We start from the raw sequence: 72,089 nt of genomic DNA, 5'->3' as shown, positions 1-72,089 counted from the left end.
CAAACCTTTCTCCAAACTCTTTTGGAGAAACAGGATTTGAGGGACTCTTAACTTGTGCCAAGGGAACCCTCGAGGCTCGCACCAGGAGATAGGTGCGCCAGACTTTGATACATTCAACGTGCCACAGGCTTACGAGCCTGGATCAGAGTGTCAATTACCCTATCTGAAAAACCTCTTTTAGACAGGACTAAGCATTCAATATTCACAGTGTCAGCCTCAGATAATCTTGATTTTGATTAAAGGGACACTGAACCCAATTTTTTTCTTTCACGATTCATATAGAGCATAACATTTTATGCAACTTTCTAATTTACTCCTATTATCAGTTTTTCTTCTTTCTCTTGCTATCTTTGTTAAAAGGCATTTAATATTTTTTTTTTTGGTTAAGAACTGTGGACATCACATTTTTATTGGTGAATGAATTTATCCACCAATCAGCAAGAACAACCCAGGTTGTTCGCCAAAAATGGACCGGCATCTAAACTTACATTTTTGCAATTCAAATAAAGATACCAAGAGAATGAAGAAAATTTAATAGGAGTAAATTAGAAAGTGTCTTAAAAATGCATGCTCTATCTGAATCACAAAAGAAAAAAATTTGGGTTCAGTGTCCCTTTAAGTAACAGACGTTGAAGGAGAAGGTCCTTCCTTAGCGGCAACCTCCACAGTGGGGAGGTCAACATCTTCACAAGATCCGCAAACCAAGTCCTGCTAGGCGAGACTGGAGCAACAAGGATTACAGAGGCACACTCCTGTTTGATGCGGGCAATAACCCTGGGGAAAAAAGGGCAAACGGAGGGAACAGATATATCAGACTGAACTCCCATGGAACTGCCAACGCCCGCACCAGCACTGCCTGAGGGTCCCTCAATCTGGACCAGTATCTAGGCTGTTTGGTATTGAGGCAAGAAGCCATGAGGTCTATTTCCAGAACACCCCACCTAAGGGTCATCATCGAGAACACCTCTGGATGTAGAGCCCACTCCCCTGGATGGAACGTCTGCTCAGTCCGCTTCCCAGTTGTCCACTCCCAGCATATGAATGGACGAAATGTGAGAATTGTGGGATTAAGCCCACTGAAGGATGCAAGAGCCCTCATTCATAGCCAAGGAACTCCTTGTTCCTGCCTGATGGTTGATATAAGCCACAGAATGTTTGATATCTGATAAACCGGACAGAACTCAGATGAGGCCATGCTATCAGAGAATTGTAGATAGCTCTCAACTCCAGAACACTTATTAGGAGGACAGATTCCTCCGGCAACCAGGATCCCTGAGCTCTTAAGGGACCCAAAACTGCTCCCCAGCCTGAGAGGCTGGCATCCGTAGTCACAATCGCTCAAGATGGTCTCAAAAAGCACATGCCTTGGTGCAAATGATCCTGACAGAGCCACCAAGATAGATTCTCTTGTGTGGTTATCTAGGAAGATCTGCAGAGATAGATCTGAATGATCGCCGTTACATTGTCTGAGCATACATAATTGGAGAAGTCTCAGATGGAAGCAAGCAAAAGGAATAATGTCCATGGAGGCAACCATGGGACCAATTACTTCCATGCACTGTGCCACTGAAGGATGTGCTAACAGGAAGTGGCAAAGAGCACCACAGCAGAGCTGTGTATATATAGCTCCTCCCTTCCCTCCACCCCCAGTCATTCGACCGAAGGTTAGGAAGAGAAAGGAAAAGCTAAAGGTGCAGAGGTGACTGAAGTTTATAAAAAAATAAATATAATCTAAATCTGTCTTAAAAATAACAGGGTGGGCCGTGAACTCGTCATATCGTAGAAGAAATTAATTTATTAGGTAAGCATAAAATTTTCTTTTCTTCTACAAGATATGACGAGTCCACGGATTTCATCCTTACTTGTGGGATACAACACCAAAGCTACAGGACACGGATGAAAGGGAGGGACAAGACAGGAACCTAAACGGAAGGCACCAGTGCTTGAACCTTTCTCCCAAAACCAGCCTCAGAAGAAGCAAAAGTATCAAATTTGAAAAAAGTGTGAAGAGACGACCAAGTTGCAGCCTTGCAAATCTATTCAACAGAAGCATTGTTTTTAAATGCCCATGAGGAAGCCACAGCCCTAGTAGAATGAGCCGTAATTGGTTCAGGAGGCTGCTGTCCAGCAGTCTCATATGCCAGACAGATGATACTCTTCAGCCAAAAAGAGAGGTAGCCGTAGCTTTCTGACCCCATTCGCTTTCCAGAATAAACAATGAATAATGAAGATGATTGACAGAAATCCTTAGTCGCCTGCAAGTAAAACGTCAAGGCACGGACCACGTCCAGGTTATGCAACTTACGCTCCTTCTTAGAACAAAGATTAGGACATAATGAAGGAACAACAATTTCCTGATTAATATTCTTATCAGAAACAACCTTAGGAAGGAAACCAGGTTTGGTACGTAAAACCACCTTATCCGAATGGAAGATAAGATAAGGTGAATCACATTGTAATGCTGAAAGCTCAGAAACTATGAGCAAAGGAAATAGCAACCAAAAACAAAACTTTCCAAGATAACAGCTTAATATCTATGGAATGCATAGGTTCAAATGGAACCCCTTGAAGAACATTAAGAACTAAATTCAAACTCCAGGGCGGAGCAATTGGTCTAAACACAGGCTTAATTCTGGTTAAAGCCTGACAAAAAGACTAAACGTCTGGAACATCTGCCAAACGTTTGTGAAGTAAAATTGACTAAGCAGAGATCTGTCCCTTCAAGGAACTTGCTGATAACCCTTTCTCCAATCCTTGGGGAAAAGACAGAATCTTGGGAATCCTAACTTTACTCCATGGGTAGCCCTTGGATTCACACCAAAAAATATATTTACGCCATATCTTATGATAAATCTTTCTAGTGACAGGCTTACATGCCTGAATCAAAGTATCAATGACCGCTCAGAGAATCCCCGCTTACATAAAAATCAAGCGTTCAATCTCCAAGCAGTCAGCTGCAGAGAAATTAGATTTGGATGTTGGAAAGGACCCTGAATGAGAAGGTCCTGTCTCACTGTGAGTTTCCAGGGAGGCAAAGAGGACATGTCCACTAGATCTGCATACCAAGTCCTGCGTGGCCACGCAGGTGCGATTAGAATTACTGAAGCCCTCTCCTGTTTGATCCAAGCAATCACCTGGGGAAGGAGAGGAAACGGTGGAAACACATAAGGTAGGTTGAACGGCCAAGGCATCCACTAGTTCGGCCTGAGGATCCCTCAACCTGGATCCGTATCTTGGGAGCTTGGCATTCTGTCGAGACGCCATCAGATCAAATTCCGGTTTGCCCCATCGGAGAATCAGTGAGGCAAATACCTTCGGATGGAGTTCCCACTCCCCCGGATGAAAAGCCTGTCGGCTTAAAAAATCCGCTTCCCAGTTGTCCACTCTTGGGATGTAGATTGCTGACAGATAACAAGAGTGAACTTCCGCCCACCAAATTATCTTGGATACTTCTGTCATCGCTAAGGAACTCCTTGTTCCTCCCTGTTCATTGATGTAAGCCACAGTCGTGATGTTGTCCGACTGGAATCTGATGAATTTGGCCGAAGCCAACTGAGGCCACGCCTGAAGCGCATTGAATATTGCCCTCAATTCCAGAATATTGATTGGAAGTAGAGACTCCGCCTGAGTCCATACACCCTGAGCCTTCAGGGAATTCCAGACTGGCGTCTGTTGTCACTATCACCCAAGAGGGTCTGCAGAAACACGTCCCTTGGGACAGATGATTCGGGGACAACCACCAGAGAAGAGAGTCTCTGGTCTCCTGGTCCAGATTTATCTGAGGAGATAAATTTGCATAATCCCCATTCCAATGTCCGAGCATGCACAGTTGCAGTGGTCGGAGATGAAATCGAGCAAACGGAATGATGTCCATTGCCGCGACCATCAATCCAATTACTTCCATGCACTGAGCCACTGACGGCCGAGGATTGGACTGAAGGGCTCGGCCTGTATTTAGAATCTTTGACTTTCTGACCTCCGTCAGAAAAATCTTCATAGCTATTGAATCTATCAGAGTTCACCTTCCATCCGTGAGTTCTGAGGAGACAACACTGTGTCTGTATGAGACTTTGTTAGCTGATAGGTTGACTCCTGAATCAGAATATCGTCCAGATAAGGTGCCACTGCTATGCCCCGCGGCCTGAGAACCGCCAGAAGGGACCCTAGAACCTTTGTGAAAATTCTGGGTGCTGTGGCCAACCCGAAGGGAAGAGCCACAAACTGAAAATGTTTGTCCAGGAAGGCAAACCTTAGGTACTGATGATGATCCTTGTGGATAGGAATATGCAGGTATGCATCCTTCAAGTTCACAGTAGTCATATATTGACCCTCCTGGATCATTGGTAAAATTGTTCGAATAGTCTCCATCTTGAAAGATGGGACCCTGAGAAACTTGTTTAAACTCTTGAGATCTAAAATGGGTCTGAACGTTCCCTCTTTTTTGGGAACCACAAAAAGATTTGTGTAAAACCCCCGCCCTTGTTCTAGTTTTGGAACGGGATGAATTACTCCCATGGTAGAGAGGTCTTTTACACAACGTAAGAACGCCTCTCTTTATCTGGTCTACAGACAATCGTGAAAGAAGAAATCTCCCTCTTGGGAGAAAACTTTTGAACTCCAGTTGATACCCGTGGGTCACGATCTCTAGTGCCCAAGGATCCTGAACATCTCTTGCCCAAGCCTGAGCAAAGAGAGAAAGTCTGCCCCCTACTAGATCCAGTCCCGGATCGGGGGCCACCCCTTCATGCTGTCTTAGTAGTAGCAGCGGGCTTCTTGGGTTGTTTACCCTTGTTCCAAGCCTGGTTGGGTCTCCAGACGGACTTGGTCTGAGCAAAATTCCCTTCCTTGTTTGTGGAGGAAGAAGAGGGTACTCCTTTAAAGTTTCCCGAAAGGAACGAAAATTAATTTCTCTTGTAAGGTGTATCCAGTCCACGGATCATCCATTACTTGTGGGATATTCTCCTTCCCAACAGGAAGTTTCAAGAGGATCACCCACAGCAGAGCTGCTATATAGCTCCTCCCCTAACTGCCATATCCAGTCATTCTCTTGCAACTCTCAACAAGCATGGAGGTAGTAAAAGGAAAGTGGTGAAATGTAGCTGTTATCTTGCTTCAATCAAAAGTTTGTTATTTTTAAATGGTACCGGAGTTTTACTATTTTGTCCCAGGCAGAAAAATAGAAGAATCTGCCTGTGATTTCTATGATCTTAGCAGGTTGTAACTAAGATCCATTGCTGTTCTCACACATGACTGAAGAGAGAGGTATCTTCAGCGGGGGAATGGTGTGCAGGTTATCCTGCAATGAGGTATGTGCAGTTAAGATTTTTTTCTAGAAGATGTGAATGCTAGAAAATGCTGCTGATACCAAATTTGTGTAAGGTAAGCCTGAATACAGTGATTTAATAGCGACTGGTATCATGCTTACTTGCTGAGGTAATACTCTTTTATATTTACAATATAAAACGTTTGCTGGCATGTTTAAACGTTTTTATATATCCTTTGGTGATAAAACTTTATTGGGGCCTAGTTTTTTTCCACATGGCTGGCTTAAATTTGCCTAGAAACAGTTTCCTGAGGCTTTCCACTGTGTTACTATGAGTGGGAGGGGCCTAATTTAGCGCTTTTTTTGCGCAGTAACTTTTACAGACTGAGACATCCAGCTTCCTCCAGGAAGCTCCTGAATGCTATAGCACATCTCTAAAGGGCTCTTAGGCTTTCCAAAATAGTTTGTTGGGGAAGGTAGGCCCACAGCAAGGCTGTGGCAGTTTGGTGTGACTGTTAAAAAAACGTCTATATCGTTTTTTTGATCCGTTTTTTTAACTAAGGGGTTAATCATCCATTTGCAAGTGGGTGCAATGCTCTGTTAAGCTTATTATACACACTAAAAATTTTGTTTGATTTTTTGCCTTTTTTCACTGTTTTTCAAATTCTGACAAAATTTGTTTCTCTTAAAGGCACAGTACCGTTTCTTATATTTGCTTGTTAACTTAATTTAAAGTGTTTTCCAAGCTGGCTAGTCTCATTGCTAGTCTGTACAAACATGTCTGACATAGAGGATACTCCTTGTTCATTATGTTTAAAAGCCATTTTGGAACCCCCTCTTAGAATGTGTACCAAATGTACCGATTTCACTTTAAGCAATAAAGATCATATTCTGTCTTTAAAAAATTTATCACCAGAGGAATCTGACGAGGGGGAAGTTATGCCGACTAACTCTCCCCACGTGTCAGATCCTTTGACTCCCGCTCAAGGGACTCACGCTCAAATGGCGCCAAGTACATCTAGGGCGCCCATAGCGTTTACTTTACAAGACATGGTGGCAGTCATGGATAATACACTGTCAGCAGTATTAGCCAGACTACCTGAATTTAGAGGAAAGCGAGATAGCTATGGAGTTAGACGAAATACAGAGCATACTGACTCTTTAAGAGCTATGCCTGATACTGCCTCACAATATGCAGAAGCTGAAGGAGGAGAGCTTCTTTCTGTGGGTGATGTTTCTGATTCAGGGAAGATGATGCAACCTGATTCTGATATTTCTACATTTAAATTTAAGCTTGAACACCTCCGCGTGTTACTCAGGGAGGTTTTAGCTGCTCTGAATGACTGAGATACAATTGCAGTGCCAGAGAAATTGTGTTGACTGGATAAATACTATGCAGTGCCGGTGTGCACTGATGTTTTTCCAATACCTAAAAGGTTTACAGAAATTATTACTAAGGAATGGGATAGACCAGGTGTGCCGTTTTCTCCCCCTCCTATTTTTAGAAAAATGTTTCCAATAGACGCCACCACACGGGACTTATGGCAGATGGTCCCTAAGGTGGAGGGAGCAGTTTCTACTCTAGCAAAGCATACTACTATCCCTGTTGAGGACAGTTGTGCTTTCTTAGATCCAATGGATAAAAAGTTAGCGGGTTACCTTAAGAAAATGTTTATTCAACAAGGTTTTACCCTACAGTCCCTTGCATGCATTGCTCCTGTCACTGCTGCTGCGGCGTTCTGGTTCGAGTCTCTGGAAGAGGCTTTACAGGTAGTGACTCCATTGGATGACATACTTGACAAGCTTAGAGCACTTAAGCTAGCCAATTCTTTTGTTTCTGATGCCATTTTTCATTTGACTAAACTAACGGCTAAGAATTCTGGTTTTGCTATCCAGGCGTGCAGAGCGCTATGGCTTAAATCATGGTCAGCTGACGTTACTTCAAAATCTAAGCTGCTTAACATTCCCTTCAAGGGGCAGACCCTATTCGGGCCTGGTTTGAAGGAGATTATTGCTGATATCACTGGAGGAAAAGGTCATGCCCTTCCTCAGGACAGGTCCAAATCAAGGGCCAAACAGTCTAATTTTCATGCCTTTCGAAACTTCAAGGCAAGTGCGGCATCAACTTCCTCTAATGCAAAACAAGAGAGGGAACTTTTGCTCAGTCCAAGACTGTCTGGAGACCTAACCAGGCCTGGAACAAAGGTAAGCAGGCCAAAAAGCCTGCTGCCGCCTCTAAGACAGCATGAAGGAACGGCCCCCTATCCGGTAACGGATCTAGTAGGGGGCAGACTTTCGCTCTTCGCCCAGGCGTGGGCAAGAGATGTCCAGGATCCCTGGGCGTTGGAAATTATATCCCAGGGATATCTTCTGGACTTCAAGGCTTCCCCCCCAAAAGGGAGATTTCACCTTTCACAATTATCTGCAAACCAGATAAAGAGAGAGGCATTCTTACACTGTGTACGAGACCTCCTAGTTAGGGAGTGATCCATCAAGTTCCAAAGGAGGAACAGGGACAGGGATTTTACTCAAACCTGTTTTTGGTTCCCAAAAAAGAGGGAACCTTCAGACCAATTTTGGATCTAAAGATCTTAAACAAATTCCACAGAGTTCCATCATTCAAGATGGAGACTATTCGTACCATCCTACCTATGATCCAGGAGGGTCAATTCATGACTACAGTGGATTTAAAGGATGCTTATCTTCACATTCCGATACACAAAGATCATCATCGGTTTCTCAGGTTTGCCTTCCTAGACAGGCATTACCAGTTTGTAGCTCTTCCCTTTGGGTTAGCTACAGCCCCAAGAATTTTTACAAAGGTTCTGGGGTCGCTTCTGGCGGTCCTAAGGCCGCGGGGCATAGCAGTGGCCCCTTATTTAGACAACATCCTGATTCAGGCGTCAAACTTCCAAATTGCTAAGTCTCATACGGACATATTGTTGGCATTTCTGAGGTTGCATGGGTGGAAGGTGAACGAGGAAAAATTCTCTATCCCCCCTCACAAGAGTTTCCTTCCTAGGGACTCTAATAGATTCTGTAGAAATGAAAATTTACCTGACGGAGTCCAGGTTATCAAAACTTCTAAATTCCTGCCGTGTTCTTTATTCCATTCCTCACCCTTCGGTGGCTCAGTGCATGGAAGTAATCGGCTTAATGGTAGCGGCAATGGACATAGTGCCGTTTGCACGCCTACATCTCAGACCGCTGCAACTATGCATGCTCAGTCAGTGGAATGGGGATTACACAGATTTGTCCCCTCTACTAAATCTGGATCAAGAGACCAGGGATTCTCTTCTCTGGTGGTTATCTCGGGTCCATCTGTCCAAAAGGTATGACCTTTCGCAGGCCAGATTGGACAATTGTAACGACAGATGCCAGCCTTCTAGGATGGGGTGCAGTCTGGAACTCCCTGAAGGCTCAGGGATCGTGGACTCAGGAGTCACTCCTTCCAATAAACATTCTGGAACTAAGAGCGATATTCAATGCTCTTCAGGCTTGGCCTCAGCTAGCGACAATGAGGTTCATCAGATTTCAGTCGGACATCATCACAACTGTGGCTTACATCAACCATCAAGGGGGAACAAGGAGTTCCCTAGCAATGATAGAAGTCTCAAAGATAATTTGCTGGGCGGAGATTCACTCTTGCCACCTCTCAGCTATCCATATCCCAGGTGTAGAGAACTGGGAGGCGGATTTTCTAAGTCGACAGACTTTTCATCCGGGGGATTGGGAACTCCATCCGGAGGTGTTTGCACAATTGGTTCATCGTTGGGGCAAACCAGAACTGGATCTTATGGCGTCTCGCCAGAACGCCAAGCTTCCTTGTTACGGATCCAGGTCCAGGGACCCCAAGGCAACGCTGATAGATGCTCTAGCAGCGCCTTGGTCCTTCAACCTGGCTTATGTGTTTCCACCGTTTCCTCTGCTCCCTCGTCTGATTGCCAAAATCAAGCAGGAGAGAGCATCAGTGATCTTGATAGCGCCTGCGTGGCCACGCAGGACTTGGTATGCAGATCTGGTGGACATGTCATCCTTTCCACCATGGACTCTGCCGCTGAGACAGGACCTTCTACTTCAAGGTCCTTTCAACCATCCAAATCTAATTTCTGTGAGGCTGACTGCTTGGAGATTGAACGCTTGATTTTATCAAAGCGTTGTTTCTCCGAGTCAGTCATTGATACCTTAATTCAGGCAAGAAAGCCTGTCACCAGGAAAATCTATCTTAAGATACGGCGTAAATATCTTTATTGGTGTGAATCCAAGGGCTACTCATGGAGTAAGGTCAGGATTCCCAAGATATTATCTTTTCTCCAAGAAGGATTGGAGAAAGGATTGTCAGCTAGCTCCTTAAAGGGATAGATTGCTGCACTATCTATTCTTTTGCACAAGCGTCTGGCGGATGTCCCAGACGTTCAGGCATTTTGTCAGGCTTTAGTTAGAATCAAGCCTGTGTTTAAACCTGTTGCTCCACCCTGGAGCTTAAATTTGGTTCTTAAAGTTCTGCAGGGGGTTCCGTTTGCACCTCTTCATTCCATAGATATCAAACTTTTATCTTGGAAAGTTCTTTTTTTGGTAGCTGTTTCCAAGTTATCTGCCTTACAATGTGATTCTCCTTATCTGATCTTCCATGCAGATAAGGTAGTTCTGCGTACCAAACCTGGGTTTTTACCTAAGGTGGTATCTAATAAGAATATCAATCAAGAGATTGTTGTTCCGTCTGTGTCCTAATCCTTCTTCGAAGAAGGAACGTCTATTACACAATGTGGATGTGGTTTGTGCTTTAAAGTTTTACTTACAAGCTACTAAAGATTTTCGTCAAACATCTGCTTTGTTTGTTGTCTACTCTGGACAGAGGAGAGGTCAAAAGGCTTCGACAACCTCCCTTTCTTTTTGGCTAAGAAGCATAATCCGCTTAGCCTATGAGACTGCTGGCCAGCAGCCTCTAGAAAGGATTACAAGCTCATTCTACTAGAGCTGTGGCTTCCACATGGGCCTTTAAAAATGAGGCTTCTGTTGAACAGATTTGCAAGGTGGCGACTTTGTTTTCGCTTCATACTTTTTCAAAATTCTACAAATTTGATACTTTTGCTTCTTCGGAGTCTATTTTTGGGAGAAAGGTTTTACAGGCAGTGGTACCTTCCGTTAAAGTACCTGCCTTGTCCCTCCCTTCATCCATGTACTTTAGCTTTGGCATTGGTATCCCACAAGTAATGGATGATCCGTGGACTGGACACACCTTACAAGAGAAAACATAATTTATGCGTACCTGATAAATTTATTTCTCTTGTGGTGTATCCAGTCCACGGCCCGCCCTGTCATTTTAAGGCAGGTATTTTTTAATTATAAACTACAGTCACCACTGCACCCTATGGTTTCTCCTTTCTCTGCTTGTTTTCGGTCGAATGACTGGATATGGCAGTTAGGGGAGGAGCTATATAGCAGCTCTGCTGTGGGTGATCCTCTTGCAACTTCCTGTTGGGAAGGAGAATATCCCACAAGTAATGGATGATCCGTGGACTGGATACACCACACTAGAAATAAATTTATCAGGTAAGCATAAATTATGTTTTTGTTTACCCCTCATCTTAACGGACTTATCCTGAGGTAAAGCATGACCTTTACCTCCAGTAATGTCAGAAATGATTTCCTTCAACTCAGGCCCGAATAGTCTTACCCTTGAAAGGAATAGCCAAGAGCTTGGACTTAGATAATACATCTGCAGACCACGATTTTAACCATAACGCTCTATGCGCTAAAATGGCAAATCCTGCATTTTTGCTGCCAACTTAGCAATTTGAAAGGCGACATCTGTAATAAAAGAATTAGCTAGCTTGAGAGCCTTAATTCTATCTAAAATATCCTCTAAAGGTGTCTCAACCTTAAGAGACTCTTCTAGAGCATCAAACCAGAAAGCCGCTGCAGTAGTCGCTGGAACAATGCAGGCTGTTGGTTGTAAGAGGAATCCCTGATGAATAAATAACTTCTTTAGAAGACCCTCTAATTTTTTTATCCATAGGGTCTTTGAAAGCACAGCTGTCCTCAATAGGAATAGTTGTACGCTTAGCCAGGGTAGATGTAGCTCCCTCCACCTTAGGGACAGTCTGCCAAGAGTCCCGAATGGTGTTTGATATGGGATACATTTTCTTGAAATTAGGAGGGGGAGAGAACAGTATACCCGGTCTATCCCACTCCTCCTTAATAATCTCCTAAATTCTCTTAGGAACCGGAAACACATCAGTGTAAGCGGGTACTTCTAGATATTTGTCCATTTTAAACAATTTCTCTGGTGGTACCATAATAGGGTCACAGTCATCCAGAGTCGCTAAGACCTCCCGAAGTAACAGGCGGAGGTGTTCTAGCTTAAATTTAAAAGACATAACGTGACCCCCCACTCAGATCCCTGCGAGGGCACATCGGAAATAGCCAACAAAGCATCAGAGGACTCAGTATTTACATTGATTCCTGCCCCTCTGCGTTTACCCTGTAACACTGGTAATTTAGATAATACCTCTGTAAGGGTAGTTGACATAACTGCAGCCATATCCTGCAGAGTAAAAGAAATACACATTTGAGGAACTCAGCGTCGCTTGGGTGGGTGTTAATGGTTGTGACACTTGGGGAGAATTAGACGGCATATCCGGATTCTCTTCAGGCTGAGAATCATCCTTAGGCACACTTTCTTTACATAAAATATGCTTTTTACATTGTAAGGCCCTTTCAGTACAAGAGGTACACAAAGTAAGAGGGGGTTCCACAATGGCTTCTAAACACATAGAACAAGGAGTTTCCTCAAGTTCAGACATGTTAGACTAGCAATAGCCACAATAGTCGTAATTAACCTTTAATAGTGAATTAAACAAATTTCAGAAAAATATGTACTGCGCCTTTAAATATTAAAAGCGCAACAATTTTACTGTGCAGCACTAAAATACGATTTTTTGTACTAAATAATCAAACAAATCGGTTCAAATTTTTCAAAAATTATTGCAGCAATGGAGCAAAGCTAAATAACCCTGAAAAAAAACAACTTTTTATATATGGCAAAAAACTTAACAAGGATAACAGCCCCTGCACCTCGCCACAGCCTACCTGCCCCCCGGGTACTGTGGATTAAATCAACAACGATACGGTGATTAATTATCCACTTTTGGACCCACCGGAGCTAATGTCTGCTGCCTTCTAGTCAGGAGAAACTGCGCGTCTGAGCATGCGAAATAGGCTCCACCCACCATGGGCGTCGTGTTCACAGTCTCCCTAACCGCATGGAAAGCGGTTTACATAACTTGGGGACCACATGGCTAACTTTAAACACATAGTCTATATGCCTGCCTGCTGCCTTGCAAAGTAAAAACACAGCAGCCTCTCCCAGTGTGAAGCCCTTAATAAATTTACATACCAAAATGATTATTATGTATGCACAGTAAACTCAGTAACCCATAGTCCCTATAGGTTTACTACTTACCCCTTCCCCTACAGGGAATAATTGTCAGCCATTTCTGATATAACCTGTCTCCTCAGAAAATAAAAAGACTGAACATACCTCAATGCTGCTTGTAGCATGACACCGGTCTCCACACTGAAGATTTCTCTTGCACTACCTTCAGAACTCTGTGGGAACCAGAATGGATCTTAGTAATGTCTGCTAAGATCATAAATCTCATGGGAGAAAAAAGGATCTCTTCATTCCTCTTGGGAATCCAGACTGATAATTTCTCCCTGAGGAAAAAATAGTACACACCGATACCATTTTAAAACAAAAAATATCTTGATTGAAGAAACTAAAACTAACACCTCACTTTACCTCTTCCTATTACTAACACAGGCAAAGAGAATGACTGGGGGTGGAGGGAAGGGAGGAGCTATATATACAGCTCTGCTGTGGTGCTCTTTGCCACTTCCTGTTAGCAGGAGGATAAATCCCACAAGGATGAAATCCGTGGACTCGTCATATCTTGTAGAAGAAATTGAAATAGTCTAGAAAGGCAAACCACAAAAATTGAAAATGTCCTCTGTGAATAGGAAAATGAAGGTATGCTACCTGCAGGTCTATAGTGGTCATGGACTGACACTCCTGGACCAAAGGAAGAATGGATCTGAGTCTCCATCTTGAAGGACAGAATCTTGAGAAATCTGTTGAGACACTTTAGATTCAAAATAGGGCAGAAGGTTCCCCTCTTTCTTGGGAATGAGGAAAAGGTTGGAATAAAACCCTAAGCCCTGTTCTGCAAGAGGGATGGGGACGATCACTCCCAGCAAAGAAAAATGGTTTACACAATTTAAGAATGCTTCTCTTTTCACCAGGTTTGAGACAAGGGTCTTGATAGGAGAAATCTTCCCCTTGGAGGACAATATTTGAAACCCATCTTGTATCCTTGGGAAACAATCTCCACTGCCCAAGGGTCTTGGACGTCGCAAATCAAAGCATGCAGAAAGAGTCTGCCCCCTACCTGATTCAATCCCGGATCGGGGGCCGCCCCTTCATGCTGACTTTTCAGAGGAAGGCTTTTTGGACTGCTTGTTTTTGCTCCAAGCCTGGTTAGGCTTCCAGAAACTCAGATTTTCTGTCCCTTGAAGTTGTGAAAGGAACGAATATTAGTAGACCAACTACCCTTTGATCTAGTCTTCTTATCCTGAGGAAGAAAGGCCCCTTCCCCTACAGTCACAGTGGAGATAATGGAGTCAAGACCAGGACCAAATAAAGACTTCCCCCTTAAAAAGGAAAGATTTAAAAACTATGTCTGCTGACCAGGACTTTAGCCACAAGGCTCTGTGAGACAGGACTGCAAGACCTGAGGACTTTGCACTCAGACAAACAATCTGCATACTAGCAAAATAAAGGAATTGGCTATCTTTAAAGCCTTAATTCGATCCTGAATCTCCTCCAAAGGAGTCTCCTCCAAAATTAGCTCAGATAAGGAGTCACACCAGAACGTGGCAGCTCCAGCGACCGCCGGAGATAGCTCAGACTTAAACCTAAAATTAACCTCCTCCGACTCTACTGGACTGTCCGAAGTAGAGTCAGAAATCTCACCTTCAGAGGCTGCTGAGGTATGGTCATCCTCCAAGATTTGAGATAAAATGACCAACTCAGCCTTCGTGTTAGACAAGATTCCTGAATCAGAGGAAACATGTTTAGTCTCTCTTCCTCTTACCCACAATAGGTAAGGCGCTCAGCACAGCAGAAACACCTGATTGTTAGAGGCAAACAATGACTTGGGGAGTATGGGAAGTGGGAGGGATACTTAAGCTTTGCTGGGGTGTCTTTGCCTCCTTCTGGTGGCCAGGAGTTGAATTTTCCAAAAGAAAAATGGAATCGTGGACTCTCCATGCCATTGGAAAGAAAAAAACGATGTAAATCGGAGGTGTGCTGTTTCGTTTATTACAGATAGCTTTTATCTTTGGGAAAAGAAAACTTCTAAAAGCGGCAGCACCAGATTAACAAATTCATTAGCAAGCTGACAGGTTTGCACTGGACTGTATCTACATGTGGTGACTAATTTTATCACATCTTGATTGATTCATTTAATTATATATTTTTTTTGGCTGATGTATATTTTATTGTGATTCACACTGTATGGGTTGAAGGGATAGTAAAGTCCAAATTAAACTTTCATGATTCAGATAGGGCATGTAATTAACAACTTTCTAATTTACTTTTCTCATCAAATTCACCAGGTTTGAGACAAGATGTTCCCTTGTTATTCTTTGTTGAAAGCTAAACCTAGGTAGGCTCATATGCCACTTTCTAAGCCCTTGAAGGCCGCCTCTTATCTGAACGCAATTGACAGTTTCACGGCTAGAGTGTGTTAGTTTATGCGTTTAATATAAACATTGTGTTCACGCCTTTGGAGTTATTGAAGAGTCAGCACTAATTGCCTGAAATGCAAGTCTGTCAAAAGAACTGAGATAAAGAGGCAGTGTGCAGAAACTTAGATACAAGGTTATTACAGAGGTAAAAAGTATTATTTTTTTTTTACAGTGTTGGTTATGGAAAACTGGGGAATGATAAAGAGATTATCTTTTTAAACAATAACATTGTTGGTGTTTACTATACTTTTAAGGATTCACAGTGTATAGTTCTATCACCAGCAGCCCATTGCCCACTGTATCACAACACAACATTTTCCTCCAGCAAGTGGTTTAGGTTCCCCTTTTGCTCTGACATGTTATTTGTTGATTACTCTTTGTATCCTTGTTTAAAAGTATAAATAGGTAGGCTTAGAAGCTGCTGATTAATGGCTGCACAGTCACACTTATGCCTCTTTTCATTGGCTTTCAGCTAGCTGTCCAGCAGTGCATTGATGGTCCTTCAAAAAAGGATACCAAGAGGATGTAGCAAAGCAGATAGAAGGTAATAGGGACGTTTTGTTTGTTAATCATGAAAAACAAAAATTGTGTTTCATGTCCCTTTAAACACAGAAATCTGCACTGAATAGTGCAAAAATGACATGTTCCAACAAGTTAAAAGGCACAGTATACACCAATTTTCATATAACTGCATGTAATAGACACTACTATAAAGAAGAATATGCACAGATACTGATATAAAAATCCAGTATAAAACTTACTTAGAAGCTTCAAGTTTGATGAGGTTAGGCTGGGACACCTAGTGAAATGGGCAGCCCCCCCCCCCACATATGAAAAGACAGATTAGACAAATAGAAGCCAGCAGTAGTCTGAAAACAAGCGTATACATCTGATACTTTGGGGCTTGGTAAGAAATCTGAAAATCAGCATACATTGTTACAAAAACACTCCCAGATGGCTATATAAATGGATCTACAAAACAGTTATGCAAAGAAAAATCTGGTGTACAATGTCCATTTAAAGCATGTCAATTTAACACTACAAATATCATTTAAAAAGTAATCTGAATAAAAAGGTAGTTAAACAGTAATCCACACAACACTAGAGGGAAAACTACAGGCAAGAAATATAATTGTAAATCGTTTTATTGTAACAAACACTAACTTTTTGTGTTTTTGTTTTTCCTTTAGCTCTGGGGGACCAACTCACAGGAGAGGGAGAGGAGACTAGGGATTTTTTTTTTTTCTCGTAAAGAATTTTCTTTTTCTACAAAAGAGAAAACATACACATATAAAGAAAATAAAATGCTAACAGATAGAGTGACTCAAGTTTTTAAAATCATTAAATTAGAATGAAAAATAAAAGTTAAATTGTCACCATGCGGCAGATCGCAAGGTCAGCTACATCCTGACTTAAAAAAAATCTTACCACAAGGACATAAAAAGGTAGGGGGAAAAAAAAAAAAAAAAAAAAGTATAATTAACAAATAAAATACAGTCCAGTTCTCTGGGACGAGACGAGTGAAGATCAGGTGCAGTCTTAGTACAAAAGAACCTGCTTAAGTTTACCCTCCTTGTCAAAAGGTTAACAAAAAAAAAAATATATATATATTCATGTTTTTTGGAGTCTAGACATTTTTGACTCCACAAATACCCCACTTCACCCCAATTTCACCTTGAGGGGTGCCTAGCCTATACAGAGGCTAGAGGAAAATGAACAAGCAGATGCCCCATGCTCCTCTTTTAAGTGCATCCATAGGTTTGGAAGGAGAGGATTGTCTGCTGTGAGACGAACTGACGTGGGCAATTGATGCAAAAGGTCTAGGGTGTGTGTCCAAAAAAATTGATGTTTTGTATGCAACAGTAACAATGGGCGACTCCAATGATTTGAGGAAAACAGCAAGGCAGTTTGGAAAGAAAAGATGCAATATTGGAGTTTAGGGGAGGAAGAAGACAGTATTCAGAGCAGCATTAACCCCCATCACTAGCACAGAAATAAAACCTGAATAGCAGAGAGGTAGTTGGATTGAAAGCGTGGTGTAACCCACCCACCCCTAACATTGCCCAACGAAATTAAAAACACACCCGCTTTTTGCATATCACCAAGTAGAAGGGAAACAAATTTTAAAAGCACCCCTCCCCCACTCCTGCAGTAAAGAGGCAGATAAATATTTTTTTTTAACTGCTCCCCCATGGCTCTATGTCTAAATATTTACAACTCAATGTTTCTCTATAATACATTTTCAATCAAGCAATATACAGCCTCTGCCAGCTCTCCTTTGCAGTCAATTACTTATTTTCTCTTCTCACCCCCAACCATCATCATAAAAGGAGCAGTCTAGCAAAGAAAAATAAAATGATATAGGTCTACATTTTAAAGCAGCAGTTGAAGGGGAGGAGGGATGGGAGACACGGAATGGTTCCCTCCCCCTTTGAGTCTGTCTCTCCTGGGCCTCCTCCGCAGAGATAAAATTTATGAAAGCAAAATAGAGGGGCAACAAGTAAATTAATGAGGCAAGTAGCTCCGTATCTGCTGCACACAATGCACTGCACACCTTAAGATTGTTATATTGACAGGAAAGCTTTTATGGAAGTAGTGATGTGTACAGATTTTGGTGGGGGGAGGACCATCTCCCAACATCTGCCTGCTGTCCTCTAGGCCTGAGTCCATTGTGTGAGTGATGGGGTTAGCAGGCTGATAAAAGCCCTTTCTCATAGCAGCGTCTCTTTTGTGGAGGGCGATCCTCCTCCTCATCATCTTCATCTTCGTCAGAGGACGACGATGAAGACGAAGAGCTGTCAAGTGTCAAGTCTACCACATCTGGACCAGGTTTTCCATTTTCAGTTGATGGCATATTGCTGGGAAGGGGAAGCTTGGCTGTAAGGTCTGCAGAGTCTGGAAGTGGTCAGAGAGAGAGATTAGCAAGATGTCAGAAGCAACAACTGTATAATTTATGGAGAAAAGAGAACATTGAATAGGGGGTGAAAGAAGAGTAAATGTAAATATGGACTTACTTAGCACAAGAATAGGACACACAGGACTGCTGGATCTTTCTTTCTCTGCCTTTAATGGACGCCAGGACCCATCAACAAGGAATTCAATCTCATCTGCATCTTTACACTCCATGAGGATCTTGGACAAGAGACTAAGAGAGAGATGGGTTTAGGTTTAAATCTACATCTGAAAAACATAATTTATGCTTACCTGATAAATTTATTTCTCTTGTGATGTATCGTGTCCACGGATTCATCCTTACTTGTGGGATATTCTCCTTCCCTACAGGAAGTGGCAGAGAGAGCACCCACAGCAGAGCTGTCTATATAGCTCCCCCCTTTGATCCACCCCCCAGTCATTCTACCGAAGGCTAGGAAGAAAAAGGAGAAACCATAGGGTGCAGTGGTGACTGAAAGTTTAAATATAAAAATATATATGCCTGTCTTAAATAAACAGGGCGGGCCGTGGACTCGATACATCACAAGAGAAATAAATTTATCAGGTAAGCATAAATTATGTTTTCTCTTGTAAGATGTATCTAGTCCACGGATTCATCCTTACTTGTGGGATACCAATACCAAAGCTTTAGGACACGGATGAAGGGAGGGACAAGACAGGGACCTTAAACGGAAGGCACCACTGCTTGTAGAATCTTTCTCCCAAAAATAGCCTCCGAAGAAGCAAAAGTATCAAATTTGTAAAATTTGGAAAAAGTATGAAGCGAAGACCAAGTCGCCGCCTTACAAATCTGTTCAACAGAAGCCTCATTTGTAAAAGCCCATGTGGAAGCCACAGCTCTAGTAGAATGAGCAGTAATTCTTTCAGGAGGCTGCTGTCCAGCAGTCTCATAGGTCAAACGGATGATGCTTTTCAGACAAAAGGAAAGAGGTAGCCGTAGCCTTTTGGCCTCTCCGCTTACCAGAATAAACAACAAACAATGAAGATGTTTGACGGAAATCTTTGGTTGCTTGTAACAAGAACTTTAAAGCACGAACCACATCAAGATTGTGCAACAGACGTTCCTTCTTTGATGAAGGATTAGGACACAGAGAAGGAACAACAATCTCTTGATTGATATTCTTATTAGAAACAATCTTAGGAAGAAAACCAGGTTTGGTACACAAAACAACCTTATCTGCATGGAAAATAAGATAAGGGGAATCACACTGTAAAGCAGATGGCTCAGAAACTCTTCGAGCCGAAGAGATAGCAACTAAGAACAAAACTTTCCAAAATAGAAGCTTAATATCTATGGAATGCATAGGTTCAAACGGAACCCCTTGAAGAACTCTAAGGACTAAGTTTAGGCTCCAAGGCGGAGCAGCAGGCTTAAATACAGGCTTAATTCTGACCAAAGCCTGACTAAAAGTTTGAACGTCTGGGACATCTGCCAGACGTTTGTGTAGTAGAATAGACAAAGCAGATATTTGTCCTTTTAGAGAACTAGCGGATAATCCCTTCTCCAAACCCTCTTGGAGAAAAGACAATATTCTAGGAATCCTAATCTTACTCCACGAGTAACCTTTGGATTCACACCAATAAAGATATTTGCGGCAAATCTTATGATAGATCTTCCTGGTGACAGGCTTTCTAGCCTGAATCAGGGTAACAATAACCGACTCAGAGAATCCACGCTTTGATAGAACTAGGCGTTCAATCTCCAAGCAGTCAGACGCAGAGAAACTAGATTTGGATGTGAGAACGGACCTTTGGATTAGAAGGTCCCGCCTCATTGGCAGGGTCCACGGTGGAACCGAGGACATGCCCACTAGGTCTGCATACCAAGTCCTGCGTGGCCACGCAGGTGCTATCAGAATCACCGAAGCTCTCTCCTGCTTGATTCTGGCAACAAGACGTGGCCAGATTGAAGGACCAAGGTACTGCTAGAGCATCTATCAGTACCGCCTTGGAATCCCGGGACCTGGACCCGTAACGAGGAAGTTTGGCATTCTGACGCAACACCATCAGATCTAATTCTGGTGTGACCCATAGCTGAATCAGCTGAGCAAATACCTCCGGATGGAGTTCCCACTCCCCCGGATGAAAAGTCTGACGACTTAGAAAATCCGCCTCCCAGTTCTCTACTCCTGGAATGTGGATTGCTGAGAGATGTATATCAACAAGGAATGGAAGGGAGCGCTATAAGCTGAATAGGATAAAAGCTTCTAATCTTGGGTACATAAATATAAAAATACATAAGTACAATTTTAATAATGACAGCAGTCTAAGAATCTAAAACGTTAAAAGTAACATGGATCCATGATACATAAGAAGTGGCTAAAAATACAATGAATTGTCTATTGAGTAAGTGCTACACAATGCTATACATAAAAATTAAGTAATCAGAGGATGAGTAGTTGTACAGAACACACAGGTGTTAAAATACAAGGTATAACAACAAGTGAAACAGTGAGGTGTACAAAAAACGTCCAAAAATGTCTAAGTCCCAAAAATAAAAATAAAATCCTCAAATGAAATCCTCAAATTTCCAATGTGGTCTATCCAAACAGTAGTGGGAAATCCAATATCTACGAAGTAGTATCCAACAAAAATGTGTGTAGAAATCCAAATGGATCCAATCATGAAAAAACAGCAAACAAAAAAGAAAAAATGTGGAGGATGAAAGTAATTAAAATGTGGAAATAAAGTGAAGTCAACTGTAGATCCTGTGTTATCCAAACTAAAAAAGTCAAATGTGATGTTGAAAATGTGTATCCAAATGGGTAAAAAAGGTGCTGGTAAAAACTAGTACCAATGGAAAGTGCTGATGATGATGAAAAATTACAGGTGAAAGATAGTAGAAACTTCTAACCTGTAAGTAAAACAAACAAGCAATGGTGCAATAAAGTTTTTACACTTTAGAGATAAAAGGGAATAAGCTTACCAGTATGTCTGTGTCAACGCGTTTCGGCCTATACCAAGGCCTTTCTCAAGACTATACTGATTGTGAGTGTACTGGAAGCTTATATAGGGTGCCAGGTCTAATGATTGGTGGAAATTTTGGCGCCAAAAATTAAGGGAATACCTCTTCCTGTCAGTCCTAATGGATTCTGGGATTTGTCTTCGTTATGTTTATTTTGTATTAATTCCTCTTAATCATGGTAATGAGTCTGGTTGTATATGGTGTATCTAAAGTTTTTTTATCTCTGTCATTTATAGTGGTATTTGGACCCAAAGTATTGCTCTAGCTATTTCTCTATTTCATTATCGTCAAATCTTACCGGTACTTCCGGTTTATCGTGTCACTTCCGGTTTAGTGTGTCACTTCCGGTTCCGGCTATGATGATTTTTACATCACTTCCGGTCCCGGAATTTTATCACTTCCGGTTTTGAATTTACATCCCTCTTGGTATTTTGTATTTAGTCGTAGGGTTGCATCAAGACAAAGAAGGACTCTTATTAGTTTAACGGAACAGGCTATAAGTAAAAAAATGTAACAAAACAAAGGAACAGGCGATATATAAAAAGGAACAAGCTCTATGTTAAAAAGTACTAGCAATATAGAAGGTACAGGCAAATTGTAAAGATAATCTGATTGGATGTGGTAAAAATAATGGCTGCCCTCATGTATCCGACGGGTCTTATGACCCATATTATCCTGGAGACTAACATAATGTGTGTAACTCTTCAGTATTTGACCATCCACTAGTAGTGGATGTGGTTAAATTGCGTAAATTGGGGAGGAACCATACACTTGTTCAAAAAGGGAAAGATGGTGAGAAGAATCTGTAGGTCTAATAGAACATGGCACAAAATGTTTAGGCCAATTTTGTAAAATGAAGTCAGTAAACAACTTAAGTCTGATACTGGTATCTCTAGTATAACATGTCACCAAGTGTTTAGACCAATTAGTAACATGAAGTCAGCAAACAAGTTATGTCAAATACTGATATCTGTAATGATAGTATGAATCTTGGTTTAGACTGTGAAACATCTTTAAGTAGGTATCGGATGTGCCCGAAATATGAGAAGACAGACGTGTATAGATGTTTACGTTTACTATGTACATAATACAACTTAGCCCACCCTGTGATCTAGTAATTTTATCTTTGGGGGACCGGAAGTGATGTAAAAATCGTCATAGCCGGAACCGGAAGGGACACGCTAAACCGGAAGTACCGGTAAGATTTGACGATAATGAAATAGCTAGAGCAATACTTTGGGTCCAAATACCACTATAAATGATAGAGATAAAAAACTTTAGATACACCATATACAACCAGACTCATTACCATGATTAAGAGGAATTAATACAAAATAAACATAACGAAGACAAATCCCAGAATCCATTAGGACTGACAGGAAGCGGTATTCCCTTAATTTTTGGCGCCAAAATTTCCACCAATCATTAGACCTGGCACCCTATATAAGCTTCCAGTACACTCACAATCAGTATAGTCTTGAGAAAGGCCTTGGTATAGGCCGAAACGCGTTGACAGACATACTGGTAAGCTTATTCCCTTTTATCTCTAAAGTGTAAAAACTTTATTGCACCATTGCTTGTTTGTTTTACTTACAGGTTAGAAGTTTCTACTATCTTTCACCTGTAATTTTTCATTATCATCAGCACTTTCCATTGGTACTAGTTTTTACCAGCACCTTTTTTACCCATTTGGATACACATTTTCAACATCACATTTGACTTTTTTAGTTTGGATAACACAGGATCTACAGTTGACTTCACTTTATTTCCACATTTTAAATTACTTTCATCCTCCACATTTTTCTTTTTTGTTTGCTGTTTTTTCACGATTGGATCCATTTGGATTTTTACACACATTTTTGTTGGATACTACTTCGTAGATATTGGATTTCCCACTACTGTTTGGATAGACCACATTGGAAATTTGAGGATTTAATTTGAGGATTTTATTTTTATTTTTGGGACTTAGACATTTTTGGACATTTTTTGTACACCTCACTGTTTCACTTGTTGTTATACCTTGTATTTTAACACCCGTGTGTTCTGTACAACTACTCATCCTCTGATTACTTAATTTTTATGTATAGCATTGTGTAGCACTTACTCAATAGACAATTCATTGTATTTTTAGCCACTTATGTATCATGGATCCATGTTACTATTAACGTTTTAGATTCTTAGACTGCTGTCATTATTAAAATTGTACTTTAATGTATTTTTATATTTATGTACCCAAGATTAGAAGCTTTTATCCTATTCAGCTTATAGCACTCCCTTCCATTCCATGTTGATATACTGTTTCTCTCAGTCCGCTAGGGGACTGCATTGGAAGTGAGCTTTAGGAACCTTTAGTGCTTGGTTTACTACATCCTACATTACCTGGATTGTTGAGAGATGGCAAGAGTGATCCTCTGCCCATCGGATTATTTTGGTTACTTCCATCATCGCTAGAGAACTCCTTGTTCCTCCCTGATGATTGATATAAGCTACAGTCGTGATGTTGTCCGACTGAAACCTGATGAATTTGGCTGCAGCAAGCTGAGGCCATGCCTGAAGTGCCTTGAATATCGGTCTCAGTTCTAGGATGTTTATCGGAAGAAGAGATTCCTCCCGAGACCATAAGCCCTGTGCTTTCAGGGATTTCCAGACTGCACCCCAGGCTAGCAGGCTGGCATCTGTCGTTACAATGAGCCACTCTGGCCTGTGGAAGTACATTCCCTGAGACAGGTGGTCCTGAGACAACCACCAGAGAAGAGAATCTCTGGTCTCCTGGTCCAGATGCAGTTGAGGAGATAAATCTGCATAATCCCCATTCCAATGTTTGAGCATGCATAGTTGCAGTGGTCTGAGGTGTAGGCGGGCAAAAGGAACTATGTCCATTGCCGCTACCATGAGTCCGATTACCTCCATACACTGAGCCAGATGGCCGAGGAATGGAATGAAGAGCTTGGCAAGTGGTTAAGAGTTTTGATTTTCTGACTTCCGTCAGAAATATTTTCATTTCTACCGAATCTATAAGAGTCCCCAGAAAGGAAACTCTTGTGAGAGGGAAGAGAGAACTCTTTTATATTCACCTTCCACCCGTGAGATCTCAGAAAAGCCAACACAATGTCCGTATGAGACTTGGCTAGCTGAAAAGTCGACGCCTGAATTAAGATCTCGTCTAGATAAGGCGCCACTGCTATGCCCCGATTCGTAGAACCGCCAGAAGGGACCCTAGCACCTTTGTGAAAATTCTTGGAGCCGTGGCTAACCCGAAGGGAAGAGCCACAAACTGGTAATGCCTGTTTAGAAAGGCAAATCTGAGAAATTGAGGATGATCTCTGTGAACAGGGATGTGTAGATACGCATCCTTTAAGTCCACGGTAGTCCTGGATCAGAGGCAGAATAGTCCGAATGGTCTCCATCTTGAATGATGGAACCTTGAGGAACTTGTTTAGAATTTTGAGATCCAAGATTGGTCTGAATGTTCCCTCTTTTTTGGGAACCACAAACAGGTTTGAGTAGAACCCTAGTCCCTGTTCCTCTTTTGGGACTGGGCAGATCACCCCCATGGTAAGCAAATCTTCTACACAGCGTAAGAACGCCTCTCTCTTTGTCTGGTTTACAGACAATCCAGAAATATGAAATCTCCCCCGTGGAAGGGAGTCTGAATTCCAGAAGATATCCCTGGGACACAATTTCTAAAGCCCAGGGATCGTGAACATCTCTTGCCCAAGCCTGAGCGAAGAGAGAGAGTCTGCCCCCTACTAGATCCGGTCCCGGATCGGGGGCTACCCCTTCATGCTGTCTTAGAGGCAGCTGCAGGCTTCTTGGCCCGTTTACCCTTGTTCCAAGCCTGGTTAGGTCTCCAGACTGACTTGGATTGGGCAAAATTCCCCTCTTGCTTTGCAGCAGAGGAAGCCGAAACGGAACCACTCTTGAAGTTCCGAAAGGAACAAAAATTACTTTGATCTTCATCTTATTTGATCTATCCTGAGGAAGGGCATGACCTTTCCCTCCAGTTATGTCTGAAATAATCTCTTTCCGTTCAGGCCCGAATAGGGTCTTTCCTTTGAAAGGGATGTTCAAAAGTTTAGATTTGGATGACACATCAGCAGACCAGGACTTAAGCCATAACACCCTGCATGCTAAAAGGGCAAAACCTGAATTCTTTGCCGCTAATTTAGCCAGTTGAAAAGCGGCATCTGTAATAAAAGAATTAGCCAATTTAAGGGCCTTGATTCTGTCCATAATCTCCTCTAATGGAGTCTCCATCTGAAGAGCCTCTTCTAGAGCCTCAAACCAGAAAGCAGCTGCAGTAGTTACAGGAACAATGCACGCAATAAGGTTGAAGAGAAAAACCCTGAACAACAAAAATTTTCTTCAGGAGACCCTCTAATTTTTTTATCCATAGGATCTTTGAAAGCACAACTGTCTTCGATAGGTATAGTTGTACGCTTAGACAGAGTAGAAATAGCTCCCTCCACCTTAGGGACTGTCTGCCACGAGTCCCCCATGGTGTCAGATATGGGAAACATTTTCTTAAAAACAGGAGGGGGAGAGAACGGAATACCTGGTCTATCCCACTCCTTAGTAATAATATTCACAATCCTCTTAGGAACTGGAAAAACATCAGTGTAAACAGGAACCTCTAAGTATTTATCCATTTTACACAATTTCTCTGGAACCACTATAGGGTCACAATCATCTAGAGTTGCTAATACCTCCCTGAGCAATAAGCGGAGGTGTTCAAGCTTAAATTTAAAGGCCGTCATATCAGAATCTGTCTGAGGAAGCGTCTTTCCTGAATCAGAAATTTCTCCCTCAGATAACAAATCCCTCACCCCTACTTCAGAGCATTGTGAGGGCATATCAGATACGGCTACTAAAGCGTCAGATGGCTCAGCATTTTCCCTAAACCCAGAGCTGTCCCGCTTTCCTTGTAAACCAGGCAGTTTAGATAAAACCTCTGTGAGGGTTGTATTCATAACTGTGGCCATGTCTTGTAAAGTAAAAGAATTTGACGCACTAGAGGTACTTGGCGTCACTTGTGCGGGCGTTATTGGTTGTGACACTTGGGGAGAGCTAGATGGCGAACCCTCATTTACTTCTGACTGAGAATCATCTATTGCTCTAAGTGCTGATATATGTTCTTTATAGTTTATAGACATATCAGTACAATTGGGACACATTCTAAGAGGGGGTTCCACAATGGCTTCCAAACATATTAAACAAGGATTTTCCTTGGTGTCAGACATGTTAAACAGGCTAGTAATGTAACAAGCAAGCTTGGAAAACACTGTAATCAAAATAAAAAAACACTTGGAAATAAAACGGTACTGTGCCTTTAAGAGAAAAAAAGCTGCACCATTTCTGCAAAACAGTGTAAAAAAGCAGTAAACTTAACGAAATTTTTACAGTAGCATTATAAAGGCTTAGTAACTTTGCACAGCTATGCAAATAAACAATTAACCCTTAAATGGCAAAAACGGATTGAAAAAACGTTAACCCCAGTAAAAAAGACTTTCAGCACCATGCCACAGCTCTGCTGTGGCTCCTACCTGCCCTTCATAACGATTTGTGGGGGGAAAAACTTCTTTAACAACCCTCAAACACAGCAGAAACGACAGGAGAAGCAGTGATATGTCTCAGGGGAAAGGAAACTGCGCAACTGAGGCGCGAAAATAGGCCCCTCCCACCTCACTCGATGTTTTGAGGCCTACCAGAGAAACACCAGAGTGTCTCTTAATTAAAGGGACACTGTACCCAAAATTTTTCTTTCGTGATTCAGATAGAGCATGACATTTTAAGCAACTTTCTAATTTACTCCTATTATCAAATTTTCTTCATTCTCTTGGCATCTTTATTTGAAATGCAAGAATGTAAGTTTAGATGCCGGCCCATTTTTGGTGAACAACCTGGATTGTCCTTGCAGTTTGGTGGATAAATCCATCCACCAATAAAAAAGTGCTGTCCAGAGTGCTGAATAAAAAAAAGCTTAGATGCCTTCTTTTTCAAATAATGATAGCAAGAGAACGAAGAAAAATTGATAATAGGAGTAAATTAGAAAGTTGCTTAAAATTGCTGCTCTATCTGAATCATAAAAGAAAAAATTTGGGTACAGTATCCCTTTAACCATGTGAGTTACAAAACTCAAAACCAAGCCACAATGACCCCTTTAGTCCCTTCAAAAAACGTTCTAAATGCATCAAAAAATAAAACGTTTTTTTCCTAACAGTGTCACCAGTAAATAATGAGCCCTACAAGCAAGCTGAAATTCCTGTTAAAGTATCTGAATACAGCTTACCCTTCCCTCATGGGGATATTGTCAGCCTTTTCTAGATTTAACACAGTCTGTCTAGAAAAATATAGACTGAACATACCTCATATGCAGCTTAGTCTGCAAACCGTTCTCCCAACTGAAGTTTTCCTATACTCTTCAGGCCTTGTGAGAACAGCAGTGGATCTTAGTTACAAAGTGCTAAGATCATCATCCCTCTTGCAGAAATATTCATCCCAGAGAGTAAATAGTACACACAGATACCATTTAAAATAATAAACTTTTGCTTGAGAAGTAAAAAACTACATTTTAGTCACCACATAGCTCTTTGCCCTTCCTAGCAGTTAAGCAGGCAGAGAGAATGACTGGGGGTTGGAGCTAAGGGGGGAGCTATATAGACAGCTCTGCTGTGGGTGCTCTCTCTGCCACTTCCTGTAGGGAAGGAGAATATCCCACAAGTAAGGATGAATCTGTGGACTTGATACATCTTACAAGAGAAATATGGGTAGCTTCTCTTAACTTTTATGCTACTCACCCATCAATGATAAGTTGGTCATACTGGGCAGGTTTGTCACATACTGGACAGGTCCAGGTTGGCTTTTTCTCATTCATTTGAAGATAGAAGACTGCATCAAAGCATTGGAGGTGAGCACAGGTTTCCGCTCGACAGGGCACAGTCAAACGCATCTTTACTAGCTGCAGAGAGAAGATATAGTGTGTGTGTATAACTGGTGCTTATTTATATGTATAAAACTTCAGGGCAAGAACACCTTAGAATTAGTCTTACCGGACAAATAAGTGACACTCTAACACCAGTGGTTGCAATCTCACTATCTGGGTCCAGCCGAAGCTTTTCACGAACTGAAAGGATAGTAAAGGAGTGGATGCTTAAATACCAAAAGTTATATAGTGTTATTACAATTGTGTAAACTACTTTCATTCATCTCTCCTTGAACATTATCTTGGTGAGGAGCTTGCCTCATACCAACCCACCCCCCACCTCAAAGTCTCACCTAGAGTCTTGCAAAGCTCTGGATGTTTCACACCAATGGTTTTCAACCTCTGTAGGAGTTCAGCAGAGGTTCTTTGTCTTACCAGGTACAAACCCACAGAGTAACTCTGCAAAGGGAGTAAGATGGAGTTAAGAGAGACATTAAAGTCAAAATTAAGCTCTCAAAGTTCACGCAATTTAAAGAGACTTTTCAATTTTTCTTCTGTTATCACATTTGCGTTCTCTTGGTATCCTTTGCTGAAAATCAAGCCTAGGTAGGCTCAGCAATGCACTACTGGGAGACAGATTACACATATATGCCTCTTGTCATTGGCTTACCAGAAGTGTTCAGCTGTGCCCCACTAGTGCATTGCTGCTCTGGAGCGGACTAACCTCTTAGCAGGGGTTAAACACAGTAAAACAGTTATATGCAAGCAATTGTGCAATCAATCTAACAGATTAGAGCATTTTTCTTCTTAGAGCATTTTCTTCTTAGCGGTTTTATGTCAATTAAAAGGGTAAACAGGTGGGGACACAAAAAAACAGTAGTGGAAAAAAAAAAAAAAAAAGTCCATAAGTCAGAGCAGGTTTTCTATGTCATCACTCACCTTTCCATAATTCCCCCAAGTTACTGTGACTCTGTTACTGGCAGACGACAGGTACATGAGATTTGTAAGGTTGATGGGGCGACATGGCCGTTTGGGTTCTACACCGGGTTTATTGGAGGGGTAGTAACCCTGGGAGATAGAACAGAGTCATTACCGGTTAGACTGCTCAAGATTGAGTGTGTGGTAAGGCACTGATGTGGAAATTTAACTAGCAATTAAATATTCACGAATACTTGTACAGAGTGGCAAATCACGGCTACTATGGATACATTACTGCAAAGGATTTGTAGTCTTTGAGGTAAATGCATTTCACAAAAGAGGTGTGGGGGGGTAAAGAGTTGAATACTACAGAAGACAATTTTGTTTAGCAAATCACTGGGAAGGGAACATGAAGTGCACAAGGTGGATTGGAAAGAGATGGGTGAAACGCTGTACTTACTGGGACTGAGCAATAGTTGTGATTAACCTTCACAGCAATATTGGGTGGGTACTGATCTTCCTGTGGGCAGCTGGTATCAGTGTAACAGATCCTATTGGAAGGAAGTTTTATAAATGTACTGAGTAAGCACCATTACTAAAGATACTCACCTAAAAATATTGTCCCCAATCCTCAAACAAATATTTATTATAGGACATTACTTCAAAATTTTAGTTTTGTAATCCCAATGAAAATAGAAAAAAAAATTGGACAAGCATTACTTGTCCAGCAGCAGGTAAGTGGTGACTTTTGCTATGAGACTTACCTTAGGACCACCTGAACTGATTTGATGCCGGGGTGTAAATCCCTGATGAGAAAAAACAAACCAAAGTGTTGGTGTGCAATCTGATATTTGCCCTTCATCCTCATTCATCCAATACACCACGCTTTATATCTCTAAACCATCTGTAGTTTCCCAAAGGCTCCAAGGCTGCAGTTCTCACCAAGCCATGTTGACTATTACATATATTTACATGGAAAATTATGTGCAGCTTTTATGCTCAGGAAGCACCTGAAATTAATGGGCAGCTGGACATAAACCCATTCAGGTGTAGAGAGCATTCACGTGCAAGCAGAATTACAACTGCTGCTTAGGTGCCTCCAAGAGTCATCAAAACAGATAGAGTACATGTACAAGACACTCAAAGAGTGATAGTGAGAGATACAGATAGAAAGGGCAAGAAATAGGGAAAAATGTATAAATTAAAAAAGCATGAAAAACTTTTTAAAATAAATGTGTATTGCTTAGATTAATAATGTGTGTTTCCATTAATAACGTGATTCGTGTTTTCGGAGCTGGATTTCTGCTTTTGAAAGTGCAATACACAAAGAATTTTCACAGCTCTTTATACGTTGCACTTTCACACTAAGAAATCATTCTCTGAAAAAAGCTGAATGCCACTGCCAGCAGCCATATTCTGCATTTGTAACACGTATCAAACTAATGCACATCCCTAATTTTCATGATATCTTAATTAGAGCACAGGTGGGAAAAAAAAAAAAAAAAATCAGCTGATCAGTAACCGTGGTTACTAACTTGCTCTTACCCAACAGCTCATTATTTCACCTGTGCTCTAGCCAAGGTATAATGAAAACCTGTCCTGTTGGAGTACTTGAAGACTAATTGAGAAACAATGGATTAATAGAATTATGCATAGTCTAGTTCCAGATTTTAATTTAGTGTATTAGCTCACTTTATGAGTCACTTTAAATTGGACACAGAGGGGTTTAGGTGTTTTGTGGGATTTAAAGGAACATTGTACCCCCCTTTGTGTTCCCAATTGTCCATTTTAGCTACAAATGTTTTCTTTGTAGAATGGCTATGTAAAGACAATAGCACCGATTTATCTCCCAGTGGGGGGAGGGGATATGAGGGACAGATATATTATGTTTGTTGTATTTATTTTCAACCCCCCCCCCCCGCCATAACTAGAATTTTAATACCTAACAAAGATCACTGGTAAGTCTACTTTACCTGCAGGCTCAGCCCAGTGCTTTGCAACAAGTGATGGTTTTAATAAGCATAAACAGCTATTTAAAATACAAAAATAATCATGAAGGGTGAATTTCCCATACATTTAATACTCTGCAGTAGATAGGTCTCATTTGGAACACATTAAGTGGAAACAAATTGTATAGTACAGAGTACCTTTAAAGGTACAAATCAGTCTCTGCAGGTGAAATTTGAAGTTTCTTGCTTTATAGAAGATAAAGATTTGCAGTGGATGCCAACAAGGGTTGGTCACCCACATAACAGCTACAGAGGATGCTTTATTTTACACTTCCAATAACATGTGCTGTACATCCCTGCATGTATATCAAGCAGGAGACTAGTCTGGTAATCCTGCCTAAATTAGATTTAAACCACTCAACTTTCAAAGATTGCATGACTACAATTTTTATTCTCTCCGAATAGCTGTGCTTTAGAACCTAGACTCCTAGTGATGGCTGTTATCTTTGTGCTTTCAAAACATTCAAAAGGTAACAAGAAACCTTATTTGCAAATTGTTGTACATTTTACTGATAAAAGAATAAACATGCAAAACATTGTTACATGCCTTGACACCAGTGTTTTTAATAAGACAAAACTGTACCTGGAGTTCTTGATGAGGTCCACTTGCCTGGGCGACAGAACAAATACACAGGGGCTATCCTGGAGCTTCTCACTATTCTGAGCAACTGTAAAGAAAAGATGGGAAGTCACATGCTTGTCTGCCATACATCAATATGCATTTTACCACACTAGAATACAAATGATATAGGTGTCATTGGGCATATCATATCAAAAGTACCAGTATCACCATCCATTCACTGCCCAGGAATGGATAACACCACAGTTCCCAGACCATGATTTTAAGAAATGAATGACTAAGCCCTTTACATCCAGGTTATGCACTGGTAGAACCTTGCATTGATAAAGGTCAGTTAAAAGCAGAAGAACATCTGCAGCACCTTTTAATGGTTGTCTACTTGCGGTTTGCATTGCCTAATTCACCCCCGTAACTTATGCCAAAGTTCCCTTTACCGTCCAGGAATACCAGCGGGTTATATTGGTGGTAGTGTTTTGAGATACTTCAGATAAGAGGAATGCACTACATCTCTCCTTTTCTTTTTGATATTGTATTTTTAAAGGGTGGTAGCGCCTCTAAACCTTTTCAAAACAACAGTGCCAGCTAAAAACAAAATTTTAAGTGGTTGACAAACTTGTTCAAGCCAGTAAGAATATTTTGGAGCCAGGCATACTTTTAGAAGCCAAACAATGGTATTTGTATATAGATATATGGAGAATCACCCTCAAAAAGTTAGGAGCCAGGGGTAAAATTCAAGGAGCCAGTGGGTTTGTTGATCTCTGTTTTACAATATCCTCAAACCCTGACCTACTGTGGTTCTATAATAATGAGCAGCTTAATTGCCAATGCCTTAAAACAATGGTTCACAAAATTCATAGAACACTTAGTGAAGATGAACAGAGGAACCAGCTACAAGCTTTTTAGGAGAAGGTTCGAAGCTCAGAGTTGAATTTCCAAATTTCAGTCAAGAGACTGCCCTAACCAGTAATGTCCCTGCTGGCTCTACCATAGATTTAAATTTCTTCTTGTTCCACTACCAAAAAAACACAGAAAGGAGTGAATGTTAAACGTTTGGATTTAAAACTACAGATGTGCAAACACTCATAATTTGTTATGCTAATGAATAATACAGTTATCCCCAGTTTCCAAAATCCGGCTAGTTCTGACACCAGATATATTGCTATTAAAGTTAAACATAAAAAAAAAAAAAAAAAAAAAAGGGACTATTGCAAAAGGTATCTGTGTTGCACTTCCATTCTAATATATTCAGTGTTGGACTTAGTGGCATTATGAAAATGTGCACGTCTTATTTCAAAATGAAAAAGAGCTATCTGGATGGTTGCTAAATGCTTGTGTAGCTTTATATTTCATGATGACCAAAATTAAAGGACCAGTAAATACAGATTTGCCTAATCAAAATGCATAACAATGAAATAGCACTTTGTGTGAATATCAAATAAAAAGGAGTAGATTTTTTTTCTGACAAATTTCAAAGTTATGTCTATTTCCACTCCTGTATCATGTGACAGCCATCAGCCAATCACAAATGAATATACCTATATTCTGTGAATTTTTGCACATGCTCAGTAGGAACTGGTGATTCTACAAGTGTAAATCTAAAAAGACTATGGACATTGTTAATGGAAGTAAATTGGAAAGTTGTTCAAAATTGCATCCTCTATCTTCAGATATAATTAAAGGGACACTCAAGTCAAAATTAAAGCTTCATGACTCATCATGAAGCTTTAATTTTGACTTGAGTGTCCATTTAATTATATCTTAAGCAAACTGGTTTGTCCTTGTCCCAAGAACAAAAATTAACCGTGAATCAAACTATATTCCTCAAGAGGAACTTGAACCTTAAAAGTTCATTCAGCAGCTAGGCGTTCCAACACTATTGTGACTCAGCAGTTACTTTGACAGTTTCAAATATGACATCACATACAGAAGAAGCACATTCAGATAATCAGAAAAGAGCACCACACAACCAGAGAGCCACTGGCTCCTAGAATCTTACCCCATCTCATGTTTTTTAGGTTATTCTCCATGTATCTATATACAAATACCACTGGCTGGCTCCAGAAAATAGCTGGCTCCTAAATTTTAAACAGATTTGTTGACCCCTGTATAACACAAACAGTCACTATCTTCATATATACTAACTGGGCAGAATTGTATTCTTGTGTAAAATATATATATATATATATATATATATATATATATATATATATATATATATATATATATATATATATATATATATATATATATATGACATCTCTAATCAAAGCTGTAATACAGGTCATTTTTATATGTAAAGTTAGGTGTTGAAATTTAGGTTATGGTTTGCATCAGTTTTTTTTACATTTATTACATCAGCACAAAAACAATTTTGGCTAATTAACTGACCAGTGGCTAAAATCAAAGTCCGTATTATGCCAAAATAAGCTAATATTGTTTTAAAGTTTGTTGCACAAATTTAAACAATATATTTTAAAAATTCTGCAATTATTTTGTGCTTTAAGTAACATTTATAAACAGTAAATGTTATAATATTGTGAAGTATTAAACTACCTCTACCCGGCAGGCAAAATTTCCTGAAACATAGCTAGCAACCCTAGAAAATGGTTCATAGGGTAAGTTAGGACTTGACAAATCAATGGTGTGTCTAATATAAGGTCATGGTGCCAATATCTGAGCAATACTCTGTCCCTCTCTGCCGGTTTTTACGCTATGTATTCTATTATCCAATAGCATTTAAACATGCAGAAATTTGTTTTAGACTAAAACTAGATTACATACAAGATTGTAAATACACACAGAACTTTATGCCTTTACAGTAACCATGTCTATAGTCAAAGATTAATTTAAAATTGCAGCTTTCCAGTTTTTAAAATTATTAGATTAGCCCAACAGAGGGAGCATTTTCAACCTCTGATGAACTCTGATTTAGCTTCAAACCTTGGCCCCATCTCCCCAGCCTTATGTTCTTATAAAGAGACATAATACCCATATGCTAAATCAGGGCTCGACAAACCCAGGGAGCCACTGGCTCCTAGAATTTTAACCCTGGCTCCTAACTTGTTGGTCTATTCTCCATATATCTATATACACATTCCACTGTATGTCTCCTAAAATTATGTCTGGCTCCCAAATATTTTCACTGGCTCCTAAATTTTAAACAAATTTGTCAATCCCTGTCAGCTAAATCACTTAAAGGGATACTCAAGTCAATATAAACTTATGATTCAGATAGAACATGCAGTTTTAACACTTTCCAATTTGCTTCCATTATCAAATTGTGTAGTCTTTATATGCACACTTTCTGGGGAACAAGACCCTACTGAGCACATGCACAAGCGTACGTATACTAGTCTGCGATTGGCTGATGTCTGGGGGTCAGCAAATGGGGAAAAATTAATTTGTCAGGAAAAAAAAAACAAAAAAAAAAACTACTGCTTAATCGAAATTCAGAGTAGGTGTTAAATCATTGTCTATTATGCACTTCTACTGCATTGAGTGGTCCTTTAAAAGTGATGCAGTTTAACTGTAAAGAGCTGACAAATAATAATCCACATGAACATCTATGTACAAAAGGTACAATTCTTCTGTTCATAATAGTAAGTGCTCTGTGTCAGCTCCATGTTAAAAGAAAAAAAGCCAATCTGCATCATCAGTGGTAATGTCACACGGGATTTCACTAAAATCTTGAGAATTCATAGTAAGCTTCTTTAAAGGGACATGAAACTCAATTTTTTCTTTCATGATTCAGAGAATGCAATTTTAAAGAACATTCCAATTTACTTCTTGTATCTAATTTGCTTCATTCTTTAGATATCATTTGTTGAAGAAATAGCAATGCACATGGGTGAGCCAATCACACGGTACATTAAGAGAATGAAGCCAATTAGATAATAAAAGTAAATTGGAAAGTTTAAAATGGCATGCTCTTTCTAAATCACAAAAGAAAAAAAATTGGGTTTCATGTCCCTTTAAACTGAGGAGGGAAATAACATGACTGTGCTCGCACATGGAAAATGCATGCTCCCTTGCAAGCCCACGACTACCATCCTGATTGGCTGCTTAAAGTTCCTTTACAATGGGACGTGGCTACCGAGTACATTTTGAGGTAAAATATCTTCTTTTTTTAACTAAGATGTTCAGGTGATATTTTCTAGTCAGCTTTTTACTGCTATGCTGCATCACTTTAACATTTGGATATCATGTCCCTTAAAAGGTGAATTATCTAGGTTGCTGCAGAAGACTACCAAAATACATTGAAATAGATAGATATAAGTATGTTTGTCTGACGCAGTTATGAGCAGTACACTATGCGACACAAACATACCTGGCATTAACCCCTTAATGACCAGCGCCAATGCGCAGTAGAGAGACTGCGTAAGGATGCTGCTGGTGGTTAATCCCTTACCCTGTAAGACGCTGCTGTCCTGGGCCTCTCTGCCGCGATTTCGCTAAAAGTAGCACGATTGCGCTATTTCTGCATGCCCCACGAGTGGGGCAGTGCAGAAATACTCTTGCAGAGGTACCGAAAGCAGAGAAGAACACTCTGTTTCCCTCTCTGCATAGGGCAGCAGTGGTGCCGATCGTTGGTGGCTTGGGATGGAGTCTGGTGGGCGGCCCATCGATGGAGGGGGGCAGGCCCGATACACTACATAAAAAAAAAAATGTATGCTAAGAGCTGCAGGGAGGTGGAAGGAGGGGGGGGGGGTAAAGGCTAGGGAAAGAACCTTGGAGGGGAACATTTTGGCCCATGTACACGGGCTTAACACTAGTTAATAAAAAAGCACTAAGCATTGACTTATAGTTAATAGAAATCATTGCAATATGTATTTATCATTTTAAATGGATTTTACCCCTTTTTTAAACTTTGATTGTGCAGTGTCCATTACTCCCTGTCACAACCCTACAAGAAGGCTGGGGCCTCTATAGGAAGGCATTTATAGTTTGTCATAAAACATCTAAAGTAACGAGCTGGTTTACTAATACACAGGGTGTCAGTTACCCATGTTCAAAACAGGCAGAATGAAACCTAAGTTGACAACATGTCTGCTCCCTTATGTAGCTGCAGGCAGTGGCTACACTGAGAATTTTGCAAAACAAGTTGTTTGCTGTTTTTTTTTACACAAATCCATTTCTTTCTATGTTTACTGTGATTTAACACATCTCTTTTACTATAGGAGCACTGTTTAAACCCTTAATGGCACTTTTCCATTTTCTGTCCGTTTGGGACCAAGGCTATTTTTATATTTTTGCGGTGTTTGTGTTTAGCTGTAATTTTCCTCTTACTCATTTACTGTACCCACACACATTATATACCTTTTTCTCGCCATTAAATGGACTTTCTACAGATACCATTATTTTCATAATATCTTATAATTTACTATAAAAAAAAATATAAAATGAGAAAAAAAAAAAAAAAAAAAAAAGCACACACTTTTTCTAACTTTGACCCCCAAAATCTGTTACACATCTACAACCACCAAAAAAAACACCCATGCTAAATAGTTTCTAAATTTTGTCCTGAGTTTAGAAATACCCAATGTTTACATGTTCTTTGCAAGTTATAGGGCAGTAAGTACAAGTAGCACTTTGCCATTTCCAAACCACTTTTTTTCAAAATTAGCGCTAGTTACATTGGGACAGTGATATCTTTCAGGAATCCCTGAATATCCCTTGACATGTATAAAACATTTTTATAAGACATCACAAAGTATTGATCTAGGCCCATTTTGGTATATTTCATGCCACCATTTCACCGCCAAATGCGATCAAATAAAAAAAATTGTTCACTTTTTCACAAACTTTAGGTTTCTCACTGGAATTATTTACAAACAGCTTGTGCAATTATGGCATACATGGTTGTAAATGCTTCTCTGGGATCCCCTTTGTTCAGAAATAGACATACAGTATATGGCTTTGGCGATGCTTTTTGGTAATTAGAAGGCTGCTAAATGCTGCTGCACATCACACGTGTATTATGGCTAGCAGTGAAGGGGTTAATTAGGTAACTTGTAGGGAGCTTGCAGGGTTAATTGTAGCTTTAGTGTAGAGATCAGCCTCCCACTGACACATCACACCCCCCTGCCCCTCCCAAACAGCTCTCTTTCCTCCCCCACACCACAATTGTCCCCGCCATCTTAAGTACTGGCAGGAAGTCTGCCAGTACTAAAATAAATGCTATCTTAATTTTTAAGCATATTTTCATATGCTGCTGTATAGGATCCCCCCTTAACCCCCAACCTCCCTGATTCCCCCCCCCCCCAGACACCTCTCTAACCCTCCCCATCTAACTTATTAGGAGCCATCTTGGGTACTGGCAGCTGTCTGCCAGTACCCAGTTTACAAAAAAAACTTTTTCTGTAGTGTAGCTTCCCCCTCCACAAAGACCAAGCCCCCACCCCCTCCCAGATCTCTTAGATCCTTTTTATTTCCCTCCACCCCTCTCCCACTTTTTTTTACAAATATTTTCTGTAGTGTAGCGGTTCCCACCCACTCCCGCTCCGTGCGTGCCCCCGGCTACCCCGCCCACCCCTGCATCATAGAAGCCATCCCGCGTCGGCTCCCACCCACCAACGATTGAGACCAACGATGTCCGGTGCAGAAAGGGCCAGAGGAGCAAGAAAGGTTATTGCAGGATGCCTCGATATCGAGGCATCACTGCAATAACTGGAAAGCAGCTGGAAGCAATCAGGATCGCTTCCACTGCTTTCCAAGACCGCCGACATGCAGGATACGTCCTCTGTCGTTAAGTGTATTTCTTTGGACAACGTACCCTGCACATCGTCTGTCGTTAAGGGGTTAATACATGTATGTATCCTTAGTCAAAATTAAACTTTCATGATTCCGATAGCACACTATTTTAAACAAGTTTTCAATTCCCTTCCACTATCTAAATGTGCACAATTATTTTTATATGCAAGTTATAAAAGGCACTAGTTTCTACCGAGCATGTACAAGAATTTACAGAATATATGTATATGCATGTGATTGACAGATGGCTGTCACATGATGCAGTAGGAAGGAAAAACTAACCAAAATTTGTCAAAAAATCAAAATCTACTACTCATTTGAAATTCTAAGTGCTTTTGCATTGTCATTGTATTATGCATTTTTTGATTATACTATGATGTAACTTAAGTTTCTCTCTCTGCTGTGGCCAATCAGGGAAAGTTATAAATAGGTCACTAGTTCTGCACTTCCATTTCTAACAGGAACTGAAAAGCTTTTAGGCTTACATGCTAAGGGGGTTCAAGGGGATAGCAATGGAGGAGAGGAACTGGTATAAAGAAAGGTTAGTGTAGGTTGTATGCATCCCTGAACAGTAGAGTATTTAGGGAGCGCTTGAAGCTTTCAGAACTAGGGGAGTGTCTTATGGAGCGAGGCAGAGAGTTCCACAAGATGGGAGCCAGTCTGGAGAAGTCCTGTAAACGGGAGTTTGAGGAGGTAAGAGAGGAGGAGAGTAGGAGAGTAGGAGGTCATGAGAAGAGCGAAGGGGACGGGAGGGAGAATATCTGGAGACAAGGTCCGAGATATAGGGGGGAGCAGTGCAGTTGAGGGCTTTGTATGTCAGAGTGAGAATTTTCTGTTTAATCCTAGAGGCAAGAGGAAGCCAGTGAAGGGATTGGCAGAGAGGTGCAGCAGATGAAAAGAGACATGTAAGGAAGATGAGCCTGGCAGAGGCATTCATTATGGATTGTAAAGGAGCTAGGCGGCAGGTGGGGAGACCAGAGAGGACAGAGTTGCAGTAATCGAGTCGGGAAAGGATGAGAGAGTGTGGATTAAAATCTTAGTTGTGTCTTGTGTAAGGAAATGTCTAATTTTAGAGATGTTTTTAAGGTGGAAGCGGCAGGCTTTAGCCAAGGACTGACTGAGGAGTGAAAGAATGATCTGAGTCAAATGTGACCCTAAAACAATCGGGCATGCAGGGTAGGGGTAATGATGGAGTTCGACAGAGAGAGATTGGGGGTGGAGATTTTGGAAGAAGGGGGAAAAATAAGGAGCTTAGTTTTGGAGAGATTTAGCTTGAGGACATCCAGGAAGAGATGTGAGATAGACAGTGACACAGGTTAGCAAGGAAGGAGATAGGTCTGGTGCAGAGAAGTAGATTTGGGTTTTGTCAGCATACAAATGATATTGGAAACCGTGGGACTTTATTATTAGGGAACCTAGTGATGACGTGTAGATTGAGAAGAGAAGGGGACCGAGGACAGAGCCTTGCGGTACCCCGACAGAAAGTGGTGACGGGGCAGAGGAGGACCCAGCGAAGGCTATACTAAAGCTACGGTTTGACAGGTAGGAAGTGAAACGAGAGGGCTTTGTTACAAAGGATTGGAGGGTTTGGAGCAAAAGAGGGTGGTCAACAGTGTCAAAGGCTGCGGACAGATCGAGGATAAGCAGAGAGAAGTGGCCTTTTGATTTTGCTGTAAGTAGGTCCTTGGTAACCTTAAAGGATTACTTTCTGTTATAATTTTTAAGCTAAACAACTAACATATTAAAGTTAATAAACATTAATTAAAACCTACTGACCTATATTTTCGCCAAAACGAAGTTTCATAACGTTCTAAAAGTTATATCTTTTATTCGCCGATGATGTCACGTTATCCTGCCCACTATTTTCAGCACTGAGTGTTCAAAATACTTAAACCAATAACTGTGTTTAAAGGGCCATTTTGAAACCTAGGTATTGTAAACTGATTGGTACAGAGCAAAGGATACCCACGGAGTGGGTTTGGAAAACAAATTAAATTTGCAGACAAGATTTCTGCTATACGATAGAGATATGTTAATGAAATGCTATTGATAAAAAGAGTATTTGGGGTAGTTAGTTAGTAACAGGCATAGAAAATATTTACTTACAGTGGCCCTTTAACGATTGCTGTCTCTGAGGAGTGATAGGGACGAAATCTGGATTGCAGTGGGTCAAGGAGGGAGTTTAATGTAAGGAAATGGGATAGGCATGCATATACTAGCTTTTCAAGAAGCTTTGAAGCAAGAGGGAGGAGGGAAATAAGGTGGTAGTTGGATGGGGAGGTTGGATCAAAGGAAAGTTTTTTTGGAGGATAGTTGTGACTAGTGCATGTTTAAGAGATTAAGGAAATATACCAGTGCTGAGGGAGAGGTTGAAAATGTGTGTGAGTATAGGGGTAAGGATAGAAGAGAGGGAGGGGAGTAGCTGTGAGGGGATAGGGTCAAAGGGACAGGTGGGAGCGCAGTATAAGTGCAGAAACTTCTTCCTCAGTAACAGGGGAGAAAGAGCTACGTTTATGGCTATGTGGGTTGTGGTTGATTAAGAGCGTTTGAAGGGGTGAGAGAATGGAATTATGTTGAGAGCTGATTTAGTTTCTGATGGAGTAGATTTTGTTATTGAAGTGGCTGACAGTCTTGAGCTGACAGAGAAGTTGTATTAGGAGGTGGGCGGAGAAGAGCATAGAAAACACAAGCAAATTAGATAAATAGAAATACCCTGGAAAGATGTTTAAAATTGCAATGAGAAAAAAAAGTTTTAAATCAGATTTGTTTATCATAAAATGCTTTTTGAGGAAAAGACTATCTAAAGACAGATTCTATTTACAATACATTATATTGTAACCACCCTGTATACCACTGTGTGACTTGACAGGGCTTTGCAATAATGGAATTGTTGAATCCTTTAGGGAAGCACTCCAAACTTTTTCCACTCCTTTAAAAACACCCATGGTAACTATTCAAAATTCATGTAAATTATATTGTATATGCATGTGACAAATGCTCAATGAAACACAAAGATAAAAAAAGTCAATACTATCAGTTTTAAATGTGAACATATAGACACTAGTACCAAATCTGCTGCCACTTAGAACCTTTTACAATTAGATTATGCCCAAAGAAAGGGATTACATTGGATTTATTTGGTGCAAATAAACTCTGCTCTTAGCCACCCATAGCTAGATATTTCAACTCATGTCCAAAGTGCAGAAACTCACCCAGCTCTGTTGGTTTTAAGAGTTCATCCACAACATCGTAGAATGGCAACTTGACAAGTCTCACTTCAGGCTTGGTTATGATTTTGGGAGGGACCCTGGATAAGCCATTAACATGTTTCCCATATAGAGAGGGGTAGTCAATATTAGAGGGAGAGAGAGTTGTTCTGGGACCATTGTTCCCGTGATCATAAGATTGGTGGATTGGGAGAGCCTCAGGTGATCGGTGTGGTAGAGAAGGCTGTACTGGAGCAGACGTGACTACATCAGAGCTCTTTTTGGCATATCGTGTCTCATACAGCTCCTTGATTTTTTTGAAAACCTCTGGGCTACAATCAAATTGCACCAACTGTAGGGCCCTTGTGACCAGCTCATGCTTAAGACCACTCTTACTCCGTCCAACATATCCCAGTAGCATCTGCAAGTCTGATACACGGAAACTCATCACCATGTTCTAGAAAGAGGAGAAAACACCACATTATATTTGTCATTAGAAGTTTGTTTATATAGAAATGCATATTTACTTTGATTCAGGGCAAGTTAAAAGTAATGCATTAATTAAAACTTCCACTCTAGCATTAACCGAGTTAGAATTTTTGCGCATTTTGGGTTGCGCTCGTATAATGAGTTGAAAGTAAACTGTTTTTGCTCGCGTGCGCTAGCCCAACGCATGTAAAAGCCGAACATACAATATCACATGCACGATAACCTATTCCCCCATAGAAGTCAATGGAGCAAAAAAGTGGGGGGGAAAAATAAACACAACTCGAGCCTGATTGCATATTCTCAAATGTGCTAACCTGACCTGAAAATATGAAATTTCGCATTATACATATATACACAAATACATACCACACACACATATTTAGACATGTATATGTATGTATCTTAACCCTTATAACTTTTTGTGCAATATTTTTTTTTTTTAAATCTTTTTTAGTACATGGTGTTGTAATAAAAACATAATACGAGCATCATATTGCTTACACGTAACTAAGAGCTCCACTTGTAATCTGGCCCTCAATGTTTAAATAGAGCATAAACTCAAAATTAAACTTTCGTGTTTAACATACAAAACCCAATTTTAAACAACTTTCTAGTTTACTGCTATCTAATTTGCTTTATTCTCTTGGCATCCTTTGATGAAGAGAATACCTAGGTAGGATCATGAGCATCAATGCACTACTGGGAGATATGTGCAGCCACCATTTATCAGCTGACTCTTCTAACTGGCTCACCCAAAGTGTTAAGCTAGCTCCCACTAGTGCACTGCTGCTGTTTCAACAAAGGATACCAAGTGAATTGGGCACATATTTTAATAGAAATAAATTGGAAAGCTGTTTAAAAATCTTCCGATTACCTAGAGCATGCAATTATAAAAGTTTGTTATTATGGTATCTTGTTGAAAAGCAGGGACGTCTGCTCAGGAGCGTGCACATGTCTGGAGCACTATATGGCAGCAGTTTTGCAAGAATGCTATCCATCTGCAAGAGCACTAGATTGCAGATCTTTATGGCAGGAAAAAGTGCTGCTAACACCTACCCAGATATCTCTTCAACAAAGAAAAATCATAGGAACAAAGCAAATTTGATAACAGAAGTCAATTGGAAACTTTTTTTAAAATTGTATGCTCTGTCTAAATGTCAAAAAAAAACATTTGAGTTTCATCTCTCTAAGGTTTGTTCATCAGCCCAGCAATTATAAAAACATTTCCAGTGTGGTATGTTAAAGGGACATGAAACACATTTTCTTTCATGATTTACTTGGTATCCTTTGTTGAAGGAGCAACAATGCACTACAAGGAGCTAGCTAAACAAGTTGGGTGAGCCAATGACATGAGGCATGTGTGCAGTCACCAATCAGTGACTAGCTACCGGTAGTGCACTTCTGCACCTTGGCCTATCTAGGTATGCTTTTAAGCAAAGGATAACAAGAGAACAAATCAAAATTAGATAATAGAAATAAATAGGAAACTTGTTTAAAACTGCATGTTCTATCTGAAAGGGACACAACCCATTTTTTTTCTTTCGTGATTCAGATAGAGCATACAATTTTAAGCAACTTTCTAATGTACTCCTATTTTTCTTCGTTCTCTTGCTATCTTTATTTGAAAAAGGCATCTCAGCTAAGGAACCTGCCCATTTTTGGTTCAGACCCTGGACAGCACTTGTTTATTGGTGAGTGAATTTCTCTACCAATCAGCAAGAACAACCCAGGTTGTTCACCAAAAATGGGCCGGCATCTAAACTTACATTCTTGCTTTTCAAATAAAGATACCAAGAGAATGAAGAAAATTTAATAGGCATAAATTAGAAAGTTGCTTAAAATTGCATGCTCCATCTGAATCACGAAAGAAAATTTGGGTTCAGTGTCCCTTGAATCATAGAAACCTAAAATGATAGTAAATACTAGCGTTTGTGAAATGCTAGGATTTACCAATACAACAAATAAAGGGGACATTCAGTCATGAAGTATAAAATACTTCATGCTGAAAGTTCCTTTTTCTGTAGCGTTCGCCACGCTGAGCGCCTCAGGCAGCCCACGGCAAAACTATTTTATCACTGAGGTGATTTTAGCCAATAGCATGCTTGCTATCCGGCATAATGCCAGCTGGCCCGCATGGCTATTAGCTAAGAGGTGGAAAAGTCACCTCACTGAAAAATAGCATTCTGTTGCGGGCAGCCTGAGGCGCTCAGCGTGGCGAACGCTACAGAAAAAGGAACTGTCCCCTTTATTTGTTGCACCGACTTTTTTTTAGAAATGCTAGGATTTACTATCACTTTAATTCTGACCGTGGTGGCTAAAAATCAATGATTTAAAAATGTTTTTGTTATCCCTTAAATGGGGATTGTAATTTTGATAGCATGGTTGCTGCTTATTTTTAAAAAAAAACATTGCACTGATTTTCAGACTCCTAACCAAGCCCCAAAGTTTTAGAAGTAGACTGTTGTCTACTTCTCCAGCTTGCTGCTGTTTGTGTAAAAAGTCTTCATATGCAGAGGAGGGGGGGGGGGATCTGCTCTTTATGCTATACAACCACTTTCAGTGGGTGTTCTAGCTAACCTTTTCAACAGAGCTAAACTGGGAGCTTCCAAGTAAGTTTAAACTATTTTATACTGGATTTTTTTTTTTTAGACCAGTATCTGTGCATATTAATTTTATAGCAGTGTATTACATGCAGTTATATGAAAATTGGTGTATACTGTCCCTTTAAACTTTGCAATGACACCTATTTTTTAAAATACTCAACTTTGCGTTATGGTAAACATGCCGATCCTCTGCCCGCAGCTACTGTTTTCTTTAGCAGAACAATGACTAATCTCCTCCAATCGTTGTGTGCCCCCTTTGGCATCCAGCTAGTGAGGCACACGATTGAAGGAAGCCGGATTCGTCGTCATTCTGCTAAAGAAAGCAGGAGCTGCGGAGGGGAGGAATGGTGTTGTGTTTACCATAACGCAAAAGGTAAGTATTTTAAAAATGAAGCGTCAATGTAAACTTTAATGAATGAAAGTGCCCCTGTTTTTAAGATTACTTTTAGTTACCTGGCACTTATTCATTAAACTTTACAATCAATTTAATGTGTCTGCAGAAAAAAAAAATATAAAGTACATTTTTTAGAGATAATACTAGATTACAGTATAGTGTAAAACATAGCTAATGCAGTGGGTAAGAAATAATTTAGTGTGACTCACTTTATTGCAAGGTCAGAAACAGAACCTGCTATATCTTCAAGGCAGTGACGTACAGTCATAGGAGGGAGGTGAGGCACAGCCTCACCTGCCAAATGAAGGAAAGTTTTTTTTATTAATTATTTAAAAAATACACACCCCGCCGGCATTGGCAATCATGTATGGCCCTGGATGGCTTGAAAAAACCCGAGGGAGCTAGCGCCTCCCTGTGGTGCTTAAGCTAGGGTTGCACCGATACCATTTTTTTATGACCGAGTACAAGTACCAATACTTGTTTTCAAATACTCACCTACACCAATTACCGATACTTTTTTTTTTAATGTCATGTGACAGTTTACCAAGCACAATACAGACTAATTATTTAAGATTCCTTCTTTATAATTATAAAGGACTGTAATTCAAAAGACATTATGAAATAAAACAGTTTTATTTGCCAAAAGTTTACTGAACATGTTTATAAATAAAAAATATTACAATAAAATATTAAATTTAAAGGGGTGATGCAATTGGGTTGTAGGGCTGTTATAACATAAATCTGATATTTGTATAGAGGCCCGACTCTAAGTTGAACAGTCTCACTTTCCACACTACTGCATGGGGCAGAAAGATATTTTTGGGCCATTTTAGCCAGAGCTGGAAATCTGTCTATTAACTGCCCAGTACTTCAGGGGTTTGTCTGAACGAGGTACAGTGATCTCTACAATAATACAAATAACAGCAATTAGTCTCCACTCCAGTTTAAAATGAAATGGGAACATGCATTTTGAAAAAACACCACAAGGTAGCATATGGGTAGGAAGTGGAGGTATCGGTTTAAGTATCGGTGCATTTGCACGAGTACAAGTACTCATGCAAATACTTGGTATCGGTACCGATACTAGTATCGGTACAACCCTAGCTTAAGCCGCAGCTCCTCTTGCGGCCCATAGGCTCCCAATAGAGGCTGCACTTCAAGCAGCCACAGGAACCTATTGCAAATCACTTTGAAAGTTTACAGAGTGTCTATTCGGAGGACAAATTCTGAGGTTAGCAGGTATTGAAGTGCATTAAATGGAAACATAATTTCACTGTAGATAAAACCTTTCCGATTTTTTTACTTTCACTCTGTCACCTTAGTCTATGCCCCCCCTTCATTTTTATGTGCCTCTGTCTGATGTATTTGCTTTATGGTTACCCAGCGTCACTATATCCTGTGTCACTATGCTTTTTTTTTTATACCCAGAAAAACTTTTAGAGAACCTGATGCTTTGGTGTCTGTGTGATTGAAATTTATGAACAGCAAAACCCTGTGCACGGCTATGTGAGCGAGTGTATGTGTTTGTATGTAAGCGGGTGTGTTATGCATGTATGGGAGGGTGTGTGTGTTTAAAGGGACACTGAACCCAATCTTCTTTTGTGATTTAGATAGAGCATTACATTTTAAGTAACTTTTTAAATTAGTCCTGTTATCAAATTTTCTTTATTCTCTTGTTATCTTTATTTGAAATGCAAGAATGTAAGTTTAGATGCCGGCCCATTTTTGGTGAACAAACTGGGTTGTCCTTGCTGATTGGTGGATAAATTCATCCAGCCATAAAAAAATTGCCGTCCAGAGTCTAAACCAAAAAAAGCTTAGATGCCTTTTTCAAATAGCAAGAGAACGAAGAAAAATTAATAGGAGTAAATTAGAAAGTTGCTTAAAATTGCATGCTCTATCTGAATCACAAAAGAAAAAAAAGTTGGGTTCAGTGTCCCTTTAAGTGAGTGTGTAGCCCCAAGAGTAGTAGCAGTCTAAAAATATTGAGGTAATATTGTCTAATTTCAGGCTCTGTATTATCTGTATAAAATAAGCTTATTTGCGGTGTCCTGCTAGACAGATGCTGGGGGGTTAGTTATTGTAAATTTAAGCTACCTCTATTGGGTTCATCTACGTGTTTCTTGGGCATATCATAGCCAATCAGTGCCTCACCATCCTCTGACCTCACTTCACTGCTCCGAGGTACGCCTGTATAGATTTTTTTATAGATACATATAAACACATATACATACACACAAATTACACCTAATTTTAACTACACAGAACAAAATCAGAACAAATTTAAAAGATGTTTACTTTATAAGGGACAGTAAACACCTTGTAATTATAAGAACTTTCTGTTGTGTTGCTATAGAACATCATATTGGCCAAGTCTTAATGTTTTTAAAACAAATTATCATACTATAGTGCAATTATTTTTCAATAGCCAAACTCCACCCACCATTTGCCTTATTTGCAGGAGCAAGTCTGGGCTTTAGTCCACAGACAACGAGGCAAGTCACTGTCAAAGGGATATGAAACCCAAATTTTGCCTCATGTCTTTTTTGCTGTCCCTTTAAAAAGGGACATGAAACACTTTGGAGAATAAAATGTTTACATGTGTGCAGATTAAAAAGAAAAAAAAATCCAACATTCTTTCTTTATTTTGTCTCCATACACTAACTCTGAAAACTGTTAGGTGTGTCTCCACAAACTGAACCCATGTTCAATATATCACCTAAGTGGCCTCAATAGAGGCGATAAGATCAAATACTATAAACCAACACATGTTCTTAACAAATTGACAGCATTGTCTGCTCCAGTCACAGGTCCGAATTGGCATTTAGGGCAAGTTGAGGGGGTAGGTGTCCACTGAAAAACAAACGCAGCAAACAAGGTGAAAAAAAGCCATTGAAAAGTGGAAAGAGAATAATTCCACAAAAAGAATGCAGTTGCAGCACTCTGTGCCCGGACTAGGAGGCAAAAAATAACTATTGGGGTTAAAACATAACTTTTATTAGGATATTAATATTTTTAAATATTCACCCATTTTTAAGAGAAATGTTAACAAGTGGTATGAATATGCATAAGGTAAGGCCTTGAAATTCAGCAATTTATAAATATCACAAGATAGTTGTCCACACTAGATGAATAAGCTCCCAAAACCTACGTGGCGTGATCAAATTATAAGATTATTGGTCAATATAAGGAAAATTCCAATCTCTTGATCCATTATAGTAATTATGCTATGTACTGGGTCATGCAGGGGGTGTGTGTTATGCTTGAACACGTGTGTTAAGATACAAAATAGTCGTTTATTGGCAGTAGAATTATAAGCCACCTAGTACAGTGCTGCAACTTGTCTCAAATAAGTTCTTTATATATTTGAAGTATAAAGTTAGGTTGACATATAGTAACCACACACATGGCTCAAAATATTAAGTTGGTGTTAACATCTAAGTTCAACATTAATACGCTAAAATGGCAGTTTATGCACATTACAGTAAAGGTTTTAAAACATGGTAACAAATTCAGGGTTACTGGCCCCTATCATAACATGGTCTAAATTAACCCAGTAGAAACAAATACCGGCAATTAGTTATATATCGCTAAGCGGATTGATCATATGAAGTGGTTGGAATGGACATCTCCTTGAGAATACTAAATGATTATACAGCTACTGCCAATACCCTTAGTTAAGAGAGAGCCCCTCCCCATATACTCTAAGTCCCCTGACGCGTTTCGCCCATCCTGGCTTTATCATAAGGGACGGACCGCCGATTGTTTGGGGATATATACCCTAATGCTACTGGAAGTTCTGTCTGTATCTTATTCTGATTGGATCGTGGTCATGTCCATCAAATCAGACAGCCAAATCACTGACTGCTATTTTCGGGTTGCATTTGCATGCTGTTAAGGTGGACTATACCTGTGGATTCTTCATGTATAGTGATTAAATTGATAATAGTTTTTTAGATAATGCAATTATTGCACACTTAAAGGGATATTAAATACTAAAATGTTAGATACAGTGATACATTGGCTGAGAAAATCATGTAGATGGGTTTTTTTTAAGGTTTCATTAGCTGTTTAAAGGGAAATTAAGCCCCAAAAAATCTTTCATGGTTCAGATAGAGAATACCATTTTTAAAAAGTTTCCAATTTACTTCTATTACCAAATTTATTTCATTCTTATGTTATTCTTTGTTGAAGAGATACCTAGGTAGGTAGCGTGCACATGCCAGAAGCACTACATGACAGTAAATAGTGCTGCCGCCTAGTGCTCCTGCTAATGTATAACACGGTTGCAAAAACTGCTGCTATATAGTGCTGTAGACACGTGCACAAAGGATAACAAGAAAACGAAGAAAAATTAATAGAAGTAAATAGGAAAGTTGTTTAAAATGTTATGTTCTATCTAAATCATGAAAGAAAAATTTTGTGTTTTATGTCCCTTTAAATATTAACAAAATAAGTGTAAAGTTTTAGTGTCCATAAAACAAGGGGAGCTGCCATGTTCTAACCTTATCTGCTGTGGCCAATTAGGGACAGTTATAAATAGGTCACTAGATAGTGCAGCCAATCGCGTGGAATATAAGTTTTCTGCACTTCCATTTCTAAAAGGAACTAAAAGGCTCACAATTTCAGAAGGAAATTACAGGAAAATGGAACAAAATAAATAATGAACGTATATTGCAAAGTTTTTATATATATATATATATATATATATATATATATATATATATATATATATATATATATATATATACATACATATACATACACACACACATACACACACGATTTATCGTTTTATATTACCACAAAGTGTTTAATATCCCTTACAGTATAGTGATCCCTTACAGTATAGTGTAAATATAATTTTCATATGCACTGGAAAACAAAAAAAAATTACTGTGACTCACTGATATTTTTGCTTTATTGTGGTGGTCAGAAATAAAATGTACTACTCATATAAAATACAAACTGTCTTTCCATTGTCTTTTTTTTATGTATTTATTGATTTGGATATTAGACTGTGTTTAGTGGTCCTTTAATGTATTTCATAGTGATGTTGCCCTGAAAGTACTGAATACAAACCATAGTGTGGATTTTGTTTTATGAAAATGCCCCATGGTACTTACCTGAAAAGCATGGTTTCTCCCTTTTTGTTCTAGGAGAGTCTCTTAATGACTGTTGCTGAATAGAAGTCACACAAACTGAGGCCAACTACTCACTATCTAGCGCCCCCCCCCCAACTGGGAGGATGAAATAGGACAGAAACACTTGCTCATCAGAGAAAGAGAGGTTACCATAAAGTAACAGATATCAAGCCACTGTTTATATGTTCATTCAATAAAGTATATTATAATGGTTATTAAACCTTTCACCATGAGTGTTGCAATTTATTTAACAACAGGGTATTGTGTTCATAGTCAGTAATAACATTTAGTGGGCCATGGTATTCATAAAACAAGATGTGTTCAGACCTCATAGGCTACTTGCTGAGATGTGACCAAAGAATATAACTGAAGATGATACCCCTGAAGTTGTAAATGTTTATGCAACGCAATATCCTGCTTTATAAAAATGCTGGATCAGTAAAAAACAAATCAATCTAGTTAGAACATTCTGGTTAAATTCAATACATCAATAACATTGTCCTACTGCCAAAATATGAAACACTACTTTGTTCCCCCCCTATTTAATACATAGTCAACATGACAGCAAACACATCCCATCACAATATAAATAAGAGATGTGAAGCAAACTAATTTTTTTTAAACAGCACCATAGGAACAAAAAAAAAACATTAGGTTAACTGAGTTTGTATTCCTGACAACACAAAATGATGGAATAACAAAGAGCCGCGGGAGGCGTGAAATAATTGCACTAACGTTAAAGGCAGAATGGAAAAGCACAACAAGGAGTATAACGCAATCAAATAGACAGAATGCGTCCCCTAAGGCAGCATTAGGGATACTGAGTGGGTAGGAGGAACACAGAGGGGCAGAGAACAGGAAAGGGGGTAATTAAGTGTTACATGGCTAGAGTGGAGGGGTATTCGCGGGCCTATAACGAAAGACTAGAGTTTTATAGAGCTGTTAACCTGTGTGAGAATAGTGGTGCCCCCCCAATTCCTGCACGGGGCTGTTCCCCACCCGATCTCACCTTCGCCTCCACCAGTTCCGCCGCCATCTTGGACCTCAGCGACCGCAGCGGCGGCCGCCGTAACATCGCGATATTCAGGTCCAAACTTGCTAACCAATCAGATTCCTCCCCTTTGCCCGACTGTTCCCGCCCATTGCCGGTGCAACCCCGCCTTCTCTTGACATATTTCTCCATAGCGATAACGTGTAGGGAGACCGCGGTCTTCTCCTTTTCAACATGAGAATAGAATAACGGCTGTGAGACAGGTTTATTGGTGTAAATGCGAATTTGTCTAGAATACTCCAGACTGTTAGAAACAATCTAATGATGCAAAGCACAAGTGTCCAACCATAGCACATGAAGGGCCATAGGGGATTTTTTTGTTCGCTGGCGGGGTTCTTGAACAAACTTTAAAATTTCGGTTAAAGGGGATTAGGAAGCGCTCTTTCGCGCCTCCTCTCTTACCATTCTCAGCGGTAGTGCTAGAGCCATATAAAGTATGAAAAACGTTTATATTTTCTCTGCCATATTGCATTATTTTACTTCAAAAATTGGTATGGGGTTCACATGAGGGCTACCAACAATACTGCACTGTTTGTGTCTCCAGGAACAAAAAGGGGAGCCATATGTTGGGGTTTAAAGTCCCTGTTCTCCCCATAGCTTTTCACAGACAGCCAGCTCTGCTCACCTACCTGGATACATTGTATCAAACCCTCAGCCTACAGGTTTTATACATTTATAACTGTTTACTGTACACGGACACTTAAAGCAGCTCTGTCAGTACCTACTGTACAAACTGCTGAGAAAATAATGCTTACACGTCACAGCCTTAAAGGGACAGTCTACACCAGAATTGTAATTGTTTTAAAAGAAATATAGATAATCCCTTGTTTACCCATTCCCCAGTTTTGCATAACCAGCACAGTTATATTTATATATTTTTTACCTCTGTGATTATCTTATATCTAAGCCTCTGCAGACTGCCCCTTTATTTCAGTTCTTTTGACAGACTTGCAGTTTAGCCAATCTGTGATGGCTCCCAGGTAACTTCACGTGCACGAGCACAGTGTTATCTATATGAAAAACATGAACTAACACCCTCTAGTGGTGAAAATCCTGTTAAAATGCATTCTTAAGAGGCGGCCTTCAATGTCTAAGAAATTAGCATATGAACCTCCTAGGTTAACCTTTCAACTAAGAATACCAAGAGAACAAAGAAAAATTGGTGATTAAAGTAAATTGGAAAATTGTTTAAAATTACATGCTCTATCTGAATCATGAAAGTTTTTTTTTTTGGACTAGACTGTCCCTTTAAAGGGCAGTATAGCACCTGGTCACACAGTCTTAAAGGGACAGGCAAAAACCCACACAGCCTTCAAAGGGTCAACTAGCACCACACACAGGCATGACCCACCGAGGCACTTAGCACACTAACAGACCATCCGAAGCCTGCCCAACTGCTGGGTTCCACGTGGAGTGAAAACCGGAAGTGATTGCTCCGGGGGAGCGCTCAAAATGGAGCCCGACAGTCAGGAACAGTATTGCAGGATGCCTCAACATTGAGGCATCACTGCAATATTGTTTGAGCGGCTGGAAGTGATTTAGATTGCTTCCACAGCTCAGATTACCCCAGGACGTGTCAGGCACGTCCTTAGTCGTTAACTGACACCCTTTGGTGGACGTGCCTGACACGTCCTTGGTCACCAAAGGGGTTAAAGGGATCTTAAACAGTAAATGCATGCTAGGCCTAATGATGTATTCAAATCAAAGGTTAGGTCTAAATCGCAAAATGTTCCCATATAAAAAATTATAATTTTTTTTTTTTTTAAATAATTTTTATTGAGGTTGAAAAATAAAAAAACAGTACAAGATTGCCAAAAACATATGAATGGAAATCACATGACAGCATCCAACAGGATCATTGTTATACATAGCATTGTAAGGTGCATAGTTAAAGGCATGTAATGAAATATAACAGTAATAGGGAATATTCATACTGTAACACAGCAAATATAGTAGAGTAATACACAGAGTCAACCTCAGTTTTTCTTTTTATGGGATAGTAAATGTCACCTTCCCGTATATTGATAAACTCTAGAACATAAACTCCCCAAATTATAGATATTGTCCACTCTTTGGCCACCCAATATATAAAAGAACCAGTGGTGGGGAGGGTATAGGGAAGAAACAAAAATTATATGTTAAAGCAATGATCTCCCTCTAGGATAATGACAACGTATAGGATAAAAGCTCCCTCAATTATAAACATTGGCCTTTCTTGAAACAAAGACGTGATCAACAACAGGGGGAAAGGTGTAAGGGAGGAACAACAGAAATCACTCTTGGACCCTAACAGATGTTTAATTTTTAGGAGCAGCTGCAGAACCTGGACCCATAATATGTATAAGATATGGAATACTTCACCTGTGTTATCTCTATTGGGAAGAATGTAATTGGATATATATAGATCTAATTAAAAATTGCAAAACACTCTAGTACTCTGGCACAATTCTCTGATCTCATTGAGATACTGAATTGGAGGCTAAAACTATAAAGCCTAGGTGGGGTTGTAGAAATAAATCAGCTTTATTGCTGGACTTCAGCTAATCTCTTATCCCTGAAGGTGAGCTGTTTCATATTTGTATTGGGTTAACAAGATGGCTCTTAAGCCCTCTGTTTTCACTAAAGCTCTATGGTGAAGAAATACAGTAAAAATCAAATAGGATCTATTTAATATAAACATGGAGCTAACATTGAAGGAATTATGCAACCCCTCATAGCTGTAGGTTCTTATGGACCAAACACATGTGAAACCGTAGTGATGCAAAAAATATACATAGTTAGATTAAGAAATAATAAACAGCAAATAAGCTTAACATTAACTAGAACTATTCCGGAAATAAACATATATTCATGCATGGGAATACAGCATGGGACTAAGCCCTGAGACTGGCTATCCCACCCCACTGATTACAGGTCTTAAGGAAAAAGAACAAAAAAATGTAGCCAATTCCCTTGCCTGTAGAGACTAGAATAAGGGTATGATAACCAGTTGAGATCAATGCCCAAATTAGGCCCAGTTGGATCATTTTTACCCTCAGATGCCGAGCTTTTCTAACTGGTAAGCAGCACATAGTCTCTGATTTGTCCTGACCTCCGTTCAGATACAATAGCACATATAGTGGGACAGAGGTGGACTTCCATTGCTGGGAGTTGCAGTAAACCACACTGTAGATAGCAGACTCTGGGTCTGCACTAGCTGGCACTGATTCCTCAGGTAGCAGGCCGATCTCGCCGTGACCCGACCAGCCAGTTCTCTCAAGCTCTGTGTTATCGGCATGGTCCGAGTTCCCAAGGGCCTCTGCATATATCTCCCCTTCTCTTCGCATTGATCTCTCCAAGCGCGTTGTTCCGGGCCCCCAATCGTCATAGCTGTCACATGAGTCTCCTCCGGTATCTCCGGCGGAGCTTGATATGTGGGGCCTGTCGGTAAGTCAATGCCTGAATGCGAGGCCTCCGCAATGAGCTCCGGATCTCTGTATATTGCTACCATCTGATCCTGAGGTAAGTCCGCTGTTGGGGGACAATTATAGGTGGTCGATATTAGAGAGTCCAGCTCCCGCTCCATATCTCTGAAATGATTGCTGATGAGCAGCAGAATATATATTTCCCATATGGTTACCGCATCCATACTGAAATCAAAAGTGTCAGCAGGCCTGTGATAGCGCTTTTCCCTTCTTATCTCCCTGTGTATCCAAAAGATTACTTAGGGTCCAGTCCATCCATGGACAGATTTGTTAGATTGCTCTTTGAAAGCGATTCACTGGAGTATCAAATGTACTCTGTAACCCAGTTGCCTGGGAGGGGGGGTATTCTTGCGGTAGCCCAAGCCACGCTGTAATAAAAATGAAACAACAATCTCCTGAGTACTTTAAATCCACGTGGCTTTTCTGAAGAGCATAGGCTAGGCTTGCCGTCAGAAATCAGCTCCAAATTTCCACTGTAATCGTGCAGCTTTATGTCTGTTATCCAGCTAGCAGTTTGAAAAGAATATTGATAGATAATCGTATAAATATCGGTCAAAAGGCAATTCTGGAATCAGGAGCTTCACAAAGGCCGCGTTCAGGCAGCGCTCAGGAGCTAGTGGAGGCGCTTCACTCCCAGCGATGATGTGGCGCTAGGTGACGTCACAAGCAAGGGAGCTTCGAAAAAACGTTCGCATGCGCAAAGGGATCTGCTGCACAATAATGGACTGCGCATGCAAATGTTTTTACTAAGCTCCCTTGTAGCTGCCTGCCGAGAATGATTTCCCCAGTCTCTTTGCAAACATCGGAACTCTGACCCACCTCCATTCATCTGCTCTCAGCTCAGCCCCTGTAGCTTATCCTGCACTGAATAGAGGTGGGTCAGAGTTGCGATGTTTGCCAAGAGACTGAGGAAATCATTCTCGGCTCTGGGGATCAAAATCGGCAATTCCCGGAACCCCGCCCACACATCTCTAACCAGCCCACCCAGTGAGGGAAATACACAATGCTTGAACGTCAGGTCTTTGTGTTTATATAGATATAATATGATTTTTTGTATGCTCTAGATAATGTAGCCCATTTATTTTCACTTCATACGCCAGGTATGAAGTGAAAAGAAATGGGCTACATTCTGTAGAGCACACGAAAAATCATATTATATGTATAAAACATGGCAGCCTCCACAGCAACACGTGTGTGGAGGCTGCCATGTTTCCAAGCGTCTGAGCTTGCTCTGAAAAGTCCCAGCTTTTCCAGCACACTGGAAGCGCTGGGACTTACATCACCAGAACGCTCAAAAAACGCCAGGCATCTCACTTGCAAGTGTGAGAAAAACGTTCCAAGCGAGTTCCAGTTCGCTTGGAGCTCTGCCTGAACGCAGCCACAGACGTGTCCTGCCACTTCAGAAGTAGGCTCCGCCCCCCAATTTTTTTTTAATTTGTATTATTAAATATATATATATAAATATGTATTTACAATAAAAATTACATATGCATGCATATATAAATATAGCCCTTTGCTGTCAAACACCTTGTCATATACCATATATCTTTTAACCCATATAACTTTAAAAAAAAATATTTATATGAATAATTTTGATCAGATAGTGTTTATATGAGTGTAACTGTAATTTTGAATGCATTTATGTTGTGCTTTATGTAACTTTTTTCAAAGCACTACCCTTTATAAGAAAGTTTCATTCACGCTAATTCAACGAGTATAAAATGTGCTCTCATGTGCATGTTTACTTTCAACTTGTAATAAGCACGCTATTTCTGACACGCACAAAAAGCCATTATCGTTCGCGGGCAACAGTTTTAATCTTGCCCTATATTAGTTTTTTAAATATTTAAAATATAAGTGTATCAGTTTAGTTTCCATAAAGTTATGAGCATTGCCATATGGTAGCTAGTTTTCTATTTATCTCTGTGCAAACAAGGCTGTGTGGAAACCTTTTATATAATCCTATGTTCCACACAGCTTTGTTTGGACAGTCTTTTATTGCCTGTTTTATATCTGTCCTTAGTTGTCCTCAGCAGGAAAAATGGAAAAGTGAAAACTTAAGTTAAAACATGGCGACACCCATTACTTTATAACACTGGTTTTTAAACTTGTCTTCGGGCCTCCCTAACAGGCCACATTTTAAGGATATCTGAACTGAAGCACAGGTGAAATAATCAGCTGATTAGTAACCATGGTTATTTTACCTGCTTTCATCCAAGGTAATCCAGAAAACCTGGCCTGTTGGGGAAGCCTGAGGACAGGTTTGTAAACCAGTGCTTTATGGAAACTAGATGGAATTCAGAAAACCAACAATTTTAGTTAAAGGGACATTCAACACTGCCCACAACATTAATCTATGTTGAAAAACTATAAATAAAGATCAAGCTGCAACGTGCCCCCTTTCTCTTACTTCCTGCCTTCACTGTTGAATCGTCTACGATAACTTCAAAATTGGTGTCCTAACATGGCTTCCTAACTCCCCCCACCGTGACGTATTCACCTTCTTTTTCAAACCAGCAGCCAATGATAGCCCATTCCTCGGACTGAAATCCAAGCGCGTTCACGGTCGTTAGCGCATGCACGATACACTAGGAACACTAAAAGCGGAACCATAATAAGCAAAGTTGTTTCCGTTCCGCTTATATTACTCATAGTACTCTATTTCGTTCTATTAGGTAAAACCCCTATCCGCATCAAGGGCCCGATCCGATATGCAGCGTCGCCCGCAAATGCCGGCGACGCTGAATTTTGCGCTCGTTTGGTATCCTATATACGGCGTAACCTAGAAGTTACGCCCGTATATTTCTGCTGTCGCACGTAGTTTTTTGGGCCATAGGCAGGTATACCAAACCCGCGCAGTTTGGTATCCAATATACAGCGTAAGGACTTACGTGGCGAAAATGGAGAAATCTTACTCCATTTTTACCTCGCCACAAAAAGCAGCCGTAGTAAGCCTTACGCTGTGTATTGGAGCCCCGTAACTCCCTAAACTACCTGCAAAATAAACCTAACACCTAACGCATGCGCAATGTCTATCTACCTGTCAACCGCGATCTGCTAAATAAAACCTAACACCTAACGCATGCGCAATGTCTATCTGTCAACCGCGATCCCCCGCCGCAATCCCTAATAAAATATTTAATCCCTAAACCGCCGCTCCCGGACCCCGCCGCCACCTACATTAACTACCCCCTAATGTGATCCCCCTACACCGTCGCCAACTATATTAAACTACCCCCTAAAGTGAGCCCCTTACACCGCCGCCATCTACCTTACCTACCCCCTAAAGTGAGCCCCTTACACCGCCGCCATCTACCTTACCTACCCCCTAAAGTGAGCTCCTATCCCGCCGCCATCTATTTTAAAATTATTAACCCCTAATTTAATCCCCCTACCCCGCCGCCACCTATATTAAATTAATTAACCCCTAATTTAATGCCCCTACCCCGCCGCCACCTATATTAAATTAATTAACCCCTAATCAAATCCCCCTACCCCGCCGCCAGCTATATTAAATTATTTAACCCCTAAAATACTAAACTATCCCTACCACTAAACCTAAGTCTAACCCTACAAATAGCCCTGAAAAGGGCTTTTTGTGTGGCATTACCCCAAAGTAAACTGCTCTTTTGCCAGCCCTTAAAAGGGCTTTTTGCGGGGCATGCCCCAAAGAAAACTGCTCTTTTACCAGCCCTTAAAAGGGCTTTTGGCGGGGCTTTGTCACAAAGTAATCAGCTCTTTTGCCTCTAATCCCCCTACACCGCCGCCTATATTAAACATATTAACCCCTAATCTAATCCCCCTACACCGCCGCCAGCTATATTAACTATATTAACCCTAATTATATTAGGGTTAATATAGTTAATATAATTATTATATTATATATATTAACTATATTAACCCTAATTATATTAGGGTTAATATAGTTAATATCGTTATTATATTACATATATATATTAAGTATAATAACCGTATCTAACTCTAACATCCCTAACTAAACTCTTATTAAAATAAATCTAATATTAATATTATTAATGAAAATATTCCTATTTAAATCTAAATACTTACCTATAAAATAAACCCTAAGATAGCTACAATGTAATTAATAATTACATTGTAGCTATTTTAGGGTTTATATTTATTTTACAGGTAACTTGGTATTTATTTTAACTAGGTACAATAGCTATTAAATAGTTAATAACTATTTAATAGCTACCCAGTTAAAATAATTACCAATTTACTTGTAAAATAAATCCTAACCTAAGTTACAAATACACCTACACTATCAATAAATTAAATAAACTACACATTTCTAAACTAAAATACAATTAAATAAACTAAACTAAATTCCAAAAACAAACAAACACTAAATTACAAAAAATAAAAAAAAGTTTACAAGATTTTTAAGATAATTACACCTATTCTAAGCCCCCTGATAAAATAATAAAGCCCCCCAAAATAAAAAAAATTCCCTACCCTATTCTAAATTTAAAAAGTTCAAAGCTCTTTTACCTTACCAGCCCTTAAAAGTTCCTTTTGCGGGGCATGCCCCAAAGAAAACTGCTCTTTTGCCTGAAAAAACACACAGGATTCTATCAGCCAATCGGAATTAAGGTAGAAAAATCTGATTGGCTGATTGAATCAGCCAATCAGATTCAAGTTCAATCCGATTGGCTGATTGGTTCAGCCAATCTTAGGTATTCATTCAGAGCAGCTAAAACCTCTTTAAGTAATACGCTGAGGTGTTCAAGCTTAAATTTAAATGTAGAAATATCAGAATCAGGTATTCTCCCTGAGTCAGAAACATCACCCACAGACTGAAGTTCTCCTTCCTCAGCTTCAGCATATTGTGAGGCAGTATCAGACATGGTTCTTAAAGCGTCAGTATGCTCTGCATTTCGTCTAACCCCAGAGCTATCTCGCTTACCTCTAAGTTCAGGTAGTCTGGCTAATACCGCTGACAGTGTATTATCCATGACTGCCGCCATGTCTTGTAAAGTAAACGCTATGGGTGCCCTTGATGTACTTGGCGCCATTTCAGCGTGAGTCCCTTGAGCAGGAGTCAAAGAATCTGACACGTGGGGAGAGTTAGTCGGCATAACTTCCCCCTCGCTAGATTCCTCTGGTGATAAATCTTTTAAAGACAGAATATGATCTTTATGGCTTAGAGTGAAGTCAGTACAATTGGTACACATTCTAAGAGGGGGTTCCACCATGGCCTTTAAACATAATGAACAAGGAGTTTCCTCTATGTCAGACATGTTTATACAGACTAGCAATGAGACTAGCAAGTTGGAAAACACTTTAATTCAAGTTAACAAGCAATTTAAAAAAAAACGGTACTGTGCCTTTAAGAGAAACAAATTTTGTCAAAATTTGAAAAACAGTGAAAAATGGCAGTTACACAAACGAAATTTTTACAGTGTATGTAATAGGCTAACAGAGCATTGCACCCACTTGCAAAAGGATGATTAACCCCTTAGTTCAAAAAACGGATCAAAAAAACGACATAGACATTTTTTAACAGTCCCAGCAAAGTGCCACAGCTTTACTGTGGCTCCTACCTTCCCCAATAAACGATTTTAGGCTCTTTAGAGATGTCCTGTAGCATTCAGGGGACGCCTGATGAAAACTGGATGTCTCAGTCTGTAATTTTAACTGCGCAAAAAAGCGCTAAAATAGGCCCCTCCCACTCATATTACAACAGCGGAAAGCCTCAGGAAACTGTTTCTAGGCCAAAATACAGCCAGCCATGTGGAAAAAAATTAGGCCCCAATAAGTTTTATCACCAAGCATATATAAAAAACGATAAAACATGCCAGCAAACGTTTTATATAGCATATCTATAAGGGTATTACCCCTGAGAGTAAGCATGATACTAGTCGTTATTAAATCACTGTATTCAGGCTTAACTTACATTTATCAGGAATCAGCAGCATTTTCTAGCATTTCCAATCCTAGAAAAAATCATAACTGCACATACCTGATAGCAGAATAAACTGGACGCCATTCTCCCTCTGAAGTTACATCACTCCTCAGACATGTGTGAGAACAGCAATGGATCTTAGTTACAACCTGCTAAGATCATAGAAAACTCAGGTAGATTCTTCTTCTATCTCTGCCTGAGAAAAAATAGCACAACTCCGGTACTATTTAAAATAACAAACTTTTGATTGAAGAAAATAAACTAACTATTTTTCACCACTCTCCTCTTACTACCTCTATGCGCGTTGAGAGTTGCAAGAGAATGACTGGGTATGGTAGGAAGGGGAGGAGCTATATAACAGCTTTGCTGTGGGTCCTCTTGCAACTTCCTGTTGGGAATGAGAATATCCCACAAGTAATGGATGATCCGTGGACTGGATACACCTTACAAGAGAAAGAGCTGATTACTTTGTGACAAAGCCCCGCCAAAAGCCCTTTTAAGGGCTGGTAAAAGAGCAGTTTTCTTTAGGGCATGCCCCGCAAAAAGCCCTTTTAAGGGCTGGCAAAAGAGCAGTTTACTTTGGGGAAACGCCACACAAAAAGCCCTTTTCAGGGCTATTTGTAGGGTTAGACTTAGGTTTAGTGGTAGGGATAGTTTAGTATTTTAGGGGTTAATTAATTTAATATAGCTGGCGGCGGGGTAGGGGGATTTGATTAGGGGTTAATTAATTTAATATAGGTGGCGGCGGGGTAGGGGCATTAAATTAGGGGTTAATTAATTTAATATAGGTGGCGGCGGGGTAGGGGGATTAAATTAGGGGTTAATAATTTTAAAATAGATGGCGGCAGGGTAGGAGCTCACTTTAGGGGGTAGGTAAGGTAGATGGCGGCGGTGTAAGGGGCTCACTTTAGGGGGTAGGTAAGGTAGATGGCGGCGGTGTAAGGGGCTCACTTTAGGGGGTAGTTTAATATAGTTGGCGACGGTGTAGGGGGATCACATTAGGGGGTAGTTAATGTAGGTGGCGGCGGGGTCCGGGAGCGGCGGTTTAGGGGTTAAATATTTTATTAGGGATTGCGGCGGGGGATCGTGGTTGACAGATAGACATTGCGCATGCGTTAGGTGTTAGGTTTTATTTAGCAGATCGCGGTTGACGGGTAGATAGACATTGCGCATGCGTTAGGTGTTAGGTTTTATTTAGCAGATCGCGGTTGACAGGTAGATAGACATTGCGCATGCGTTAGGTGTTAGGTTTATTTGGCAGGTAGTTTAGGGAGTTACGGGGCTCCAATAGACAGCGTAAGGCTTACTACGGCTGCTTTTTGTGGCGAGGTGAAAATGGAGTAAGATTTCTCCATTTTCGCCACGTAAGTCCTTACGCTGTATATTGGATACCAAACTGCGCGGGTTTGGTACACCTGCCTATGGCCCAAAAAATTACGGGCGACGGCAGAAATATACGGGCGTAACTTCTAGGTTACGCTGTATATAGGATACCAAACCAGCGCAAAATTCAGCGTCGCCGGCATTTGCGGGCGACGCTGCATATCGGATCGGGCCCCAGATGCGTATAGGGGTTTTACCTAATAGAGCGAAGTAGAGTACTATGCAGTAATATAAGCGGAACGGAAACAAATTGGCTTATTATGGTTCCGCTTTTAGTGTTCCTAGTGTATCGCGCATGCGCTAACGGCCGTGAACGCGCTTTGCATTGAAGTAGGAGAGATGGGATATCACTGGCAGCTAGTTTGAAGAAGAAGCTCTATACGTCACGGTGGGGGGAGTTAAGCAGCCATATTAGGACACCAATTTTGAAGTTATCGTAGACGATTCAACAGTGAAGGCAGGAAGTAAGAGAAAGGGGCACGTTGCAGCTTGATCTTTATTTATAGTTTTTCAACATAGATTAATGTTGTGGGCAGTGTTGAATGACCCTTTAAATTTCCAGAAAAGTGTACAAAATAAATAATTAACACCTAGATTACGAGTTGTGCGTAATTGCTGTTCGCAAATAGCGCATGGGTTATTTTCATTGCGCACTCTTCATAACGTAGGTATTACAAGTCTGAAAAGAACCTCGTTATGCATTGCGGTAACACGAGTACCGCGTTTATTTCACTAACATAATAACGGACGTGTAATGGATTCTCCCATAGAGATCAATGCAAACTGAAGAATATACGGATTTTTCATCTAACACTCGATATCCCGAGAACTACGCACTGCTCTGTCATATTACACATACAACTTAAAGGGACACTGAACCCAAATTTTATATTTCGTGAATCAGATAGAGCATGCAATTTTAATTTTCAAATAAAGATAGCAAGAGAACGAAGAAAAATTGATAATAGGAGTAAATTAGAAAGTTGCTTAAAATTGCAAGCTCTATCTGAATCACGAAAGAAAAAATTTGGGTTCAGTGTCCCTTTAATGGATACTAAAAGAATCAGCTCAAATGTACAAACAACAATCGCTCACGCAACATAGCACATCCGCATTCAACATTCACAATCTTTTACAACAAATACTACAGAACATTTACAATAAACGGGGATTCGGAAAATACATTTAGATCTGCATCAACGAAACAAAACAACAAGAAAAAATAAATTTCACACTGATACACAAACAAAACATTCGCATTGGCGATTAGGAACCATTATTAAAAATAAACATTTACAACACTTAAAGTGATGGTCAAGTATGACTAACTACATCTTGCGATCCTAATGTAACTAGCAAAATAATGTGACTTTCATTCATCATTTCGCCATATTCATTCTAGTTTGTGCGCTATCTTATATTATTTTCCTACCTTACTAATATCCATCCTCCTCCCGTCGATTGTCCGCCATTGTTTTTTCTGCTGTCACGTGTTTTTATTATCCAATTACAGTACAGGCCACTCGGGGAATCAGCTCTAAGTAAAAACACCCTTATTCAATTCTGCGCATGCCCTAGCTCCGTAACCGCGGTGAGACAGAGATTAGGATGCGATTACGGAGCTAGGGCATGCGCAGAATTGAATAAGGGTGTTTTTACTTAGAGCTGATTCCCCGAGTGGCCTGTACTGTAATTGGATAATAAAAACATGTGACAGCAGAAAAAACAATGGCGGACAATCGACGGGAGGAGGATGGATATTAGTAAGGTAGGAAAATAATATAAGATAGCGCACAAACTAGAATGAATATGGCGAAATGATGAATGAAAGTCACATTATTTTGCTAGTTACATTAGGATCGCAAGATGTAGTTAGTCATACTTGACCATCACTTTAACAAATACAATACGAACAGAAATCATCTTTTGTATTTTGAGATACTAAATTAGGAGAATGTTATGCAGAATGATCACTATGACATCATCGCATTATACACATTCCAGAAAAATATGTGCATTTTGAAACTCTATATGAGCATGCGTAAATTCTACTCCACATTGCACACATACAAAGCAGTAAAGCACACCTGGATCTCGTTTACTTTGCAAACCGGTACATCATTGTCAGGATTGTGCGCAGGACTCTCTTTTCTTTAGTGCCATCTAACCACTGTACCTTTAAGACAACTTTACATTCACTTCCTGTTCCCTATAAAAGACCATCAGCCCTTTAGATCATTGCTTGGTATTGAAATTGTTACTCACTCCTAAGCTTACTCTGCAATCCTGTTAAGCCTGTGTGCCTGTTACGCTAAGCTGCTAGGAGCTGCTACAGTTAACATCATTCCGGCCGGATCTATTGGATTCCTACGCAGTGACGTCACACGCCAACCAAACGGACCGACCGGCTACACATCAGCTCCCCATTTCACGGATAACCGCAAACCGGACTTAAAGAACCTCTGAACCTAATATTACAGCCACCCGGCTTCTCTACAGGTACCTCCACCTACTGTGATAATTCTAATCAGTTTCTAAGTGACTTTAAAACCGGATACTCTCATTCCATAAATCAACTTGATTGCTTGGTTCTGAATATTGTTTTACAGTTTGCTTATCTTGCTTTCTTTATTGCATATTATCTATGTGCCACTTCAGTACACTTGCAGGCATCATTATCCTCATTAGCACCCTATGATTATGTTCCTCTTTACATACTGCAGTTCTTTTTATTTTTTGCTGCACTTTGGTTTCTGAGTTAAAGACCTTGCTGCAATTTTCAGTGATTACTCACATGTGGCAGTATCAGGGTTTATTAGCTTAAATTAACCATATATCAAATTGCTCAGTAGTTATTGTGGGACACACTTCGCTTAAAAGTAGCACTTGTGTTTACCAGTTACTCCTGAGCTACAAAACTCATTTTTAATCTCAGCAGCTGTGGTTTAACTAAAGTACTCTCTTTGTTCTTTAGATAATTTTGTTTGCCTGACAGAATACCAAGCCTATCCTAATATGGACCCAGCTGAGATGACTACACAAATTCAAACATTAAATCAAAAAGTAGATTTACTGGCTGATGGCCTTAATACCCTAAAGGCTGAGAATGTTGCACTTAAAGCCTATATTAAGGATTATCTTGAAACTAAAATACATACACCTGAGCCACAGGTTAGCCTGCCAGAAAAATTCTATGGAGACAGGGCACACTATAGAGATTTTAAGAATGCATGTCTCCTGCTGTTTACATTAAAACCTCAGTCATACCCTAATGATAGGATTAGAGTTTTAACTATCATTTCTTTCCTTAGAGGGGAACCACGTAGCTGGGCTAATAGTTTTTTTGAGACCAATGAGACTATACTCAACTCATTGGATCAATTCCTCCTAGCTATGGGTCAACTGTATGAGGACCCCTTCAAACAGCAAACTGCAGAGACCGCACTCAGGGCTTTGAAACAAAAGAAAAGGGTAGTCGAAGACTACATCACAGATTTCAAGAGGTGGGCGAAAGATTCCGAGTGGAACAATTTATCTTTGAGGAATCAGTTCCGTCTGGGTCTTTCAGACGCCGTTAAAGATGAGTTGTCCCGCACGGAGATTCCTCCCACTTTAGAGGAGTTAATTAAGCTCAGTATTACTATTGATAGAAGGTTAAGGGAAAGACAACATGAAAGAGCATACCCTGAAACTTACACAAAGAAAACTACTAGTAGTACTCCAACAAATTCCTCTAACAAATCAAACATTGAACCAATGGAGATTGGATTCCTCAAAGGCCCTCTAAGCCCCCAAGAAAAGATCAGACGAAGAGAGAATAACCTGTGTCTCTATTGTGCATCAGATGAACACTCTGTTAAGGACTGTCCAGCCCTGCAGAAAATTAAGGGTGAGTCAAGTAATTCTACTGTGTGTTGCAGTACCTATGATACAAAAACGTTCTACTGTAAACTCTCAATTTCTTTTCAGTGGGATCATCATCGCCTCAACGTACCCGCAATAATTGATTCGGGAGCTACAGCCTCTTACATAGATAAGGACTATACACTTGTTAATAAAATTCCACTTATGCACAAGAAATGTCCTGTTTTATTGAGGGGTATAGATGGAAGGCCCATATCTTCAGGGTTAGTAGAATATCAAACAATACCACTGTTGGTGGTAACCCCTGAACATCATAGGGAGTACTTATCATTCGATGTCATAGCCTCACCTGTATCTCCAGTCATTTTGGGCCTAAACTGGTTATCTCTACATAACCCACATATTAATTGGTCAAACATGGCTGTCACTTTTAACTCCAACTATTGCAATACTACATGTTTTCCAATGAACATCATGCTCGCTTCTCCTATACAGTCTGATATACAACTACCTGAACAGTATAGGGATTTTGCTGATGTATTCAGCAAAACTGAATCAGAGAATTTACCTCCCCACAGGAAATATGACTGCCCTATTGAGTTAGTACCAGGAGCTGAGATACCCTATGGGCATATATTCCCCCTTTCCAATCCCGAACTTACTCATCTAAAAGCTTATCTTGAGGAAAATTTGAGAAAGGGATTCATTCGGCCCTCCACTTCACCAGCGGGAGCTGGCATATTTTTTGTTAAAAACAAAGACGGTTCTCTACGCCCTATAGTAGACTACAGACAGCTAAATAAAGTAACAATAAAAAATCGGTACCCCTTACCTCTAATCCCCGAACTGATCGAAAGATTAGAAGGGGCTAAATATTTCACCAAATTAGATTTAAGGGGAGCTTATAACCTAATTCGTGTAAGAAGTGGAGATGAGTGGCTCACAGCTTTTCGTACACGCTACGGCCTGTACGAATATACCGTGATGCCATTCGGGCTATGTAATGCCCCGGCCACGTTTCAGCATTTAATCAATGATCTTTTCAGAGATTTCCTAGATGTTTTCCTTGTCATTTATCTGGATGACATCTTGATTTATTCAAAAACTCTATCTGAACACATTCTACACGTTAGACAGGTACTATCTAGATTGAGAAGTAACTTCCTCTATGCTAAACCTGAGAAATGCATCTTTAATACACAAAGCATAAACTTCTTAGGTTATGTAATAACATCCACTGGAATCCACATGGAGGAATCTAAGATTCAGGCCATTCTTGATTGGCCTCCTCCCAAAAACAAAAAAGATGTGCAAAGGTTCCTCGGTTTTGCGAATTTTTACCGCAAATTTATAAAGAACTTCTCAAACATATCAAAACCTTTAACTTCATTAACAAAAAATAACACACCCTTTATATGGAATGATGACAAACAAAAGGTTTTTGATACGCTTAAACGTCGGTTTACAACTGCACCGATTTTGAGGTTTCCTAATCCTGACTTGCCTTATGTATTAGAGGTGGATGCTTCGGACATAGCCGTAGGAGCAGTTCTCTCCCAACGAACAGGCATCAATCAACCTCTACACCCTGTAGCCTTCTTCTCTCGCAGTCTATCCAATTCGGAACAAAACTACCCGATTGGAGATAAGGAGCTTCTCGCCATTAAGATGTCGTTGGAGCATTGGCGTCACCTACTGGAAGGCACCTCGTTCCCCACAGTCATATACACGGATCATAGGAACCTACAATACCTGAAAACCACCAGAACACTTTCAGCGAGACAGGTACGCTGGAACCTTTTCTTCTCTAGGTTTAACTACCAGATTGTCTACCGACCAGCAAACAAAAACCATAAGGCTGATGCCTTATCAAGATTACCAATGCACATCCGATCTGAGGCTCCCAGAAACACTGTTATTCCTCTCGAGAACTTTGTATCTTTTATTATTGATACTAACTCTCATCTCTCCCGTGAACAAACAATGGATACATCAAAACCAATTTCCCAGTTACAGAAAAAACCTGACGGCTTCTTCTACTTTCGGGACAAATTGTACATTCCCCCTACTCTCAGACAGATTGTACTCCAATCCTCACATGATTCCTTATTCGCAGGACACCCAGGTATTAAGAAAACACAGGAACTTGTCACACGTACTTACTGGTGGCCAGGAATCAGTCAGGATGTTAAAAAATATGTCCTCACCTGTGCAGATTGTACTATCTCCAAAAAAGCTAAACATCCACCTTATGGACTTTTGACTCCGCTACCTACTCCCAGTAGACCTTGGCTAGAGATAGCTCTAGATTTTATCGTAGATCTCCCAAAATCAAAAAACAATACAACCATTCTTGTTGTAGTTGATCTTTTTAGCAAGATGTCACATTTCATTCCGTACCATAAACTCCCTTCTGCCTCCGAAACCATTCAACTACTCATCACTCACGTCTTTAAACATCATGGCCTCCCAAACACCATGCTTACTGACCGAGGATCCCAATTCACTAGCAAACTCTGGAGTGAATTCTGCAAGGCCTTCTCCATCGACAAACGCCTCAGCACTGCTTATCATCCTCAGACCAACGGCCAGACAGAAAGGTCAAACCAATGGCTTGAGCAATTCCTTAGAACTTATTGCTCCTCACAACCACTTCATTGGTCTGACCATCTTTCTTACGCAGAATTCTGCTTTAATAACACTATTCACTCTAGCACCAAACAAACTCCATTCTACGTGAACTACGGTTTCCATCCCAGATTTCAGATACTTCCAGACAACCAAAGTAATTCGCCTAACATTTCTGATCTCTCAAATCTTATTGCCTCCAATTTCACAACTGTTAAAGCAGCAATCGAGGATGCGAAAAGATCTCAGAAATATTATTACGACAGGAAAAGATTGCCTTCTCCACCTTACTCAATTGGTGACTTAGTCTGGTTGTCTACCAGAAACCTAAAGTTGAATACTCCTTGTCGGAAATTTACTCCACTATTCATCGGACCTTATCCTGTGACACACGTCATCAATCCTAATGCTGTTCGTCTTAAATTACCTGAGTCTATGAAGGTACATCCTACCTTCCATGTCTCTCTCTTAAAACCCTATAGAGCTCTCAGGAACTCTGCCTCCGTTGATTTCATCCCAGACGTAGTAGTGGACCCTAACACGGAGTATGAGGTACATTCCATCCTTGACTCAAGACTTCATCGTGGTAATCTCCAATATCTGATTCGATGGAAGGGTTATACACCAGATGATGATTCTTGGGAGCCTGCAGGTAACATCTCCGCTCCTAGACTGGTTAACCTGTTCCATCGACGGAACCCTGACCGTCCCAGTCCTTGAGCCCCGGAGTTGCTCCTTGAAGGGGGGATTCTGTCAGGATTGTGCGCAGGACTCTCTTTTCTTTAGTGCCATCTAACCACTGTACCTTTAAGACAACTTTACATTCACTTCCTGTTCCCTATAAAAGACCATCAGCCCTTTAGATCATTGCTTGGTATTGAAATTGTTACTCACTCCTAAGCTTACTCTGCAATCCTGTTAAGCCTGTGTGCCTGTTACGCTAAGCTGCTAGGAGCTGCTACAGTTAACATCATTCCGGCCGGATCTATTGGATTCCTACGCGGTGACGTCACACGCCAACCAAACGGACCGACCGGCTACACATCAGCTCCCCATTTCACGGATAACCGCAAACCGGACTTAAAGAACCTCTGAACCTAATATTACAGCCACCCGGCTTCTCTACAGGTACCTCCACCTACTGTGATAATTCTAATCAGTTTCTAAGTGACTTTAAAACCGGATACTCTCATTCCATAAATCAACTTGATTGCTTGGTTCTGAATATTGTTTTACAGTTTGCTTATCTTGCTTTCTTTATTGCATATTATCTATGTGCCACTTCAGTACACTTGCAGGCATCATTATCCTCATTAGCACCCTATGATTATGTTCCTCTTTACATACTGCAGTTCTTTTTATTTTTTGCTGCACTTTGGTTTCTGAGTTAAAGACCTTGCTGCAATTTTCAGTGATTACTCACATGTGGCAGTATCAGGGTTTATTAGCTTAAATTAACCATATATCAAATTGCTCAGTAGTTATTGTGGGACACACTTCGCTTAAAAGTAGCACTTGTGTTTACCAGTTACTCCTGAGCTACAAAACTCATTTTTAATCTCAGCAGCTGTGGTTTAACTAAAGTACTCTCTTTGTTCTTTAGATAATTTTGTTTGCCTGACAATCATCAACCATTTACATAGGGCATATAAGCACGCTCTAAACATGGCTTCCTTGACTGTATTGCTTTTTTAAGATAGGTGCAGTCTAGGCGTTGGAGGTTTCAGAGAGTTAGTTAGTGAGAGAGAGTTAGTGAGAGAGAGAGAGTTTGTGAGAGTTTGTGTACGAATTTGTCTGGGTGAGTAAGCGAATGCTGCTTTTTTTCCCATTACTTACATATAGTTAAACACATTTACTTTCATTAACGGGCAAACACATTTGATACATACATACACATAGCAGTAACACTACATACACACACACATACACTCTTTACCCCATTCCCTTTAATCGTATACCTATCCCATAGTTAGATTTTGTTTTATTTAGACCAACTTATTGTTTACATACCCTCATTTACTCCTTTTTTTGTATACGTTTGCAGGGCCGTCTTTAATATTGACTGGACCCTGGGCAAAAATTTTCTTGGGCCCCCCCACCCCATGCAATTTTGCTCTCCACCCCAACATCCCAAAAAACAACTAAAGTAAAAAATTTTTTTTAATTATTAGCTCAGCGGTGGATCATCCACTGCTGGGCTAATCATTTAAAAAAATGAAATAAATTGCAATATGTGAAACTGGACCTAAGCAGTACTAAAAGTAAATAAATATATAAATTCCTCCACTGTGGATTCATTTAATATTCTTTTGAATGTGATTCTGGTGTGAGGTTAGCTGGTTAAAGAGATTTAGGGCAGCCAACAGGAGCAAAGCAAGGTAAAGACTGAGGAGGAAGCATGGAGGTGCAGACAAATAAAAGTTTACTGACTGGAACAGCAGAACTACTATGGAAAGCTGTAAAATCTGAGACAGAGAAAATAAAAACTATAAAAATAAACCTTACATTAATGTGTGAAGTATCAGCATGACACTATACATCAGCCACAGCAGCACATGTCGCTTCTTTGCTAGGAACAAGTTCCCTCTCACCCTGCACTAGACAATGCTGCATGGGGAGGGGCGTGTGTGCACTCACTTATTCTTCCCACTGACACCTTTCTACAAAGCACTGTTCCCCTAACAAACTTCAGTTAGTTGATCTTAGGGCCACAGCAGAAAGAGCAGGGCTAAGGGGACCAGTAGACTGAGGAAAAAGAGCGGCAGGCACTGCAAAAACCAAGCGGGCTCACACTAAAGTTTGAAAACCAAAAAAATACTTTAATGTAAGTTATCTCAAAAGTATACAGATATGGCAAGACACAAGTACAGGGGGGTGAAAAAAGTGTGACAAGAGAGGCCTGACGCGTTTCGCGCCCCCTAGTGGCGCTTAATCATAGGCTACAGCACTAGGTAAGAGATACCTATTTAAAGGGAAAACCATTAACCCTAGATGTGCAAGGAAATTTTTTTAAAAAACATTATAAGTTGTTAAAAACATTGGCACACTTACAATGGGATCAATATACAAAATAGTATATATATATACAAGTTCTATGAACACCAGCAAGCAACAAGGTTTGAACTTAGACTGCCTAAATTAATAAATGTTAATAAATATTAATGTACAGAGAGGGGTTTTGTCTGAATTAATAAACTGTAAGCTTGTAAACTGATATGGTCAATTTGCTTAATTTTAATAATGAAGATGAAAAAATGAAAAAGGTATATATAGATAATTAACTATATTATATGTCTATCCAACAGAACTTAATTGTCTATTAGGTAATTTACATCACATTCTTTGTTCATTCCAAAGGGTTGACGTGTGTTTAGTTTTATTGTCCAAAATATTTCCTTTTTATCTAATATATGTTGTCTATTACCTCCTCTAATAGGAATTCTGGCTATGTCTATAATCTGAAAAAAAAAAATTTCAGATATGTCCCGAAAAAACCAAAGACATTGGGGAAGGTACTTTCTCCTAGTTTGGTCTTGGATACTATCCCGTCAGGGGATTGGCTATCTAGAAAGGGAGTCCACAAATGTGGAAGTAGGGACTGCAATACTTGCCCTAACCTTATTAAAGGCACTCAATTCTCCTCTAGTGTAGATCATAAACAATATGTTATAGATTTTTATGCTAACTGCAAAACTAAGTTTGTTATTTACCTTCTGACTTGTAATATTTGTAAATGTCAATACGTGGGAAAAACCTCTCGTGAAGTCA

General features: G+C 40.2%; 1 protein-coding gene across 2 annotated transcripts; it reads right to left on the bottom strand.

Moving 5' to 3' along the window:
- Positions 1–16,202: 16,202 nt before the first annotated feature.
- PIAS4 (protein inhibitor of activated STAT 4) lies at positions 16,203–51,092 on the bottom strand. Of its 2 annotated transcripts, none has more exons than XM_053703138.1 (11): positions 51,015–51,092; positions 41,382–41,832; positions 31,423–31,507; positions 29,595–29,636; positions 29,291–29,381; positions 28,852–28,980; positions 28,266–28,371; positions 28,040–28,113; positions 27,788–27,948; positions 18,088–18,218; positions 16,203–17,968 (listed from the first exon to the last, which is right to left on the bottom strand). In XM_053703138.1, the coding sequence occupies exons 1-11, from the start codon at positions 51,078–51,080 to the stop codon at positions 17,760–17,762; spliced, it is 1,545 nt and encodes a 514-aa protein (XP_053559113.1). In that variant the 5' UTR covers positions 51,081–51,092; the 3' UTR covers positions 16,203–17,759. The 2 variants fall into 2 exon arrangements, with proteins under 2 accessions (XP_053559113.1, XP_053559114.1); XM_053703139.1 differs by having other exon boundaries at positions 50,953–51,038.
- Between the last annotated feature and the right edge of the window lie 20,997 nt (positions 51,093–72,089).

Source organism: Bombina bombina, chromosome 2 (assembly GCF_027579735.1).
Source record: "Bombina bombina isolate aBomBom1 chromosome 2, aBomBom1.pri, whole genome shotgun sequence".
Taxonomy (NCBI): domain Eukaryota; kingdom Metazoa; phylum Chordata; class Amphibia; order Anura; family Bombinatoridae; genus Bombina; species Bombina bombina.
This window is presented reverse-complemented; position numbering and strand designations above follow the sequence as displayed.

Excerpts from the sequence above, each read along its gene's own strand:
- PIAS4 (XM_053703138.1), bottom strand. The coding sequence starts at position 51,080 with ATGTTACGGCGGCCGCCGCTGCGGTCGCTGAGGTCCAAGATGGCGGCG. Across the intron at positions 31,508-41,381 it reads CTTAAAACCAACAGAGCTGG|TTGCTCAGAATAGTGAGAAG; the intron begins GTGAGTTTCTGC and ends TTTTCTTTACAG. Across the intron at positions 27,949-28,039 it reads GAGTGTCACTTATTTGTCCG|CTAGTAAAGATGCGTTTGAC; the intron begins GTAAGACTAATT and ends TTCTCTCTGCAG.